The 60,948-nt window shown below is 40.1% G+C and overlaps 1 protein-coding gene across 4 annotated transcripts; it reads right to left on the bottom strand.

Annotated features, from left to right (window-relative positions):
• Positions 1-12,211: 12,211 nt before the first annotated feature.
• On the bottom strand, positions 12,212-52,001 carry LOC101011283 (zinc finger protein 430). 4 transcript variants are annotated; one of them, XM_031660349.1, is made up of 5 exons: positions 51,545-51,983; positions 50,096-50,188; positions 38,849-38,975; positions 37,937-38,032; positions 12,212-15,642 (listed from the first exon to the last, which is right to left on the bottom strand). In XM_031660349.1, exons 1-5 carry the CDS (start codon positions 51,545-51,547, stop codon positions 14,252-14,254), a joined length of 1,710 nt encoding a protein of 569 aa, XP_031516209.1. In that variant the 5' UTR covers positions 51,548-51,983; the 3' UTR covers positions 12,212-14,251. The 4 variants fall into 4 exon arrangements, with proteins under 4 accessions (XP_031516209.1, XP_031516208.1, XP_031516207.1 ...); XM_031660348.1 differs by having other exon boundaries at positions 37,937-38,035; positions 51,545-51,980; XM_031660350.1 differs by lacking the exon at positions 12,212-15,642 and adding an exon at positions 19,119-20,352 and having other exon boundaries at positions 51,545-52,001.
• Between the last annotated feature and the right edge of the window lie 8,947 nt (positions 52,002-60,948).

Below are 60,948 nucleotides of genomic sequence, written 5' to 3' on the forward strand. Positions count from 1 at the left end.
GCAGTATTTGTTTTCCTGATCTGTGTTAATTTGCTTATAATAATGACCATTTGTTGCATTCATGTTGCTGCAAAGGACATTACTTCTTTTTTTTTTATGTGGCTGCATAGTATTGCAAGGTGTATAAGGACCTCATTTTCTTTATTCAATGTAAGTTTCATGAGTACTTTTTTTTTTTTTTTTTTTTTTGAGACAGAGTCTCGCTCTGTCGCCCAGGCTGGAGTGCAATGGTGCGGTCTCGGCTCACTGCAACCTCCTCCTCCCAGGTTCCAGCAGTTCTCCTGCCTCAGCCTCCCGAGTAGCTGGGATTACAGGCGCCTGACACCATACCTGGCTAATGTTGTAGTTTTAGTAGAGACGGGGTTTCACCATGTTGGCCAGGCTGGTCTCTAACTGCTGACCTCGTGATCCACCCGCCTTGGCCTCCCAAAGTGCTGGGATTACAGGTGTGAGCCACTGTGCCTAGCCGACTGCAGGTGTCTTTTTAGAAAAATAATTTATTCTCCTTCGGGTATATACCCAGTAATGAGGCGTATGGGTCAAATGGCAGCTCTATTTTTAGTTTTTTTCAGAAATCTCCAAACTGTTTTTTAGAGAGGCTAAATTAATTTGCATTTTTACCAACAGTGTATAAAGATTCCCTTTTCTTTACAACTTCAACATTTTCAATTTTTAAATTTATTCTTATTATTTTTTTGAGACAGAGTCTCGCTTTGTCACCCAGGCTGGAGTGCAGTGGTGTGATCTCAGCTCACTGCAACCTCCGCCTCCCAGGTTCAAGTGATTCTCTTGCCTCAGCCTCCCAAGTAGCTGGGACTACAGGTGCTCACCACCAAGCTGGCTAATTTTTGTATTTTTATTAGAGACGGGTTTTGCCATGTTGTCCATGCTGGTCTCCAACTCCTGACCTCAGGTGATCCACCCGCATCGGCCTCCCAAAGTGCTGAGAATACAGGCATTAGTCACTGCGCCCAGCCAATGACATTTTAATAACAGACATTCTAACTGCTGTGAAATGGTATCCCATTGTCACTTCGATTTACGTCTCTCTGATGATTAGGGATGTTGAGCAATTTTTGCATGTTTATTGGCAGCTCTCATGTCTTCCTTTCGGAGATGCATATTCATATCATTTGTCGCCCTTTTTCTTATTAAATATCTTTCTTTCTTTCTTTTTTTGAGACAGAGTTTCGTTCTTGTTGCCTAGTCTGGAGTGCTGTGGCGCAATCTTGGCTCACTGCAACCTCCACCTCCTGGGGTTCAAATGATTTTCCTGCCTCAGCCTCCCAAGTAGCTGGGATTACAAGCATGCGTCACCATGCCTGGCTAATTTTTGTATTTTTCTTTTAGTAGAGATGGGGTTTCACCATGTTGGCCAGGTTGGTCTTGAACTCCTGACCTGAGGTGATCCACCTGCCTCAGCCTCCCAAAGTGCTAGGATTACAGGCGTGAGCCACCGCGCCCGACTATTTCTTATAGATTCTATATATTAATCTTTCCTTGTATGCAGTTTGCAAATCTTTTATTTCATATTGTAGCTTGTCTGTTCACTTTGTTGATAGTTTCTATTTCTTTGCAGAAGCTCTTTAGTTTAATTAGATGCCAATTTTTGATTTTTATGTTTGTTGCACTCATCTTTATTAGTTTTAAGGTTTCTTTATTTTTTTTTTTCCAGAGGCCAGTGTCTAGAAGAGTACTTTTTAGGTGTTCTTGAATTTTTGTAGCTTGAAGACTCACAGGTAAGTCTTTAATATGTCTTTAGTTACGTCTTTTTTGTTGTTGTTGTTGTTTTTTTTTTTTTTTGAGATGGAGTCTGGCTCTGTCACCCAGGCTGGAGTGCAGTGGCCGGATCTCAGCTCACTGCAAGCTCCGCCTCCCAGGTTTACGCCATTCTCCTGCCTCAGCCTCCCGAGTAGCTGGGACTACAGGCGCCCGCCACCTCGCCTGGCTAGTTTTTTGTATTTTTTTTAGCAGAGATGGGGTTTCACCGTGTTAGCCAGGATGGTCTCGATCTCCTGACCTCGTGGTCCACCCATCTCGGCCTCCCAAAGTGCTGGGATTACAGGCTTGAGCCACCGTGCCCGGCCTTAGTTACGTTTTTTATATGGGAAGAGGTAGGCATCCAGTTTTCTTGTGCATATTACTAACAAGTCTTCCCAGTACAATTAATTAAACAGGGAGTTATTTCCCCTTTATTTGTTGACTTTGTCAAAACTAAGTCGGCTGTAAAGATGTAGCTTTATTTCAGGGCTCTCTCTTCTGTTCTATTGGTCTATATGTATATTTTTGTACCTGAACCATGTTACACTGGTTACTGTAGCCCGTAGTAGTTTAAAGTCAGGTAATGGGATGCATCCAGGTTTATTCATTTTGTATAAACTTGCCTTGGCTATTAGGGTTCTTTTATTATTCCGTATAGATTTTAGAATAGTTTTTTTGTTTTGTTTTGTTTTTTTGTTTGTTTTTATTTTTCTGAGACAGAATCTTACTCTGTCGCCCAGGCTGGTGTGCAGTGGCGGCAATTTTGGCTCACTGCAACTTCCGCCTCCCAGGTTCAAGCGATTCTACTGCCTCAGCCTCCCGAGTAGCTGGGACTACGGGCGTGTGCCACCAATGCCTGGCTAATTTTTTGTAGCTTTAGTAGAGATGGGTTTTCACTGTGTTAGCCAGGATGGTCTCGATATCCTGACCTTGTGATCTGCCTGCCTCAGCCTCCCACAGTGCTGGAGTACAGGTGTGAGCCACCACACCCGGTTTTTTTGTTTTGTTTTGTTTTTTGAGACGGAGTCTGATTCTGTCACCAAGCTGGAGTGCAGTGGCATAATCTCAGCTCACTGCGACCTCCGCCTCCCGGGCTCCAGCGATTCTCCTGCCTCAGCCTCCCGAGTAGCTGGGACTGCAGGCGCCTGCCACCACACAAGGGTAATTTTTCTATTTTCAGTAGAGACAGGGTTTCACCATGTTGGCCAGGATGGTCTCGATCTCTTGAACCTTGGGATCTGCCCGCCTTGGCCTCCCAAAATGCTAGGATTACAGGTGTGAGCCACTGCGTTCGGCCTTCTTTTTTTTAATTCTATAAAAAATGTCATTGATAGTTTGATAGAAATACCACTTAATCTGTAGGCTGCTTTAGGCAGCATAGACATTTTAGTTACATTTTCTTCAAATCCATGAGCATAGAATGCTTTTTTATTTATTTGCATTGTCTCTTATTTCTTTCAGTAGTGTTTTGGACTTCTTCTTGTAGAGATATTTTACTTCTTTGATTTAGTGTATATGTAGGTATATTATTTTTTGTCTGTGGTTATTCAAAATAAAACTGTTCTTGGCCGGGCACAGTGGCTCACGCCTGTAATCCCAGCACTCTGGGCGGCCGAGGCAGGTGGCTCACCTGAAGTCAGGAGTTCAAGACCAGCCTGGCCATGGTGAAACCCCGTCTCTACTAAAAATACAAATAATTAGCCTGGCGTGGTGGTACATGCCTGTAATCCCAGCTACTCAGGAGACTGAGGCCAGAGAATCGCTTGAACCTGGGAGGCAGAGGTTGCAGTGAGCCGAGATCGTGCCATTGTACTCCAGCCTGGGTAACAAAAGCAAAACTCCATCTCAAAAATAAATAAATAAATAGAACTGTTCTGGACTTTGAATGTTATTGGTGTACAAAAATGCTACTTGTGTATATTAATTTTGTATCCTGATGCTTTGCTAAAGTCATGCATTAAGCTTTGGAGTCTTTTGGTGAAATTTTTTTTTTTTAGATGGAATTTTGCTTTTGTTGCCCAGGCTGGAGTGGCTGGAGTGCAATGATGTGATTCCAGCTCACTGCAACCTCTGCCTCCCAGGTTCGAGTGATTCTCCTGCTTCAGCCTCCCATGGATTTCAGGTATGCGCCACCACACCCGGCTACTTTTGTATTTTTAGTAGAGATGGGGTTTAGCTATGTTGGCCAGGGTGGTTTCGAACCCCTGACCGCAAGTGATCTACACGCCTCGGCCTCCCAAAGTGTGGTATTACAGACATGAGCCACTGCACCTGGCCCAAAATCTTTTGTTTTCTAGGTAGAGAATTATATAATCAGTGAAGATTATTTGACTTCCTCTCTTTCTATTTAGATGACTTTTCTTCGGGGGTGGGGTCCGGGGGACGGAGTTTCGTTCATGTTGCCCAGGCTGGAGTGCAATGGTGTGATCTCTGTTCATTGCAAACTCCGCCTCCTGGGTTCAAGCGATTCTCCTGCCTTAGGCTCCTGAGTAGCTGGGATTAGAGGCATGTGCCACCACTCCTGGCTAATTTTGTATTTTTAGTAGAGATGGGGTTTCTCCATGTTGGTCAGTCTGGTCTTGAACTCCTGACCTCAGGTGATCCACCCGCCTTGGCCTCCCAAAGGGCTGGGATTACCGGCATGAGCCACCGCGCCAGGCTTTAGATGCCTTTTATTTCTTTATTTTGTTTAATTGCTCTGACTAGGACTTCCAGAACTGTGTTGAATAGAAGGGATAAAGTGGATATTCTTGTCTTATTTTTATTCTAATAGAGAATGCGTACAGCTTTTGCTTGTTAAGTATAATGTTAGCTGAGGATTTGTCATAGATGGCTTATTATTTTGAGGTATGTTTCATCAATGCCTACTTTGTGGAGAATATTGTCATGAATGTTGAACTTTCTTGAATGCTTTTTTCTGCATCTATTGTGTTAATCACAACATTTTTTGGTTTTATTATCTTTACATGGTGAATCACACTTGGTAGTTTTTTTATTACTAATTCAATTTATTTTTTTTACATTTTTGCTTTGTTCAAGACTTCTGTTTCTTCCTGGCTCAATCTTGGAAGTTTGAGTATCCAGGATTTTATCTATTTTCTCCTAATTTTCTAGTTTGCAGGCATAGAGATCTTCATAGTAGTCTCTGAGGAGTTTTTGTATCTATGTAGGATTTATTGTAATTTCACAACTTTAACATTTAAATAGATGCAAAGTACAAAAAGAAAGAAATAGATGCAGAAGAAAAGTTTGACAAAAGTTGACACTCCCTTATGATGAATCTCTGAAAAAAAATAGGTATGGAACAAATGCACCTCAGCCAATAAATGCCACTTATAACCAAAAAATGCATAGCTAATAACATGCTAAACAGGGATATGTTGCAAGCTTTTACTCTAAGAGCTAGAACAAGACAAGGATGCCCACTCTAGTGAGTCTTACTAAACATAGTACTAAATGTCCAAGACAAAGAAATTAGAGAGTAAAATCAAAAGCATCCGGCTTGGAAAAAAGGAATTTAAATTATCCCTGTATAATAATCTTTTATTTCTATACAATATCTGAAGTATAGAAAAGCCTAAGTCTTTACAAAAAACTATTAGAACTAATAAACAAAGTTATTAAACTTTCAGAATAAATAAGCTACTAAGTAGCATTTCTATACAATAACAACTATCTCAAAATGAAATTAAAAACAATTCCATCTAAAATAACTTTAGTAACTATGCTCTGAAATAAATATAACCAAAAAGTTGAAACATCTTACATTATACTCTAAAGAACATGAAAGAAATTAAGTAATATACAAATAAAATAATATTATTCATTTGTGAATTGGCATTATTAGTAATTAAATATCTGTATTATGCAAAATGATCTACAGATATAATGCAACCTCTATCAAAATACCAGTGACATACTTCATAGAAAATTTAAACAGTAGGTTGAGCATGGCAGCTTACGCCTGTAATCCCAGCATTTTGGGAGGCCGAGGCAGGCAGATCACAAGGTAAGGAGTTTGAGACCAGTCTGACCAGTCGTGAAACTCCGTCTGTACTAAATATACAAAAATTAGCTGGGCATGATGGTGTGCACCTGTTGGGCCTGTAGTCCAAGGTACTCAGGAGGCTGAGGCAGCAGAAACACTTGAACCCAGGAGGTGGAGGTTGCAGTGAGCCGAGATCACACCACTGCACTCCAACTTGGGCGACAGAGTGAGACTTTGTTTCAAAAAAAAAGAAGAAATTTAAAAATGTATATCTAGGCCGGGCGCGGTGGCTCAAGCCTGTAATCCCAGTACTTTGGGAGGCCGAGACGGGCGGATCACGAGGTCAGGAGATCGAGACCATCCTGGCTAACACGGTGAAACCCCGTCTCTACTACAAAATAGAAAAAAAAACTAGCCGGGCGAGGTGGCGGGCGCCTGTAGTCCCAGCTACTCGGGAGGCTGAGGCAGGAGAATGGCGTGAACCCGGGAGGCGGAGCTTGCAGTGAGCTGAGATCCGGCCACTGCACTCCAGCCTGGGCGACAGAGCAAGACTCCGTCTCAAAAATAAATAAATAAATAAATAAATAAATAATAAATAAAAATGTATATCTAAAATTTGTATGGTACCATAAAAGATCCGAATAGCCAAAGCAATTAAAAGAGAAAAAAGTGAAGATATCCCTCTACTTGACTTTGAAATGTACCACAAAGCTATAGTAACTAAAACAGTATGGTACTGAATAAAAGCAGACATATAGGCCAACTGAGCAGAAAAAGAGAGACCAGAAATACATCTGTGTCTTTACAGCTAGCTGATTTTAAATAAAAGTGACGATTTCTTAAGGAAAGAACAGTATCTTCAATAAATGGTGTTCAGAAAACTATATCCACAGGCAGCACAGTAAAATGAGATCCTTATCTCACACCATATAAAGAAATCAACTGAAAATAAATTAGATACTTAAATGTAAGGCCTGAAACTACTACCAAAAAATAGAGTGAAATCCCCATAACATTGTTCTGGGCAGTGAGTTTATTTAACCTCAAAATCCCAGAGAATAGAAGAAAAAATAGATTAGTCCGATTACTTCAAATTATAAAGCTTCTGCACAGAATATGGTACAATCAACAGGATGAGACAACTAGGTAATGAGAGAAAGTATTTGCAAATCATACATGTGACAAGGAGTTAATATTAAAAATATATAAGAAACTCAAATGACTGCAACAAAAAACAAATAACTTAAAATAAGCAAAAGGCTTAAATAAGTCTTTTTCAAGAAAAGACATACATATGGCCAACAGAAATATTTAAAAATGCTCAATGTCAATTATGATCAGGGAAAGACAAGCCAAAAAACAATATGAGATATCAAGTCACTCCTGTAATATGACTCTTATTAAAAAGAAAAAGAATAAAGTGCTGGGAAAGATGTGAAGAAAAGGGAATGCTTGCATACTGTTGGTTTGAATGTAAATGAAGACAGCTATTATGAAAAATGAAATAGAGATTTCTCAAAAAACTTACAATCAAACTACCATGTAACACAGCAATTGCACCACTGGATGTGTGTCCAAAACAGATAATGCCTAATGAAGAACCTTTGCACTTCTATGTTGTTTGCAGCACTCTTCATAATAGACAAAATATAGAATCAACAGTTCAAGGCCGGGCACGGTGGCTCATGCCTGTAATCCCAGCAGTTTGGGAGGCCGAGGTGGGTGGATCACCTGAGGTCGGAAGTCTCCCACTGTCGCCTGGGCTGGAGTGTAGTGGCTCCGTCTCGGCTCACTGCAACCTCCGCCTCCCAGGTTCAAGTGATTCTCCTGCCTCAGCCTCACGAGTAGCTGGGATTACAGGTGTGCGCTACCACACTGCCTAATGTTTTTGTATTTTTAGTAGAGATGGGGTTTCACTACGTTGACTAGGCTGGTCTCGAACTCCTGACCTTGTGATCCGCCAGCCTCAGCCTCCCAAAGTGCTAGGATTACAGGCCTGAGCCACCACGTCTGGCCAGGAAGTCTGATATTTTACCAGCATGTTCTGGACCCAGCACATTGCAAGGCAGGAGCCGATGTACTTCAGGATTTTGGCTTTAAGCTTGGGGCACTTGGAGTTTCTGGTGATGATGGTAGTGGTATGAAAGACACTAAGGGGGCAGGTGTTGCCTATGCTCACATAACTGGCCACTCTGTGAACACCGTATAACTAGTTTGCATGCAAACTAACAGTAAATGTTTTAATCCAAAAGCTGTCAGGATCTCCAAAAGTTATCCAGAGAAAATGACTGAGGAGTTGGCTACAGTTAGGTGACTAAAAATAAAAACTGAAGACTGAACTTCACCCATTTAAAAAATTATACAAAATAAGAGTGAGAAATTCCTCCAAATTGCAGTATCAGCATAGAAAAAAAAATATTCCTCCAAATTGCAAATTCACAGAGGTCATTTTACTATTTTGCAACCTTTAACGTTTACACTTAAAAATAGAAGATTCTGCGTGGAAACATAAGTCATGCTATATCAAAGAGAATTACGTATAAAATTGTTCACTTACCATTAACTCTTGTAAAAATTTAATTTTTGCCAGGTGCAGTGGCTCATGCTTGTAATCCCAGCATTTTGGGAGGCCGAGGAGGACGGATCACCTGAGGTCAGGAGTTCAAAACCGGCCTGACCAACATGGAGAAACTCTGTCTCTACTAAAAATATAAAATTAGCAGGGCGTGGGTGGCGCTTTGTAATCCCAGCTACTCGGGAAGGCTGAGGCAGGAGAATCTCTTGAACTCGGGAGGTGGAGGTTGCGAAGCCGAGATCACACTATTGCACTCCAACCTGGGCAACAGGAGCAAAACTCCATCGCAAAAATAAATAAATAAATAAAATAAAAAATAAAGTCTGGGCGCCGTGGCTAACGCCTGTAATCCCAGCACTATGGGAGGCCAAGGTGGGTGGATCACGAGGTCAGGAGTTCGAGACCAGCCTGGCCAACATGGTGAAACCCCGTCTCTACTTAAAATACAAAAATAGCCGGGCGTGGTGGTGAGCACCTGTAATCCCAACTACTCAGGAGGCTGAGGCAGGAGAATCGCTTGAACCTGGGAGGCAGAGGTTGCAGTGAACCGAGATTGCGCCACTGCACTCCAGCCTGGGCTATAGAGTGAGACTCCTTCTCGAAAATAAATAAATAAATAAATACATTTTAAGGTATATTTTCTAGCAAATTTTATATTTGCCACACTTTGTATAACAATGTAGTAAGATTTTCCTTTTACAAACAAACGAAACCCATGCAACTGATTTAATTCTCTCACCTGTGGACAGTGTATGCCTTTATCTTAATTCACTGATCTGAAAGTTATATTGATAAGCAGACTCTCCAGTTAAACCCACTTTTGGCTCACACCTGTAATCCCAGCACTTTGGGAGGCCGAGGTGGGTGGATCACCTGAGGTCAGAAGTTCAAGACAAGCCTGACCAACAGGGTGAAACCCCATCTCCACTGAAACTACAAAACTAGCTGGACGTGGTGGCGCATACCTGTAACCCCAGCGATTTAGGAGGCTGAGGCAGGAGAATCACTTGAACCCAGGAGGCAGAGGTTGCAGGGAGCTGAGATTGCACCATTGCACTCCAGCCTGGGCAACAAGAGTGAAACTCCATCCTTTTTTTTTTTTTTTTTGAGACGGAGTCTCGCTCTGTCGCCCAGGCTGGAGTGCAGTGGTGCGATCTCGGCTCACTGTAAGCTCCGCCTCCCGGGTTCACGTCATTCTCCGGCCTCAGCCTCCTCAGTAGCTGGGATTACAGGCCCCACCACCACGCCCGGCTAATTTTGTTTTTGTATTTTTAGTAGAGACGGGGTTTCACCTTGTTAGCCAGAATGGTCTCCATGACCTTGTGATCTGCCTGCCTCCGCCTCCCAAAGTGCTAGGATTACAGGCGTGAGCCACTGCGCCCGGCCTAAACTGCATCTTAAAGAAATAGAAAACAAAAACATTTTTTCAGGGCATTAAAAAATACCAAGTTTCTCATCAAAATCTACAAGGTACCATGTGAAATGAAACGGCATGAAGACAACAATGAGAAAACTGTAGCCACAACATAGAAAAATAAGGGCTGTGATGCATACATAGCTGGAATACACATAATACGAACAAATCTGAAGAAAATGAAAGCAGCATTTTTTTTTTTTTTGAGACGGAGCCAGAGACGGAATCTCTCTGTCGCCCAGGCTGGAGAGCAGTGGCGTGATCTCGGTTCACTGCAACCTCTGCCTCCCGTGTTCACGCTTCTCCTGCCTCAGCCTCCCGAGTAGCTGCAACTAGAGTAGCTGGAACTACAGGCCCCCTCTACCATGCCCAGTTAATTTTTTGTATTTTTAGTAGAAACAGGGTTTCACTGTGTTAGCCAGGATGGTCTCCATCTCCTGACCTTGTGATCCGCCCACCTCGACCTCCCAAAATGCTGCGATTACAGGTGTGAGCCACCGCACCAGGCCAGCTTTTTTTTTTTTTTTTTTTTTTTAAGGCAGAGTCTTGTTCTGTCGCCCAGGCTGGAGTACAGTGGTGCAATCTCGGCTAACTGCAACCTCCACCTCCCAGGTTCAAGTGATTCTCTGCCTCGGCCCCCAAAATAGCTGGGATTACAGGCACCCACCACCATGCGCGGGTAACTTTTGTATTTTTAGTAGAGACGGGGGTCTCACCATCTTGGCCAGGCTGGTCTTGAACTCCTGACCTCGTGATCAACTTGTCTTAGCCTCCCAAAGTGCTGGGATTGTAGATGTGAGCCACCATGCCCGGCTACACTTTTTTTTTTAAATTCCAGCAACACTCAGCTTTGCAGCCTAGAAAAAGTGTCCTCTCCACATAAAAAATCAGTTTTATTTCTTCACCACTATTTTCTATCTCTGACTTGAAGTTACAAACCAACTTTAGCAGAAATGTTTATGGCTTTTTCTGGAGCATGTTACACAGCAAGAACTGCTATATATGCTTTCCACATTTACATATGAAAACATCTTCATGGCTTACTAAGCTTCCCTTGTATTTACCTGAACAATTTGACTCCATAAATAAATTTACTTATATCAATTATAAAAAGCAAAAAGAACAATAACTAAAGAATAGTAAGCTTATATACAGTTCTCCAATTGAAAACAAAATGGAGTGTTCTAACTAAATAAAATGTAACAAAATACTAATTGTGGAATTACATATAAAAATTATTTTGTATGGACTACATTTCATAAAAATTATTCTTATAGTCACATTCCAACTCATATAATGAATATTTCATAAACTACAAAATATAAAAAACACAAAAAAATAGAGGTCTGTCATGAGTACCAGGCAAGTATAAACAGATAATTTGCATTGGGAGACTTGGAAGCATAAGGCATAGATTATACAGTAATAAATTCAATACAAAGTAGAGAGTATACGTTTGCTTTTGGCATTTTTGAGGTTTTTAGTTTTCTAGTAGTCACCTTGTTAAAATGACTTGCTTTGTTCCTATATTGCTTTTTTTTCTGAAAATGGGTACAAACTCATACTCCATAGTTTTCTTACAGCTAAGGTTTATCTTTAGACTAATATATATTTAACTCTATGTAAATCAAAACTAAAAGTCTGTATGTGTTTGCAGGCAGACAGGCCACATGTTCAAAAATATATGTAAGAAAAATTTAATATTTATTCAGGACTCAGAAATGTATGGATTTTATACTTGCGTATTTTTTATTATGACCATAAAAATAACTCTGTGACCAATAACAATTGTGCATTTTAAAATAACTAAAAGTGTAGAACTGGATTGTTTGTAATACAAAGGATAAATGCTAGAGGTGATGGATACCCCATTTGCCCTGATGTGATTATATATTTTACTCCTGCATTAAAATATGCATAAATATGGCATAAATATATACTCATGTTAGGTACCCACAAAAAATTTTAAAAATAAATTGAAATGATTGAAAAAGAAAAATTTAACCTACAGAAACAATATTCTTTAACTAATTTGTGGTTTAAACCCACTGACAAAAGAGATTACTTCAGATGTTAATCCAGGCGCAGTGGCACGATCTCAGCTCACTGCAACCTCTGTCTTCTGGTTTTAAGCGATTCTTCTGCCTCAGCCTCCCAAGTAGCTGGGATTACAGGCGCCAGCCACCACGACAGGCTAATTTTTGTATTTTTAGTAGAGACGGGGTTTCACTATGTTGGCCAGGCTGGTCTCGAACTCCTGACCTCGTGATTCATCCACCTCAGCCTCCCAAAGTGCTGGGATTACAGGCGTGAACCACTGCGCCTGGCCCCTTATTGTTATGATCTTTCATCTATACCCTTAAGTAAAGTGGAACAGGTTAAGGTTCGTGGCAATAATAACACTTCATTGAATGCACAATAGTATTTAACATGTTAAAAATATTGGATTAAAATATTAACTTCACACATAATCTAACATTTTTAAAATATACTGGATTTTATTATACAAAAGTACAATTAGTACAATAATATACTAATTTATTTTCATTTAATTTTAAGTAAAATTAAAAGTTTTCTTCTCATAATGCAAAATCATATTACTGTGAACACCTACCTAATGCATCATTCAATATAAGTTAACCACAAAGAGCCTCTTCACTTAATTTTTCATCATGCATCTTACATTTTAATGTCCTTACTCTTTCATAGAGAAGATCATAATGGCCACTTAATAAAAAAGACTCTCATGTTTTTAATGCAGCAATAACTGAGCACATGCTTTCACACGTGAATACAACCAAAATAAACAGTAGGAAATATTTTGAGAGTTGAACTACATCATTATTTACAAAAAAAATCTGTAATTTCTTCAAGAAATAAAGTATACTTTGAACATAATAACTCTGCAAAAAACCCTTCTACTCCTTTTAAAGTTATATACAAATAATTTTTCTACCAATTTTAGTTGTTGCTTTTTTTTCCTTTTTTTTTTTTGAGACAGAGTTACGTTCTTGTTGCCCAGGCTGGAGTGCAGTGGCGCACTCTCGGCTCACCACAACCTCCGCCTCCCAGGTTTAAGCAATTCTCCTGCCTCAGCCTCCCGAGTAGCTGGAATTACAGGCATACACCACCACACGTAGCTAATTCTGTATTTTTAGGAGAGCCGCGGTTTCTCCATGTTGGTCAGGCTGGTCTCAAACTCCTGACCTCAGGTGATTCACCCACCTCGGCCGCCCAAAGTGCTGGATTACAAATGTGAGCCACTGCATCTGGCCCCAACTTTAGTTTTATTTTCTATACTCAGCACTCTGATTTAGTATATCTGCAGTGTCAGTGCCTTATATATTTGTACTGTAAATTCTCTGACATTTATACAGATTTAATTTTAGTTAAATATTTTCATTTTTACTGCATCTGCAAAAATATATTTTAGTATGAACTCTGGTGTCTTCTAAGCTGTACTTTTTGAAAAAGTGTTTAAAATTTATTAAATTTGCAAGGTTTTTCTTCAATATAAATTCCCTGATGTTGAACAAACTTTGAGCAACTACTTCAGTTTTCTTCTAGTACAAAATATGTACAATAAAATCTGTGATACAAATAAAGGTACTACAACCCTCTTCACATTTGTAATGTTCATTTTCAAAATAAATACCTTCTTCACTTTAAAGGTTTGTATTTCCTGAAAGATCTTTTGACGGTAATTGCACTTATATTCCTTTTATTAAGTATGAACTCTCCAGTGGTAAGATGTGAATAGATATTAATGGCTTTTTCATGGTCTTTATATTTGTACAGTTTTTCTCAAATATAAATGCTCTCCTGTGCAATAAGGTGTGAGCATTCGTTAAAAGTTTTGCCATCGTTCACACTTGTAGTTTTCTTCAGCATGAACTATCTTACCTATAATCAAGTGTGACAACCATTTAAAGGCTTTGTCACATTCTTTACATTTCTAGGATTTCTCACCAGTATGATTTTTTATGTTTAAAAAAGTTTTAGTTGTTGTCAAAAGCACTGTCACATCTTTCAAGTTTGTAGAGTTTCTTTTCAGTATGAATTATCTTTTTTTTTTTTTTCCTGAGACAGAGTGTTACTCTTTACTCTTGTTGCCCAGGCTGGAGTGCAATGGCACGATCTCGGCTCACTGCAACCTCTGCCTCCCGGGTTCAAGCAATTCTTCTGCCTCAGCCTCCCGAGTAGCTGGGATTACAGGCATGCACCACCATGCCTAGCTAATTTTGTATTTTTAGTAGAGACGGGATTTCACCATGTTGGTCAGGCTGGTCTTGAACACTCGACCTCATGTGATTCACCCATCTCAGCCTCCCAAAGTGCTGGGATTACAGGCATGAGCCACTACACCCAGCCCATGAATTATTTTATGTCTGGTAAGAATTGAGGACTTGTTGAAGGCTTTGCCATATTCTTCACATTCATAGGGTTCCTCTTCAGTATGAATTTTCTTATGTTTAGTAAGAATTCAGGACTGGTTAAAGGCTTTGCCACATCTTCACATTTGTAGCGTTTCTCTCCAGTATGAATTACTTTGTTCAATAAGGTTTGAGGACTGGTTGAAAGCTTTGCTGTATTCTTCACAGTTGTAGGGTTTCTCTCCAGTATGAATTACTTTATGTTTAGTAAGAGTTGAAGACTGGCTAAAGGCTTTATCACATTCTAGATATGTGTAAGATGTATCTCCAATATGAGTTATCTTATGTTTAGTAAGGTTTGAGAATTGGTTAAAAGCTTTGCCACATTTTTCACATTTGTAGGGTTTCTCTCCAGAATGAATTACCTTATGTGCAGTAAGTTTTGGGGACCGGTTAAAGGCTTTGCCACATTCTTCACATTTGTAGGGTTTCTCTCCAGTATGAATTATCTTATGTGCAGTAAGGTTGGAGGACTCATTAAAAGCTTTGCCACATTGTTCACATTTGTAGGGTTTCTCTCCAGTATGAATTCTTTTATGTTTAGTAAGGGTCGAGGACCAATTAAAGCCTTTGCCACATTCTTCACATTTGTAGAACTTCTCTCCGGTATGAATTATCTTATGTTTAGTAAGGTATGAGAATCGGTAAAAAGCTTTGCCACATTCTTCACATTTGTAAGGTTTCTCTCCAGCATGAATTATCTTATGTGTAGTAAGGGTTGAGGATTGGTTAAAAGCTTTGCCACATTCTTCACATTTGTAGGGTTTCTCACCAGTATGAATAATCTTATGTGTAGTAAGGTGTGAGGACCGGTTAAAAGCTCTGCCACATTCTTCACATCTGTAGGGTTTCTCTCCAGTATGAATTCTTTTATGTGTAGTAAGGTGTGAAGACCGGTTAAAGGTTTTGCCACATTCTTCACATCTGTAGGGTTTCTCTCCAGTATGAATTATCTTATGTGTAGTAAGGGTTGAGGACTGCTTAAAAGCTTTGCCACATTCTTCACATTTGTAGGGTTTCTCTCCAGTATGAATTCTTCTGTGTCTAGTAAGGGTTGAGAACCAGTTAAAGACTTTACCACATTCTTCACATTGGTAAGAATTTTCCCTAATATGAATTCTTTTATGTTGAGTTAGGTGTAAAAGCATGCAAAACGATTTGTCACATTTTTTACATTTGAAAGGCTTCTTTCCTGTATGTCTTATCTTATGTATATTTGAATTTGAAAATGTATAAAAGACGTTCACATATTTATCACATTGAAATATTTCACTCTGGGTAGTTGTCAAACACTGGTTTAGTTCATTATAACATTCTTTGTGCAGATTACACTCATCCACACTTTTACAGTCTGTTCTTAACTGTAAATCTTCATGTCCACATTTTCCATATCTTCTCAATATGACTTCTTGGAAAGAATCTTTTATGCCCTGCTCTGGCCAAAGGTCTTGGGCAAAATGAGAATATATAACTGAAAGAAATAAAAATAACAAATTACTCCATTTACTAGACTCAGATGAATATGCTTTACAAATGTAACCCATAAAATTATACAAACTACATAAACAAGATGGCAAAGCAAAAGAACAAAGGCCCTAATTTTTTTTTTTTTTTGAGACGGAGTCTCATTCTGTAGCCCAGGATGGAGTGCAATGGCATGATCTCGGCTCACTGCAACCTCTGTCTCCCAGGCTCAAGCTGTTCTCCTGCCCCAGTCTCCAAAGTAGCTGGGATTACAGGCACGCGCCACCATGCCCAGCCAATTTTTGTATTTTTAGTAGAGATGTGGTTTCGCCATGTTAGCCAGTCTGGTCTTGAACTCCTGACCTCAGGTGATGCGTCCACTTCAGCCTCCCAAAGTGCTGGGATTACCGCACTTTGGCACACTGGCCACCATGCCTGGCCCAAAGACCCTAATTTTTTATGGACATGTAAATGTAACAAAAACATACAACAAAAATACATCTGAGGAAAATGTATAAATAAGTTACATGTGTGAAGTGCCCCAGCTGAGCACAACATAGAGAGTGACATAGAAGAAAAAGAAAAGTCTGTTACATTTACCCAACACAGCTCTTCCTGCTCCCCAACATAACGGTGCCTTTCGAAGTAAACTGCCAAGGTTTGGTTTCTTCTTTAAAAGACAATTAAAATACTGGCACATACATCTTTATTACTTGCTTCTAGGGTCCTGTCTAGACACTGGTTTCTGTCTCCTATGACATATAGTGCTGAAAGAAACTGGTATACTTTGGAATGACAGTTTAAGTCTGCTGAGACCAAAGCCAAATGTTACAGCAGCAGAGAGGCTGCAGTTCCACACACAGAAAACAGGTGTAGCAAGTTCTTACTATTAAGAAGAACCAAAAATAAACCAGGCGTGGTGGTTCACGCCTGTGATTCCAGCACTTTGGGAGGCTGAGGCTGGTGGATCACTTGAGGTCACAAGTTTGAGACCAACCTGACCAACATGGTGAAACTCCATCTCTACTTAAAAAAAAAAAAAAAAAAAAGTAGCCAGGTGTGAGAGTGTGCATCTGTATTCCCACTACTTGGGAGGCTGAGGCGGGAGAATCGCTTGAACCCAGGAGGCGCAGGGTGCAGGGAGCCAAGATTGCACCACTGCACTCCAGTCTGGGAGACAGAGCAAGACTCTGTCTCAAAAAAAACTAAAAAAAGAAGAAACACAAACTCCTTTAATTAAAAAATAAACACAAAATTGTAGATAAGACACATTCTAGGAACATGTTTGAGAGACTCCCAGGATCTCTAATCAAGACAATTGTTCAGACTATGCCAGGACAAAGCTACATTATAAAGATTGTGACAGGTAGCATTTTTTAATGTCCAAATTTCAATCAAAGATTATAAATATATACAAAATAAGGCAATATGGTTTTATCAAAAATGTTATAAAAGTTTCAGAGAGAAACCATAAAAAATGTATGTATTAATTTTAAAAATTGAAAACAAATTGAATACTCAGTGAGTGAAACAGAAAATGAGAACTACAGTGAGAACTACAGAAAATCAGAAAAATGAGGGTAAGAACAAAAATATGTAAAATATCAGAAAAACAGAAATTATGACAGCAAAAAATATCAAAAAGACTAACTGAAAAATCCTGAAAGAAAAAAATGACATAAAAAATGAAGAAGCTCAAAAAACAAACTAGGATATACACAAAGATACTTATAACAAACATATATGTAAGCACAATTTCAAAAGTCACATGCAAAAACAGCCTCTTGGAAACTGCAAGATAAAAGTGATGTATCATTTGCAAGCATAGTCTTATGAGATAGCCAGTGAATTGTCAACAAAAATTTTGCAGGCCAGAAGGGTACTGTCTGATATAGTCAAAGTCCTGAAAAAAATAGCTATCAAGTGAGTATAATACCATCAGCAAATATGTCCTGCTGAATAAAAAAAACAAAACCTTCAAAAATAACCAAATTCTGAAAAAGTGTATTGGCACTCCATATGCTCTACATATAAAAGGTGCTAAAAGCAGTTGCTTCTACTGAAAATAACATTATTCAATGAAACAACACATAATCATAGAAAAATACATTATTTTCTGGAAAAGATATCCACAAACATAAAAATTGAATTTTTAAGCATTATTATAATGGTACAGAAAACATTTTTAATTATTCTCTAAAATTTGAAAATTAAAAGCATAGAAATCATTATAAACATCTTGTTAGTGAATATACAACATTAAAAAATATAATTCAAACATCAATGAAAACTTTGAGGGCAGAGGTAATGAGAAAAAACATTTGCATGCAACTGAAGTTTTTTTCTTTTTACCAGACTGAAATATATTGTTGTATCTTTTAGAGGTGTTATGTAATCCCCAAGATAGCACAAAGAATATATTTGTATAGATACATAACACAAAATAAGAAAGAAGTAAACATATATCAACAAAAAAATAAAAAAGACACAAATTAAGAGAGAAAATGAGGCCCAGCACAGTGGCTCACGCCTGTAATCCCAGCACTTTGGGAGGCCGAGACGGGCGGATCACGAGGTCCAGAGATGAAGACCATTCTGGCTAACATGGTGAAACCCTATCTCTACTAAAAATACAAAAAAATTAGCAGGGCATGGTGGCGGGTGCCTGTATTCCCAGCTACTCGGGAGGCTGAGGCAGGAGAATGGCGTGAACCCGGGAGGTGGAGCTGGCAGTGAACCGAGATCCGGCCACTGCGTTCTAGCCTGGGCGACAGAGCGAGACTCCGTCTCAAAAAAAAAAAAAAAAAAAAAAAAAAGAGAATGAGAGACAAAGATACAAGAATCAAACAATAAAATAACATTAATAAGTCTATTTCAGAGTTTATATATATACACATACATATATATAACTAACTTTCCAATCAAGAGACATACGTTCAGTAAAGTGATTTATTAAAAAAATTTTGGGGCCAGGCACGGTGGCTCACACCAGTAATCCCAGCACTTTGGGAGGCCAAGGCAGGCGGATCACGAGGTGAGGAGATTGAGACCATCCTGGCTAACACAGAGAAACCCCCTCTCTACTACAAATACAAAAAATTAGCCGGACGTGGTGGTGGGCACCTGTAGTCCCAGCTACTCGGGAGGCTGAGGTAGGAAAATGGCGTGAACCCGGGAGGTGGAGCTTGCAGTGAGCCGAGATCGCGCCACTGCACTCTGGCCTGGGAGACAGAGGGAGACTCCATCTAAAAAAAAAAAAAAAAATTTGGCTGGGTGCGGTGGCTCAAGCCTGTAATCCCAGCACTTTCAGAGGCCAAGATGGGCAGATCACCTGAGGTCAGGAGTTTGAGACCAGCCTGGCCTACATGGTGAAACACCATCTCTAACAAAAATACAAAAATTAGCTGGGTGTGGTGGTACCCACCTGTAATCCCAGCTATTCGGGAGGCTGAGACAGGAGAATCACTTGAACCTGGAAGGCGGAAGTTACAGTGAGCTAAGATCATGCCATTGCACTCCAGCTTGGAGGACATAGTGAGACTTTGTCTCAAAAATAAAAATAAAAATAAAAAACCAATGTAGAAAATAACCTATATGTGATAGTCCATTCTCAATTCTAAGTGCGTTAGTTTTAAGCAGGTTACATGGAAATAAAGTGATAAAGAAGCAGAGTGTACTGAGTCACCAGCTGCCTCCTTACTGCCTTCTCTTTTACCCAGCAGCCAGGCACCAATGGGTCAAGGCCCTTGCAACTACCCCCTCCCCATCTCACTAAAAAATTTAGGTTAATTTGCAACATAGATAATTGTACCCTTTCTTATCAGCTAAGTGCAGCCACTAGGGCCACAAGTCAAATGTCTGAAGAGTCCTGAACAGTTGCGATGCATTTTGGGCTGAAACAAAATGCAACAAGACAACTCAAAAGGAAACACCTAAAGCCCTTGCCAATAGGTGACATCTGGGAAGATTGTGGCCCCATAGTAGTCAGTCTATGAGGAACTGGGGGAGGGGCCTGTGCGCTAAGAGACAAATTGTTTGCTGAAACTGTGCTGTGTGTGCCTGCATGCCAGACACTCAATCTTGCAAGACTGTCATTAAGTCTCACTTTCGCTGTTCTCCAGGTCTCTGAGTCCATTCTTTGGGTTTGGATGTGTGAGTTGGTTTCTCACACCAAGATCCAACTTGCCTTTCTACAAGAGTCAGCTAAAATCTAATGATAAAAAAGGACTGAAAGTGGCAAGATGGATTTAGACATTCCATACAAATATTAACCAAATGAGAGCTGAAGAGGCCAAAATAATATTACACAAGCTACATCTTAAGTCAAAAACTGTCACATTTTATAAAATATACTTTAAGTCAAAACTGCAAAGAGACAAAGAAGGACATTAAACAATAATACATTCATTTACTGGGAGCCTATGTATATATATGTGTTTGTGTGTGTTTGTATCTCACGTTAAGTTTCCAGATATATATAGCAAATATTTACAGAATGGAAAAAACACCTAGACAGTAATATAATTATGGTAGGACATTTCAATACCCAACTTTCTGTAATAAAAATAATACAAGACAGAATATTAGTAAGTGAAGAGAGGACTTGAAGGCAGTATAAAACAATTATTTCTAACAGAGGTATAGAGAAGATGTCTCAACAATATCAGGATGCATGCCCTTCTCAATAGCTCATACAACATTCTCCTTGATAGACCACCTGGTGGGCAAAAAAAGAAGTGTTAACAAATTTTTTAAAACTGAAAATTTATGAATTACATTCTATGACCAAAATGAAATGAGTATAAAACAGGCAAAACCTGAAAAATTTACAACTATATAGATATTAAACACACTCTACAGCATGCTCCTGTTCAAAGGCTGAAATAATATTTTGAAGATGTCCATACTGCTCAATGTAATACAGAGATTTAATGCAATTTTTTAAAAAATTTCTCATTGCATTTTTGAGGAAATAGAAACAGCAACTCCAAAAGTAGTATACGGACTCTCAAAAGACAATAAAGTACCCAAAGGCTTCAAAAAAAAAAGGGAACAATGTTGAAGTCATTATAGTTCCTGATTTCAAAATACATTACAAAGTTACAGAATAAAAACAATTTGGTATGAGTATAATGGCTAAAAAGTAGACTAATAGGCCGGGCATGGTGGCTCACGCCTGTAATTCCAGGACTTTGGGGGGCCAAGGCAGGTGGATCACAAGGTTAAGAGATTGAGACCATCCTGGCCAACATGGTGAAACCTTGTCTCTACTAAAAATAAAAAAATTAGCTGGGCTTGGTGGCATGAGCCTGTAGTCCCAGCTACTCAAGAGGCTGAGGCAGGAGAATCGCTTGAACCAGGAAGCAGGGGTTGCAGTGAGCCAAGATCGCGCCCCTGCACTCCAGCCTGGGTGACAAAGCGAGACTCTGTCTCAAAAAAAAGTGAACTAATAAAATAGAAGTTAGCACATATATAAATGTTCACATGGATGGCCATATGAAGTTATTTGCCTACCCATAATTATTGCAGCATTGTTACTGAAAGCCAATAGGTAAAAGGAATGCAAATTTCTGTCTCCAAATTATTCAGTAGATATAATTTAAAATATAAAAATATTGGAATATCACCTAGGACTTAAAAAGCCAAAAATATTCTAACAACTATAAAGATAAACCTTGATGACATTATGCAAAATGAAATGAGTCAGCCACAAAAAGAGACTGTAGGAGATATATGAAGCAGTTATACTCTTAGAAAAAGAAAACAGAGTGGTGTTTGCAAAGTGCCAGAAAATCAGAAAAATTGGTTCTTGTTTAATGTGTATTGAGATTTAGCTTTGCAACATATAAATGTTCTAGAGATAAGTTGCATAACATTGTCATATAATTAATAAGACTAAACAGCATATTTTATTTTTTTCAAAGACGGAATCTTGCTCTAGGCTGGAGTGCACTGGCGTGATCTCAGCTCATTACAACCTCCACCTCCTGGGTTCAAGTGAGTCTCCTGCCTCAGCTTCCTGAGTAGCGGGACTACAGGCACCACCATGCCCGGGTAATTTTTGTATTTTTAGTAGAGACAGGGTTTCACCATGTTAGCCAGGCTGGTCTCGAACTCCTGACCTCAGGCAATCCGCCGGCCTTGTTTCCCAAAGACCTGGGATTACAGGCATGAGCCATTGCACCTGGCCTAAACAGCATATTTTAAAATGTTTGATAATAAATTTTGATATGTGGTTCTGACAAGTAAAAATAAATACCTAAAAAAGATACAAAGTTATGATAGTTTGTATATAATCTTCAAATCCAAGAGTGTTTCTCCCACACAAAAATAATATAGGTTCACAATAGATATTGAAATTAGGAGATGACTGCTCACCTAGACAAGACTGAACAACCATTTACAACAAACCTACATAACAAATAAATGTCATAAAAAATACAGAGATAATATTTATACAGGGAAACAGAGATAATTATATTGGCAATAGACATATGGCTGATTTGTATTTGATTCTGCTCCAAACTGCCTTAAATTGTACAGAGTTAAACATTGTCATACACAATTATAATATAAACAAAAACATCAAAACAAAGTTAACTGGTGTGAAGTGGCATACCCTAAAATATATAACATAAAAATATAAAATCACAAAACAAAAGAAAAATATGGAATGTAAAACTTATTGGACACCATCAAGTACATTAATATATTCATGAAATAAATCTTAGAAGACGAATATAGGGAAAAAGTAATACAGAGGTAAATTAAAGAAAAAGAAAGCTGAGAACTTCCCAAATTTTGATGTAAAAAAATTCTAACCAATAATACTTAATTCAAAGTAATTTTACTTGAAAAACAAAATAAAAATAAAGACTTTCCTAAATTAAATTTCAGGGTATTCATTACAACTAACACAGTCCTACAAGAAATGGTACATGGTAGCCAGACCCAGTGGCTCATGCCCGTAATTCTACAGCTTTAGGAAGCCAAGGCAGTCAGATCTCCTGAGACCAGGAGTTCAAGATCCAGTCTGAGAAACACAGACTCTGCACATAAACAAACAGAAATGCTAAAATGAATCCATTATGTTGAAAAATAAAATGATGCTAGATGGCATCATAAAACCATATGTAAATATAAAGCTCTCTATTAAATGTAAATATACAGACAGAATTTTTTACTATCATAATAATGGTACATAAAACCATTAAAGTTCTGTAGATATCCTGCCTCAGTCTCAGGTGCCCACCACCACACCCAGCTAATTTTTGTATTTTTAGTAGAGTCGGAGTTTCACCATGTTGGCCAGGCTGGTCTCAAACTCCTGACCTCAGGTGATCCATCCACCTCAGCCTCCCACAGTGCTGTGATTACAGGTGTGAGCCACCATGCCTGGCCTTATTTTTTTAACTTTAAGATGTTTTATGTAATCTCCATTTTAAGATAATTACAATATACTTCAAGATGATTACATATTTATAGAAAGTATGCAAATCAAAATGAAAAAATAAAGCATGTAACAATAAAGTTAAAATAAACAAAAATTAAGGTAGTAAAACAGGAAATGAGAAAAAACTTATCTACAAGAAACACATAAAACAGGAACAATGAGGTAGTTTCTGCAGATCAACAGACTTAGTCTTTCCCCCTGCTGGCTCTGAGCAATCCGGGCAGTACAGATGTACGGAATTTCCCCCAGTGCAGCACAGCCACTCCACGAAGGGGCAGCCAGAGTGCTTTGTTAAGTGGTTCCCAGATCTCACGCATCCTGACTGGGTGAGATCCCCCGCAACAGACATCATCAGATAACTTATAAAGGAGTGTTCCCACTGTCATCGGGTCATTCCCCTTCTGGGACAAAGATCCCAGAGGAAGGAGCAAGCAGTCATCTCTGCTATTCTGCAGGCTCCACTGGTTGACACCTCCAGGTGTGGGAGAAACCCAGGCAAATAGGGTCTGAAGTAGATCCCAAGCAAATCACAGCAGTGCTACAGAAAAGTGGCCTGATGGTTAGAAAAACAAACAAACAGAGGCCGGGCGCGGTGGTTCACGCCTGTAATCCCAGCACTTTAAGAGGCCGAGGCGGGAAGATCACCAGGTCAGCAGATCGAGACCATCCTGACTAACACGGTGAAACCCTGTCTCTACTAAAAATACAAAAAATTAGCCAGGCATGGTGGTGGGTGCCTGTAGTTTCAGCTACTCGGAAGGCTGAGGCAGGAGAACGGCGTGAATCTGGGAGGCAAAGCTTGCAGTGAGCCGAGATCGCACCACTGCACTCCAGCCTGGGCAACAGAGCGAGACTCCATCTCAAACAAAAAAAAGAAAAAAGAAAAAAAGAAAAACAAACAAACAGAAAGCAACACCAAAAACAGCACAAACAAAAAAGTCCCCACAAGAATCCCATCCAAAGGTCAGCAGCCTCAAAGATCCAAGCTAGAAAATCTCACAAAGATGAAAAGAATAAATCAAAAAATGCTGAAAACTTAAAAAGCCAGAGTGCCGCCTCTTCACCAAATGATCCCAGCTAGCATATCTCCAGCAAGGGCACAGAACTGGGCAGAGGCTGAGGTGGATACATTGACAAAAGTAGGCTTCAGAAGGTGGTTAATGATGAACTTTGCTGAACTAATGAAGTATGTTCTAACCCAATGCAAAGAAGCTAACAACCATGAAAAACATGACAGGAGCTGTTAACCAAAACAAATTTAGAGAGGAACATAAATGACCTGATGGAACTGAAAAACACAACATCAGAACTTCACAGTGCAACCACAAGTATCAATAACCGAGTAGACCAAGCTGAGGAAGGAACTTCAGAGTTTGAAGACTATCTTGCTGAAATAAAACAGGCAGACAAGATTGAAGAAAAAAGAACAGGAATGAAAGAAATCTCCGAGGTCTATGAGATTATATAAAAAGACTGAACCTATGACTGACTGGGGTACCTTGGATAGGGAAAATGGAACCAAGTTAGAAAACATCCTTTAGGATATCATCCAGAACTTTTCCAACATAACAAGAAAGGCCAACATTCAAAATCAAAAAATCCAGAAAACCCCAGTAAGATACTCCATGAGAAGATCATCCCCAAGACACAAAATCATCAGATTCTTCAAGATTGAAATTCAGGAATAAATGATAAGGCAGCCAGAGAGAAAGGCCACATCACCTACAGACAAAAGTTGGTCAGACTAACAACAGACCTTTAAGCAGAAACCCTACAAGTCATAAGAGATTGGAGGCCACTACTCAACATTCTTAAAGAAAAGAATTTCCAGACAAGAATATCCAAGAAAACTAAGCTTCATAAATAAAGGAGGATTACAATCATTTTCAGACAAGCAAATGCTGAAGGAATTCATCACCACCAGGCCTGCCTTGCAAGAGCTCTTAAGAGAAGGGCTAAACATGGAAAGAAAAAAAAACCATTACTAGCCACTGCAAAAACACACTGAAGTACAAAGACCAATGACACTATGAAAAAACTACATCAAAGAGTCTTCAAAATAACCAGCTAGCACCATGAAAACATGATCAAATTCACACATAGCAATATTAACCTTAAACTTTTTTTTTTTTTTTTGAGATGGAGTCTTGTTCTGTCACCCAGGCTGGAGTGCAGTGCACAATCTTGGCTAACTGCAACATCTGCCTCCCAGGTTCAAGCAATTCTGCCTCAGCCTCCCGAGCAGCTGGGATTACAGATGTGCACCACTATGACAGGCTAATTTTTATATTTTTAGTAGAGGTAGGGTTTCACCATGTTGGCCAGGCTGGTCATGAACTCCTGACCTCAGGTGATTCACCTGCCTCAGCCTCCCAAAGTGCTGGGATTACAGGCATAAGCCACCGTGTCTGGCCTAATCTTAAATTTAAATGGGCTAAATGCCCTCATTAAAAGATACCTAATGTCAAGGTGGTTAAAGAGTCAAGACCCATTGGTGTTCCATATTCAAGAAACCCATCTCACATGCAAAGACACACACAGGCTTAAAATAAAGGAATGGAGGAAAATTCATCAAGCAAATAAAAGAAAAAAAGAGGAATTGCAATTGTAGTTTCTAACAAAATAGACTTTAAACCAACAAAGATCAAAACAGAAAAAGAAGGGCATTACATAATGCTAAAGGGATCAATTCAAGGAGCATGCAGATTTATAAAACACATTCTTAGAGACCTACACAAAGGGACTTAAACAAACTCCCACACAATAATAGTGGGAGACTTTAACACCCTACTGCCAATATTAGACCAATAATTGAGACAGAAAAGTAACAAAGATATTCAGGACTTGAACTCAGCTTTGGGTCAAATGGACCTGACAGATATCTACAAAACTTTCCAGCCAAGAACAACACAATACACATTCTCCTAAGTGCTACATGGCACTTACTTTAAAACTGATCACATAATTGAAAGGAACACTCCTTAGCAAATGCAAAACAACTGAAATCCTAACAGTCTCTCAGACCACAGTGCAATCAAACTGGAACTTGAGAGTAAGAAACTCACTCAAAACTACACAAGTACATGGAAATTGAACAACCTGCTCCTGAATGACTTCTAGGTAAATAATAAAATTAAATCAGAAACCAAGAAATTATTTGAAACCAATGAGAACAAAGAGACTATGTACTGGAATCTCTAGAACACAGCTAAAGCAGTGTTAAGGGGAAAATTTATACCACTACATAGCCACGTCGAAAAGCTAGAAAAGATCTCAAATTGACACCCTAACATCACAACTAAAAGAACAAGAGAACCAAGAGCAAACAAACCCCAAAGCTAACAGAAGACAAGCAATAACCAGAATCCGAGTGAAACTGAAAGAGAGAGAGAAAGAGATAGAGATAGAGACAAAAAACCCTTCAAAAACTCAGTGAATCCAGGAGCTATTTTTAAAAAAACATTAATAAAATAGAACACTAGCTAGAGTAATGGAGAACAAAAGAGAGAAGAAGAAATAGACACAATACAAAATGATAAAGAGGATACCACCACTGACCCCACAGAAATATGAACCATCAGAAAATACTATAAACACCTCTATGCACATAAACTGAAAAATCTAGAATAGATAAATTACTGGACACACACACCCTCCCAAGACCGAACCAGGGAAAATCTGAATCCCTGAATAGACCAATAACAAGTTCTCAAATTGAGCAAGTAATAAACAGCCTACAAACTAAAAATGCCCAGGGGCAGATGGATTTACAGCTGAATTCTACCAGAGGTACAAAGAGGAGTTGGTACCATTTCTTCTGAAACTATTCCAAATGATAGAAAAAGAGGGACTTCACTCTAACTCATTTTATAAGATCAGCATCATTCTGGTACCAAGGTCTGGCAAAGACATAACAACAACAACAACAAGAAGAAACTTCAAGCCAATATCTCTGATAAACATTGATGCAAAAATTCTCAATAAAATACTGGCAAACCAAATCCAGCAGCACATCAAAAAGCTTATGCACGACGATCAAGTCAGCTTCATCCCTGGGATGCAAGGCTTTTTCAACATAAACAAATCAATAAATATAATTCATCATATAAACAGAACTAAAAACAAAATCCTTATGTTTATCTCAATGGATGCAGAAAAGGTCTTTGATCAAATTCAACATACCTTCATGTTAAAAATGCTCAATAAACTAGGTATTTACGGAACATACCTCAAAATAATGAGTCATTTATGACAAACCCACAGCCAATATCATACTGAAAGGGCAAAAGCTGGAAGCATTCCCCTTGAAAACTGGCACAACAAGAATGCCCTCTCTCACCACTCTTATCCAACAGAGTATTGGAAGTTCTGGCCAGGAAAATCAGGCAAGAAAAATAAATAAGGGGTATTCAAATAGGAAGTCAAACTGTCTCTGTTTCCAGATGACATGATACTATATCTAGAATGCCCCAATGTCAGCCCAAAAGCTTCTTCAGCTGATAAGATGCTTCATCAAAGTCTCAGGATACAAAATCGATGTGCAAAAATTACAAGCATTTCAATACATTAACAATAAACAAGCAGAGAGCCATATCATGAATGAACTTCCATCCACAATTGCTACAAAAAAGAATAAAATATCTAGGAATAGAGCTAACAAGGGAAGTGAAGGAGCTCTTTAGGAAGAACACAAACCACTGCTCAAGAAAATCAGAGAGGACACAAATAAATGGAAAAGACAGAAAGAATCAATATTGTGAAAACAGTCATACTGCCAAAAGTAACTCAATGCTTATCCCACTAAACTATTACTGACATCTTTCACAGAATTAGAAAAAACTATTTTAAAATTCATATGGAACCCAAAAGACCCCATATAGTCAAGATAATTCTAAGCAAAAAGAAGAAAGCTGGAGGCATCATGCTATCTGACTTCAAACTACACCACAAGGCTATAGTAACCAAAACAGCCTGGTACTGCTATAAAAACATACACATAGACCAATGAAAAAGAATGCAGAACTCATAAATGACTGCTTATCTACAACCATCTAATCTTTGAAAAATCTGACAAAAACAAGCAATGAGGAACAAACTCCCTATTTAATGAATGGTGCTGGGAGAACCAGCTAGCCATATGCAGAAAACTGCAACGGGAACCCTTCCTTACACCTGTACAAAAATTAACTCAAGATGGATTAAAGACTTAAATGTGAAACCCAAAACTATAAAAACCCTAGAAGAAAATCTAGGCAATACCATTCAGGACATAGGCATGGACAAAGATTTCATCATGAAAACGTCAAAAGCAACTGCAACAAAAGCAAAACTTGACAGATAGAATCTAATTAAACTAAAAACCTTCTCCACAACAACAATAAAAAAACTATCAACAGAGTGAACAGAATTGGAGAACATTTTTGCAACCTATTCATCTGACAAAGGTTAATATCCAGAGTCTAAAAGGAACTTAAGGAAATTTATAAGAATAAAACAAACAACCCCATTAAAAAGTGGGTAAAGAACATGGACACTTCTCAAAAAAATACATTTATATGGCCAAAAAGCAAACAAAGCTCAACATCAGGGATCATTAGAGAAATGCAAATCAAAACCAGAATTAGATACCATCTTACGCCAGTAAGAATAATGATTATTAAAAAGTCAAGAAACAACAGATGCTGGTGAGGCTGTGGAGAAACAGAAATACTTTTACACTGTCGGTGGGAACGTAAATTAGTTCAATCATTGTGGAAGACAGTATGGGAATTCCTCAAGGACCTAGAACCAGAAATACCATTTGACCCAGCAATCCCATTACTGGATATAGACCCAAAGGAATATAAATAATTATATTATAAAGGTATGTGGATGTGGATGTTCATTGCAGCACTATTTACAATAGGAAAGACATGGAATCAACCCACACACCCATCAATAGTAGACTGGATAAAGAAAATGTGGTACATATACACTGTGGAATACTATGCAACCATAAAAAAGAATAAGATCGGCCGGGCGCGGTGGCTCACGCCTGTAATCCCAGCACTTTGGGAGGCCGAGGTGGGCGGATCACAAGGTCAGGAAATCGAGACCATGGTGAAACCCCGTCTCTACTAAAAATAGAAAAAATTAGCCGGGCGCAGTGGCGGGCGCCTGTAGTCCCAGCTACTCGGGAGGCTGAGGCAGGAGAATGGCGTGAATCCGGGAGGCGGAGCTTGCAGTGAGCCGAGATTGCGCCACTGCACTCCAGCCTGGGCGACAGAGCAAGACTCCGTCTCAAAAAAAAAAAAAAAAAAAAAAAGAATAAGATCATGTACTTTGCAAAGGCATGGATGGAGCTGAAAACCATTATCCTCAGCAAACTAATGCAGGAACACAAAACCAAAAACCACATGTTCTCACTCATAAGTGAGAACTGAACAATAAGAACACATGGGCCAGGCACAGTGGCTCATACCTGTAATCCCAGCACTTTGGGAGGCTGAGGTGGGCAGATCACGAGGTCAGGAGATCAAGACCATCCTGGCCAACATGGTGAAACCTCATCTCTACTAAAAATACAAAAATTAGCTGAGCATTATTAGGTGCGTGCCTGTAATCCCAGCTACTTGGGAGGCTGAGGCAGGAGAATCACTTGAACCAGGGGGTCAGAGGTTGCACTGAGCTGAGATCATGCCATAGCACTCCAGCCTGGCGACAGAGGGAGACTCTGTCTCAAAAACAAAAAAACAAACATGGACACACAGAGGAGAACAACATACACTGGAACCTGTCAGAGTCGGGGAAACAGCATCAAGAAAAATAGCCAATGCATGCAGGGCTTAATACCGAAGTGATGGATTGATAGGGGCAGTAAACCACTACGGGACATGTTTACCTATGTAACAAACTTGTAAATCCTATACATGTATCCCAGAATACACAAAAAATAATATTTTTTAAAAAACAATAACAATGAAACTGGTAATAGTAACTTTATTTCTTTAAGCAATCATTTTAAATATAAATTAATTAAACTACTTAATAAAAAAATGTAATCCTAGGACTTTGGGAGGCCCAGGGGGGCTGATCACTTTAACTCAGGAGTCTGAGACCAGACTGTACAACATGGAAAACTCTGCCCCTACTAAAACAAAAACAATAAAACAAGCTAGGCATGACGGCACATATTTGCAGCCCAGCTACTTGAGAAGCTGAGATGAGATCATCTGAGTTTGGGAGGTTGAGGCTGCATTGAGCTGTAATCATGCCACTGCAAACTAGCTTGGTTGACAGAGTGAGACTCTATCTCAAAAATAAATAAATTTATAAAAAGAAAAAGAAATAAGATGCCTGAATAGTTTAAGTAAAAAAGCATACAATATGCTGTCTATAACAGACTCATTTTAGCACTGAGTCAAATAGGCCAAAAGTAACAGAATGAAAAGAATCTATATTCCATGCAAATAGTAATCATAATTGGGTGAGGTGATAGTAATTATATTGAATATAATATGCTTTAAGTCAAGTACTAACATGAGACAAACACTGATATTATATAATAGCCAAATGGGTCAAGAATCTATAACTATCATATCTATCTATTTATGTTTATATGTGTGTGTGTGTGTGTGTGTATATATAACATCAGGACTCCAACATATATAAAGCATATTTTGGCAAAGGTAAAGCAAGAAATACATAGCAACATAATAATTGTAGACATCAAGATCCCATTTGCAATAATAAATAAAAATTTAGATAAAAGATCAATTAAAAAACAGCATTATAGACTGTATTAACTATTTTGCATATAGACAAATACCTGAGAGTGGATGAATTATAAAGTAAAAAGGTTTATTTGGCTTACAAGTTGGCAGACTGTATAAATACTGTGTGCCAGTCAGTATCTGCTTCTGGTGAGGGTCTCAGGAAACTTACAATCTTAGTGGAAGACAGAGTAGCTGGACATATCACATGGTAAGAGACAGAGCGAGTGTGAGGTGGAGACAGGTTATTTTAATGAACCAGCTCTCATTTGAATTAATGTAGTAAAAACTTTCTGATTACTAAAAGGATGGTGCCATGGCATTTATGAGAATTTGTCCCTATGACCAAAACACCTCCTACCAGGTTCCACATCCAATATTGAGTATTAAGTTGCAGCATGAGCCTTGCAGAACATGGACATCCAAGCCATACCACAGACCAACCAGGCTTAACAGCATGTACAAAATTGTCCAGTTAAAAGCAAGAGAATATACAATATTTTTATCTGGACATGATATATTCTGTTAGGACACATAAAAAGTCTTATTAAAGAATACCACCTGGGAGTAGTGGCTGATACATCTAATCCCAACAATTTGGAAGATGAAGGTGGGAGGATCACTTGGGACCAGAAGTTTGATACTAGACTGGATAACATAATGAGACTGGGTCACTACAAATAATCAAAAAATTAGCGAGGCATGGTAGTGCATGTCTGTAGTCTCAGCTACTCAGGAAGAAGAAAAGATCACTTAAGTGCAAATATGTGCTGAGGTTGCAGTGAGCCAAAATTATGCCACTATACTCCAGCCTGGGTGACGGAGTATGATCCTGTTTCAAAAACAACACTAAATATAAGACGACCAAAATCAAACACTGTGTGTTTTCTGACCAAAACTGAATGAAACGGCCGGGCGCGGTGGCTCAAGCCTGTAATCCCAGCACTTTGGGTATACGTGAAGATGGGCTGATCACGAGGCCGGTGTGAGATCGGTGACTATCCTGGCTATTGACGTGGTGAAACCGCCTCTACTAAATACAAAAATAGCCGAAAGCCGAGGTGGCGGGCTCTGCAGTCCCAGCTTGCTACCTCGGGAGGCTGAGGCTGTGAGAACGGCTGAACCCGGAGGCCGGAGCTTGCAGTGAGCCGGGAGATCCGCCACCGCACTCCAGCCTGGCTACAGCGCCGACTCACTCCCCAAAAAAAAAAAAAAAAAAAACAAAAAAAACTGAATGAAACTAAAAATTAAAAGCAAAAGTAGGCCGGGTGTGGTGGCTCACATCTGTAATGCCAGCACTTTGGAAGGCAGAGGTGGGCAGATCACCTGATGTCAGGAGTTCAAGACCAACCTGGCTAACATAGTGAAACCCTGTCTCTACAAAAATACAAAAATTAGCCAGGCATAATGGTGGGTGCCTGTAATCCCAGCTACTCGGGAGGCTGAGGCGGGAGAATTGCTTGAACCCAGGAGGCAGAGGTTGCAGTGAGCCAAGATCGTACCATTGCACCCCAGCCTGGGCGACAGAGTGAGGCTCGGTCTCAAAAAAAAGCAAAACTAAAACTGTGAAGTCCAATAATATATTAAAAAAAAACAAAACAAAACACATGGGCCGAGTGTAGTGGCTCACGGCTGTAATACTAACATTTTGAGAGGCCAAGGCAAGAAAATTGCATGAAACTAAGGCCAAGAGTGGTGGCTCATGCCTGTAATCCCAGCATTTTGGGAGGCCAAGGTGGGCGGAACACTTGAGGTCAGGAGTTCGAGACCAGCCTGGCCAACATGGTGAAGCCCCGTCTCTACTAAAAATACAAAAGTTAGCCCGGTGTGGTTGCAGGCACCTGTAATCCCAGCTACTCAGGAGGATGAGGCAGGAGAATTCCTTGAACTCAGGAGGCAGAGGTTGCAGGGAGCCAAGACCATGCCATTGCACTCCAGCCTGGATGACAGAGTGAGACTCCATCTCAAATCAATCAATCAGTCAATCAATCAAACACACTCTTCAGCTCAAGGTTCAAAAAACTTTAATTTAGTTAAGTTGTCAATACAACCTACAGTGGTGAACAAATTCAATATTATCTCTATAAAAATCACAATAACACACTTTTATTACACAAATATTGTTTAAAATTTTTAAATTTGATTATGAACTATAGCCAAACACCCATGAAAAAGAATAAACAGGCATTAAACTTCCTGATTTTTAAACATATTAGGCAAGGTGCAGTGGCTCACACCTGTAATCCCAGCACTTTGTGAGGCCAAGGTGGATGGATCACCTAAACTCAGGAGATCGAGACCAGCCTGGTCAACACTGTGAAACGCTGTCTCTACTAAAATACAAAAATTAGCCACGCATGGTGGCGAATGCCTGTAATCTCAGCTACTCGGGGGGCTGAGGCAGAAGAAGCGCTGAAATCCAGGAGGAGGAGGCTGCAGTGAGCTGACTGAGCCACTGTACTCCAGCCTGGTGACAGAGCCAGATTTCATCTCAAAAATAGTAACAATAAAAAATTAAAAGCTACAGTAACAAAAATAGTGTAATATTGACACAAAGGCAGATAAACAGATGAAAGAACAGAATACAGAGCCCAGAAATGAAACCTTTTGTAAATAATCAAATGATCTACAAAGCTGCCAAGAGTAAACAATAAAGATAATCTTTTCAAAAAATAATGTTAAAAACTAAATATCAATACTGATAAAATAAGGTTGGATCGTTTCTTTGAACCATATACAAAAACATTTTAAGTAAAATACTTAGACATACAAAAACTAATAAGTCTCTTAGAAAAAAATAGAAAGAAAACAGGACATTGGTCTTGGCACCATTTTCTTAGATAAGACACTAAATGCATGAGCAACAACAAAAAAAATTATACTATACTTCAAAATTTCTGCACATTAAAACAAAACATTTAACTGAGTGAAAATGCCTCCTAGAAAATGGATAAGAATATTTCCATATTACATGTGATAGTTAATATTCAAATATATATAAAACTCTTAAAACTGAGTAAGTTAAATAACTTGATTTGAAAATTAACAACTGAACTAAATTTTTATCATAAAAGATACACAAATGAAAAAAGCATTTGAAATGACATGCAAAATTAGTAATTTGTAGAGAAACACATAAAAAAACAATGAAAAATGAAATCATGTCATACTCACTACAATGACCACTATAAATTATTTAAAAACACCAAATCTGTTGATGATGCAATGAAAATAAAACTTATGTTGATTGTTGGTAGAAAACAAAGATGCAGTCATTATTTTTGAATGTTATAAATGTTTCTCAAATAATTAAAAATGGAATTATCATCAAATACAGGAATCCTGTTTAGCAATTTAAAATATGTAACACATGGAAGACGTATTTGAACATCTATGTTTATTGTACTAGTATTCACAGAAGCTAAAAGGCTGAAGCATCCCAGTTGTCTCTTGATTTATAAACACATCAAAAATGTAACATGTGTACAGTGAAATATTATTCAGTCTTAAAAAAGAAAATCTTGCCAAGCGGTGTGACTCACACCTGTAATCCTAGCACTTTGGGAGGCCGAGGTTGGCAGATCACCTGAGGGTCAGGAGTTCGAGACCAGCCTGGCCAACATGGTGAAACTCTGTCTCTACTAAAAATACAAAAAATTAGCCGGGCATGGTGGCACACGCCTGTAGTCCCAGTTACTCGGGAGGCTGAGGCAGGAGAATTGCTTGAACCTGGGAGGCAGAGGTTGCAGTGAGCCGAGACTGCGTCATTGCACTCCAGCCTAGGCAACAGGAGACTCCGTCTCAAAAATAAAAAAGAAAAAAAGAAAAAAGAGAAAATCTTGTCACATTTTAAGATAAACTTTGAGAATATTATGTCACCTGAAATAAGCCAGTAACGAAAAGATGGCTACAGTGTGATTCCACTTATATGAGATATCTTAATTAGTCATACTCATAAAAACAGAAAGAGGAAGGGTGTTTGTCAAGGGCTGGAAAGAGGGTAAAATGGGTTGTTGTTATTTAATGGTATTGAGTTTCAGTTTCACAAAATGTAAATATCTAAAAGTCTTTTGCATAACAATGTGAATATAATTAACATGACTGCCTGAAATGTAGAGTTGAGTTTTTTTTTCTTTTTTGGAGACAGAGTCTCATTCTGTCAAAAACCTGGAGTGTGGTGGTACAATTATGGCTCACTTGAGCCTCAAACTCTGAGGCTCAAGTAACCCTTCCACCTCAATCTTGCAAGTAGCCTGAACCACAGATGCACAACACCATGCCTGGCTATTTTTTAAAAACATCTTGAAAAACATATGTCCATATTTTCCCAGACTGATCTCAAACTTTTGAGCTCAAATAATTCTGGATTACAGATGTGAGCCACCACCATGTCTGGCCCTAAAATGTACACTTAAATAGATTTAAGATGGTAAATATTATGTGTTTTTACAACAATTAATTTTTCTAAAGGAAAAACTGAAAAAAATACAGTTTTATAAATCTTTTCAAAAATTACCTTCAAATTATAAAAGTACACAAAGGTGAGAGAAACACCATCATTAAACACATGGTGAAAATAAGAGATGGCGAAAATATTTCCATGACTACTCACTTAGGTGAGATAAAACCACTGAAAATTAGTTAAGAAAGAACATATACAAGATAAGCCATAACCAATATTGGGGTCATATTTAGAGATAAACAGACACACATATATATCTAATTGTGACAGACATATGGCTGATTTATCTCTTAATTACAAGAGATAAACCGAATTGCAAGCTGTCCAAAATTATAATACAAAAGTGAAACAAAAAAACACAGTAACTCGATGTTAAGAAACCTACATTAACAAAACACTGAAACTGCACAATAATAAGTGACATATTTACTCATAGAATCTGCTGTGCAACACTGATATACCATTACAAAAGAATTTGTCTGCATAACTACAGTAATCCTCTCTGGTACTCAATAAAAGCCATACTCATTCACATCCCGATATAAGGGCCATTATATATGAGCCTGACTGCAGAAACCTGCCCTACTATCTGCTCTACAGATGAAAGTCCTGAAGGATATTCAGTCTGTCCAAAAATAAAATGGGGATTATAGCTACCCAAGCCCCTGTAACAAGCCAACTAAAGGTAGACCCTAGTGCAGTCCCAGCAGCCTTGTGACCAAGCTACACCCCCTCTCCACTACAAACCCAGACAGCATTCTATGACCCTGGAGACATAACAGAAAAAGATCTTTACCTACTGAAACCAGTTTATAGAAGCTTGAGGAGTTGCTTGCTCCTTCAAATTCACAGACACTAATGCAAAACAATATTGTGCCCATTGTCAATGCTTCTATTTTAACGTAGCACTGGAAGTATTTGGCAGAATAATGAGTCAAAAACATTTTTAAAAAGCCATTGAAATTGAAGACAAGTAAAAAGTTGCTGTTTATGGATCATATGATTTTATATATAAAAAACCATGAACACTACATTGAAATTTGTCTGAATTAATAAATACACTCAGTAAATTAGCAAAACATAAAATTAACATACCAGTATTGTTATTGTTCCATACACTTAAAACAAACTATCTAACAGAGAAAGAAAACAATTTAAAATAGCATTAAGATAATAAATTTCTGAGAACAAATTTAACCAAGGAAGTAAAAAATCTTTACAAGGAAAGACATGTTATTAATACAAGAAATTGGAGAAGACACAAATTTAAAAATATTGCATGTCTACAGATTGAAAAAATAAATATTGCTAAAGTGTCCTATTATCTTTTTTTTTTTTTTTTTTTTTTGAGACGGAGTCTCGCTCTGTCGGTCAGGCTGGAGTGCAGTGGCCGGATCTCAGCTCACTGCAAGCTCCGCCTTCCAGGTTCACGCCATTCTCCTGTCTCAGCCTCCCGAGTAGCTGGGACTACAGGCGCCTGCCACCTCGCCCGCCTAGTTTTTTGTATTTTTTTTAGTAGAGACGGGGTCTCACTGTGTTAGCCAGGATGGTCTCGATCTCCTGACCTCGTGATCCACCCGTTTCAGCCTCCCAAAGTGCTGGGATTACAGGCTTGAGCCACCGCGCCCGGCCTAAAGTGTCCTATTATCTAAGTAATCTATAGATTCAATAAATTCCCTATCAAAATTTCAGTGGCATTTTTCTTCGCAGTGATGGAAAATACAATTCTAAAATTTGTAAGAAACTACAATAAACTTCAAATAGCCAAAGCAATCGTGAGGAAAAAGAACAAAGTAGAAAAACATCACACTTTATAATTTCAAACTATATATCAAGAATATAGTAATAAGAACAGAATAGCATGTGCAGAAAAGTTAACAACAACAACAACAAACAATGGAACAGAAACCACTACCTCTTACACATTTCAAACATGATACAAAAAGAGAACTAAGAAAATAGTTTGGCCAGGTGCAGTGGCTCACACCTGTAATCCTAGTACTTTGGGAGGCCAAGGCGGGCAGATTGCTTGAGATCACGAGTTCAAGACCAGTCTGTCCAACATGGTGAAACCCTGTGTCTACTAAAAATACAAAAAATTAGCTGGGCATGGTGGCGGGTGCCTGTAATTCCACCTACTCGGGAGGCTGAGGCAGGAGAATTGCTTGAACCCAGGAGGTGGAGGCTGCAGTGAGCCTAGATCACATCATTGCACTTCAGCCTGGGCAACAAGCGTGAAACTCAGTCTCAAAAAAAAAAGAAAAAAAGAAAAGAAAAGAAAATAGTTTAACATAGAGTTTCTCAAAATCATGTAGATACTTGTGTGTCCCCAAAAACAACGGAAAAGCAGTCAGATTGTGAATCTCGTATGCCATGAAGAGGACTTTGGTTCTGACGGCAAACTTGAAGGGAGATCACTAATGGGAAAGAATCCTTAAAGAATTTAAAAGCATAAGACAGAAGATGCCCCTATGCAAGAGAAAAATTAAAAAAAAACAAACAAACTCAGGCTTCCCAGAAAATATTTGCTTTGGAACACAGCTTCTCAAATAATATTTTAAGCATTGGCTTTCTTTTTTTTTTTTTTTTTTTTGGACCTCTCATTCATGTCATCTGTTGTGTCACTGTCACCTACCTGGGGGTTCATCTGCCATCACATGTCTCTTCATATTCCAGGGCTCTTTTCCTTGCTCTAGACAGGTGATCAGGTCTGGGTTAGAAACAGCAATACCTGCTTTATTAAAAATAAATAACATGAATGTTTCTCATATTCTTCAGTTACCGACCTAGTACTGTGCTTAGTAAAGAGGATGTATTAGAATATTCTAGAAAATTAATCCTAAAATACTAATTTATAACAGAAATTTCTAAGTATTTAGAAAACATTTTACATTTGTAGGTTCTTAATTTCACTACCTGGTATTCATTAATCAAAAATTGGTGGTGGCAAATAGATTTTAAGATATGGGCAACAATATTTTATGCCACTAAATTTCTGGAATTGCCACTAATCTAAAGTGAAGGATACAGATCAGCCCGGGAATGTGGAAAGTTTAAGTCAAGATAAAACATCCTGAAAAAATTCTTTTCTACATGGATAAATCCTCAAGATTTTCTTTTTTTTTTTTTTTTTTGAGACGGAGTCTCGCTCTGTCGCCCAGGCTGGAGTGCAGTGGCCGGATCTCAGCTCACTACAAGCTCCGCCTCCCGGGTTCACGCCATTCTCCTGCCTCAGCCTCCCGAGTAGCTGGGACTACAGGCGCCCGCCACCTCGCCCGGCTAGTTTTTTGCATTTTATGGTAGAGACGGGGTTTCACCGTGTTAGCCAGGATGGTCTTGATCTCATGACCTTGTGATCCACCCGTCTCGGTCTCCCAAAGTGCTGGGATTACAGGCTTGAGCCACCGTGCCCGGCCAAGATTTTCTTAAGAACAAGTATCAGAAACTCATTTATGCAAAGCATAAATTACCAAAAATTATTCTACAAAAAAAAGAGAAATGAAACTTTTAGGGTATATTAGTAATTGTGTACTAAAGTTATTCTCACCCAAGAAGACCAGGTTTCTGTAGTTCTCTAACATCACTTTCCTATACAAATCCTGCTGAGCACTGTCCAGGCACTGCCACTCCTCCACAGAGAATTCTATGGCCACATCCCTAAATGTCAACGGCCCCTGAAAAACACAAGCACACAAGACACACGTATATTTACCAAGTGGCCATGGGCAGAATTTATTATTTGAATTAAAGTGAAATGAGAGAATAAAGAGAATTGCTTCTCACTTACAGGAATAACTGAAATTATCTAATAATTTTTTTTTTTTTTTTTTTTTTTGAGACAGAGGCAACCTCCGCATGCTGGCTTCAAGTGATTCTCCTGCCTCAGCCTCCTGAGTAGCTGGGATTACAGGCATGCACCACCACATCTGGCTAATTTTGTATTTTTAGTAAAGACAGGGTTTCTCCATGTTGGTCAGGCTGGTCTCTAACTCCCAACCTCAGGTGATCCACCCACCCTGGCCTCCCAAAATGCTGGGATTACAGGCGTGAGCCACCATGCCTGGCCCCAATCATTTTTAACACATAAGTATTATCTAATGCTCTCTCGAACTCTGAGAGAAGAGAATGGCATAAGATCCATAACAGTGGTATATATGAGATACTTCTGTGGATGAGAAGTATAAAATTAAGGGCATAAACAAAAATTTGTACACTTTGACTGCTATATTTACATCATAAAATTTGAGTTGTGTTTATTTTTCAAACAAAAAAGACATGTTGAGTTAGAAGGTACCTCTCAACTTTAAAGGTGAACAATAAACTGGAGATCCTGTTGTGCAGATTTTTTTTCTTCAGAAGCTCTGGAGTAAAGTTTGAATTTCTAAATTTCTTTCTTCTTTTTTTTTTTCTTTGAGACGGAGTTTTGCTCTTGTTGCCCAGACTGGAGTGCAATGACACCATCTTAGCTCACTGCAACCTCCACCTCCTGGATTCAAGTGATTCTCCTGCCTCAGCCTCCCAAGTGGCTGGGATTACAGGCATGCACCACCATGCCCAGCTAATTTTGTATTTTTAGTAGAGACGGGGTTTCTCCATGTTGGTCAGTCTGGTCTCAAACTCCCGACCTCTGGTGATCCGACCACCTCAGCCTCCCAAAGTGCTGGGATTACAAGTGTGAGCCACCACATCCAGCCAACAAATTTTTATGATGTGCTGATGCACATAGAAGAACATGGCATCACTGCTAAGATATTGCCCCTCAAACAGTAAATTATAGTCTGAATGTAACTATAACGATACATAGTTTCATACAAAGTTCAAGATACAGATACCTCCCATGTTCTGTTATTTTTAATAGTGATTTTAAGTAGTCTTTGTTTAGCACCGTAGAGAGCAGATATCTCCTAATAATTTTTTTCAGAACTTTCTGGGTAATAAATGGTATTCTGTTTAAATAAGGATTTTCTTAATCCTGTTCTGCATAGAGTTAATAGAGAAAACAGATGAAACCTCAACATTACATGTTCTCCATCTTTACTAGGGACCCCAGCTTTCCCCCAATAGGAATCTTGAGTATTTACATCTCCCCATTTTAACAGCCACAAAGGGAACATTTTTAATAGTGCCGATTATAAATTCATGGTAGGAATTCTGCATGGCATATAAGAAGCCATGATGTAGGGAATGTAGAGAAAGCTCTGGTATATAGAAAGGAAATGTTTTGCAGAAAGCCTTGAATATTATAAGTATTTTAAAATGTAGTTACAACAAACTCCTTAGGGAGGAAAAACACAAGTAGGGAAGTAAAGGTTTGCAAGTACTAAACGCATGGCATTCCATGAAGCAGAGTGCACACAGCTCTTCATCTGAGACATGTTTAGCTGAAAAAAGGCCATTTTTTCTCTCCTTCTCTGAAAATCCTTTTTAGATAACATTCTCTGGACAAGTTACACCTGCATCTTGAGAATATTCATTTAAAAATGCCAGCACCACCTTTTTGTCTGCTACCATCACGTGCACAAACAGAAGGAAAATCCTGCAGAAAAAGTCCACCCATTTCTCCGTCCTTTATAACAGAAGAGATTCAGGAACAATGAGGTGCTCTATGAATATAAAAGTATGTTTCTCTTTTCCTGTCCTCCGGTGCCCTCCCCTGCCACAGACACCAGCAATTTCTGCTACAGTAATGGAAATATGAGCTACACTCCCCTGTTCCTACCAAACCCAAACAGAACAAGCTCTGTGACCACCCTTTAGTGCAAAGGTGGCACTTAGCTCTCATGAATGTATATTGAAGTCCTCATACTTGATTCTAGCCTCACCTTAGAGTCACATGAGGCACTTCATTAAAACAACATGGATGCTTCCACCCACAACAATAAACAAAATCCGTGGAAAGGGCATAAGTACAGAGATTTCTGCCATGTAATCCTAATTAGAAGACTGGGCAGAGGCCAGGTGCAGTGACTCACACCAGTAATCCCGGCACTTTGGGAGGCCAAGGCACACGGATCACCTGAGGTCAGGAGTTCAAGATCAGCCTGGCCCACATGATGTAACCTCATCTCTACTAAAAACAAAAAATTAGCCAGCAATGATGGCGGGTGCCTGTAATCCCAGCTACTCAGGAGGCTGAGGCATGAGAATGACTTGAACCCGGGAGGCGGAGGTTGCAGTGAGCCGAGATTATGCCATTGCACTCCAGACTGGGTGAGAGTGAGATCCTGTCTCAAAAACAAAAACAAAACAAACAAACAAACAAAAAGACGAGGCTGATAACCACTTAGCTAAGCATTGCCTCTCAAACTTTAAAGAGCTTAAAACTCGCTTGGTAATTTTGGCCCCACTCTATGTAATGTGACTATGCAAGTCTGAAAAGGGTCCATGAATGGGTGTTTCAAACGAGTTCCCTGTCAATGCTGATGTTGTTCCCACTGGGCTCATTATTAGCATTAGTTAGAGAAGCAGACATAGCACAGAGTCCCTTACACTCAGCACTCGTCACAACACAAATACTTCTGGTACAAATAAAACCAATCTCCATCTTAAAGTTTTATATTCTTTGCTGGCTGTTTAAAGTTTACAGAACAAACAGAAGGCAGCAATGTCTGAATAAATCTGCCTTTGGAAAATAACATGTACACACATACTAATGCAATGTTTATTAAACAGGTACTATGGGCTTAAGAGTATGTTACAGAGCACTGTGCTGGGCATAACACATTATGTGATTTAATCCTAATAACACCCTGAAAGTTAAAGTGTTCAATAATTCCCAGGACTAGATAAAGGGTTCAGCATTTTTATTTCTTCCTCTGTTTCTCTGTCATGGATTTTGTTTTAAATGTATAGAATAAAAGCTAAATATAGGCAGATGAGAAGAACATAGAAAAAGTTTAATGTAGTTTAAAGAAATTTTTATTGTGTATATATTTTCTTGTTTGTGGCTTGTGGAGCAACAGCTACACTGGCAGAAATAGAAAACAAGTCGCTAAACGGAATGCTTCTGTAAGCACTGGTTTTAATATAAAATTAAAAAAATAAGATCCTAAAATAAATAGTTTATTTCTCTCATTTACCTGTTTTTGGGTTTCAGAAAATTGTGAGCACCAGCTCTAGAAAGGCAGCAAGATTCACCAGACACAACTCCAATCTTTTTTTTTTTTTTTTTTTTTTTTGACAGAGTCTCGCTCTGTCGCCAGGCTGGAGTACAGTGGCACAATCTTGGCTCACTGCAACCTCCGCCTCCCGGGTTCAAGTGATTCTCCTGCCTCAGCCTCCTGAGCAGCTGGTATTACAGGCATGTGCCACCACGCCCAGCTAAGTTTTGTATTTTTAGTAGAGACGAAGTTTCACCATGTTAGTCAGGCTGGTCTCGAACACCCGACCTCGTGATCTGCCTGCCTCGGCCTCCCAAAGTGCTGGGATTACAGGTGTGAGTCACCACACCCGGCCAAAACTCTGATTTTTATAAATCAGTTTTGTGAGGCAAGGCTCTGGAGTGGGGCCAGACATAAATAAGGCCACCACAAAGGATGAATCTGAACAGAATTTGGGCAGGGAAAGGACCCTATGTAGAATTCTGTTCTCTCTGCCACCAAGGTATTTCCAGTTCTGTTTTTCCTAAGCTTACCTACGAGAATCTTAAATCCCAGAGCTTATGTAACTTTAATCTATTTTTGCCACTGCCCTGTCAATTTTATAACATATACTAATAAGCAATTTAAACAAATTTCTTAAAGTTCTTTAGAATAATTATATTAGAAGATAAATACATATTCTTAGCAAAGTAAAAAAAAACACAAATAATAACAAATCTTCACTCCATAAATATCCCTTCAGGTGATGATATCAGAAGTAACAATATAAAAGAGTGGCCCAAATTTCTTTTGGACACATCTATTCATTGTATCAACCATATAATGCTTAATTTACACATGTATCCAGTTGTTAGTCTAGACAAAATGTTTCTGGATAGTAGGGACCATGACTGCTTCATCTGTTTTTTGAATGGCCACATAAAATGAAAACAATTACTTTATCTGTTTGAGTCACCAGACCTATTGCTTTCATCCAAGTACCCGGAAACTTGAGAAACTCTCATCTGGGGACCAACCAAAGTCATCTCTTGTATGAGGGGAGAAAAAAACACAGAATTGCCGGGTGTGGTGGCTTACGCCTGTGATCCCAGCACTTTGTGAGGCTGAGGCAGGGAGATCACAAGGTCAGGAGTTCAAGACCAGCCTGTGCAATATGATGAAACCCTGTCTCTACTAAAAATGCAAAAATTAGCCATGTGTGGTGGCAAGTGCCTGTATTCCCAGCTATTTGGGGGGCTGAGGCAGAAGAGTCACTTGAACCCAGGAGGCAGATGCTGCAGTAAGCTGAGATCACACCACTGCACTCCAGCCTAGGCAACAGAGCAATACTCCATCTAAAAAAAAGAAAAAAAGAAGAAAAAAACAAAACACACACACACACACACACACACACACACACAGAATGACTCATTTTTCTTACACTAAGCCAGAAGCAGAATTAACCACTCTTGTCAGCCTGACACAATTCTGCCCTAGACATCCTCAAATGTCTCAAAGACGCCTAGGTGATTGTCAGAGGTTTCTTAGTGACCCTGGCTGATGGCCCAATGATAATCCAGGCTGGAGAGATTCAGGCTGATTCTAAATAGAAAATGGCCTGGTGGAGTTTCAGAACCTAATCACTTGTCCCAATTTGCTAGCTTTTGGGTAAGGGGAAGGACAAGAATACTGTACTCCAGTATCATATTTTATAGGTAGGTATAGTTGTGGTCATGGCTATGGATACATTATGACTTTGATATCTCACTCTTAAAATGCTGATTCTGTCATCAGATTCTATTTATATCTGGAGCCTCTCGCAGGACTGTGGTAAATCACTGAACAAGATCTGAAAAGTTTTAAGAACCACACTCTCAAAGGGGGCTTTAAGATGTCTATGTTGACAACTCACAATGGAGAAAATGCCTCCTGTTGGTTTTCTGTACATTCTCAATCTAAAGTCTGACCCTGTCCTGTAAATCCCAGAAAGAGGCCAGACCTTATGTGCAGATTCTAGGTAGGATCAACCATACTCTGCATTCTTGGGTGTTACAGCAAGTGGAGTACAATCAAAGGAGAGATCCCCTCATAGAGGCTGCTCTAGCTCATTCTACGTAATATGACTATCTAAAAGGAAAAAGCGGAGGCAACATGAATATAAGAGAGTTTATTTGGGCCAAGCATGAGAATAGTAACCTGGGAGCAAAGACACATTTTCCAAAGACTGAACAAATAAGAAACTGAATCCCTGAATAGACCAACAACAAGCTCCAAAATTGAATTAGTAATAAATAGCCTACTAACAAAAAAAAAAAAAAAAAAAAAAAACCAAGAACCAGACAAATTCCTAGCTGAAGTCTACCAGTTGTATAAAAAAGAGCTAGTACCACTTCTACTAAAAATATTTCAAAATATTGAAAAGGACTCCTTTTCAACTCATTATATGTAAGAATAACATCATTCTGATATCAAAACCTGGCAGAGACCAAACAAAAGAGAGAAAACTTCAGGCCAGGGCCAGGCGCGGTGGCTCAAGCCTGTAATCCCAGCACTTTGGGAGGCCGAGACGGGCGGATCACGAGGTCAGGAGATCGAGACCATCCTGGCTAACACGGTGAAACCTCGTCTCTATTAAAAAAATACAAAAAAACTAGCCGGGCGAGGTGGCGGGCGCCTGTAGTCCCAGCTACTCCGGAGGCTGAGGCAGGAGAATGGCGTAAACCCGGGAGGCGGAGCTTGCAGTGAGCCGAGATCCTTGATGAACATTGATGAAAATATCCTCAACAAAATACTGGCAAACTGAATTCAGATGAACATCAAAAAGCTAATCCACTATAATCAAGTAGGCTGCATCTCTGGGATGCAAGCTGGTTCAACATACAATCAATAAATGTTATTCCTCACACAAAGAGAACTAATAACAAATACCAAAAGATGATCTCAATAGATGCTAAAAACACTTTCAATATAATTTAACATTTTTCATGTTTAAAACCCTCAACAAACCAGACATTGAAGGTACATACTTCAAAATAATGAGATATCTATGACAAACTTACAGCCAACATACTGACTGGACACAAGCTGGAAGCATTCCTCCTTGAAAACTGGCACAAGATAAGGATGCCTTCTCTCAAAACTCCTATTCAACATAAAATTGGAAATCCTGGCCAGAGTCATCAGAGAAGAGATGAAAATAAAAGGCATTCGCCGGGCATGGTGGCTCACACCTGTAATCTCAGCACTTTGGGAGGCCGAGGTGGGCGGATCACAAGGTCAAGAGATCGAGACCATCCTGGCCAACATGGTGAAACCTCGTCTCTACTACAAATACAAAAATTAGCTAGGCATGGTGGCGTGCGCTTGTAGTCCCAGATACTCGGGAGGTTGAGGCAGGAGAATCGCTTGAACCCAGGTGGGAGGCAGTGGTTGCAGTGAGCCGAGATCATGCCACTGCACTCCAGGGTGGTGAGAGCAGGACTCTGTCTCAAAAAAAAAAAAAAAAATAGAAAAGAAAAGGCATCCAAACAGGAAGAAAGGAAGTCTAACTATCCCTGTGTGCAGATGACATGATTCTATATCTTCAAAACCCTATAGTCTCAGCAGGAAAGCTCTTTAAACTGATAAACAACTTTAGCCAAGTTTCAGGATATTAAATACATGTACAAAAATCAGTAGAATCTCTGTACATCAAAACATCCAAGCCAAAAGCCAAATCAAAAACATTATCCCATTCACAACTGCCACAAAAAGAATAGAATATCTACGAATACAGCTAATCAGAATGGTAAAAGATCCCTATGACAAGAATCACAAAACATTGCTTAAAGAAGTCAGAGATTGACCAGGGTCGGTGGCTCACGCCTGTAACCCCAGCACTTTGGAAGGCGGGGGCAGGCAGATCACGAGGTCAGGAGTTTGAGACCAGCCTGACCAACATGGTGAAACTCCATCTCTACTAAAAATACAAAAATTGGCCGGGTGCAGGGGTGTGTGCCTGTAATCCCAGCTACTCAGAAGGCTGAGGCAGGAGAATCACTTGAACCCGGGAAGCAGAGGTTGCAGTGAACTGAGATCGAGCCATTGAACTCCAGCTGGGGCAACAGAGTGAGACTCCGTCCCAAGAAAAAAAAAAAAAGAAGTCAGAGATTACGGCCAGGTGTGGTGGCTCATGCCTGTAATCCCAGCACTTTGGGAGGCTGAGGCAGGTGGATCACGGGGTCAAGAGATGGAGACCATCCTGGTCAACATGGCAAAACTCTGTCTCTACTAAAAATACAAAAATTAGATCCAGGAGTGCATCCAGAGAAAACCATGCCATGGATCTGGGGCCCACATCACTGTGTCATAAAAAGTGCGATGACCAGGTTTATGGATCACTCTATTCTCTTTTTTTTTTTTTTTTGAGACGGAGTCTCGCTCTGCCGCCCAGGCTGGAGTGCAGTGGCCGGATCTCAGCTCACTGCAAGCTCCGCCTCCCGGGTTCACGCCATTCTCCTGCCTCAGCCTCCCGAGTAGCTGGGACTACAGGCGCCCGCCATCTCGCCCGGCTAGTTTTTTGTATTTTTTAGTAGAGACGGGGTTTCACCGTGTTCGCCAGGATGGTCTTGATCTCCTGACCTCGGGATCACTCTATTCTCAATGATAGAATCTTCAGTCTATTAAGAAGATATGGCTGCAGAAAGACAAGATGAATTGTGGAAAGAATGCAAAGAGGGGGAAAGTAGGAGGTTTCCCAGTTCCAATGGCTGACTAATGGGAGGAGGAGATGGAGAAAGCAGAGTAAACTGATTGGACTAAAAAAAAAAAAAGTACAAAAATTAGCCGGGCATGGTGGCAGGCGCCTATAATCCCAGCTACTGGGGAGGCTGAGGCAGGAGAAATACTTGAACCCGGTAGGTGGAGGTTGCAGTGAGCCGAGACGATGCCATTGCACTCCAGCCTGGGCAACAGAGTGAGACTCCATCTCAGATTCAAAAAAAAAAAAAAAAGGAGAAATGTCAGAGGCATATCATTTTAAATGAATCAGGGCAAATCCATTTTGAACAGGGGCTGGGTAAAATGAGGCTGAGACCTACAGGGCTGTACTCCCAGATGGTGAGGCATTCTAAGTCACAGGATAAGAGTTCAGCACAAGATACAGGTTATAAAGACCTGGGTGATAAAATAGGTTGCAGTAAAGAAAGTGGATAAAACCCATCAGAACCAAGATGGGATGAGAGTGACCTCCGGTCGTCCTCACTGCTACACTCCCACCAATGCCATGACAGTTTACAAATGCCATGGAGACATCATGGAAACATCAGGAAATTACTTTACATTGTCTAATTGGGAAGGCAAAAATAATCCACCCCTTGTTTAGCATATAATCAAGAAATAAACACAAAAATGGGCAACTAGCAGCCCTCAGGGCTGCTCTGCCTATGGAGTAAGCCATTCTTTTATTCCCTCTGTTTCCTAATAAACTTGCTTTTACTTTATAGACTTACCCTGAATTCTTTCTTGAGCAAAATCCAAGAACCCTCTCTTGGGGTTTGGATTGTGACCCCTTTCTGATAAGAACTCTGCACATTTTCTTTTTCTCATTAAAAAAAAAAAAATCAGCTGAATTTGTCTTCAGTGGTCTAAATAAAATTTTTCACAGGCTCCTGAATTTGGAGCTACCCTCAATCTGAGCCAATATACAACTCCATTTTATGTCCCTCCCAAGAACATGCTGACTTCAGGGTAAAACATTCTCTGATCTAAAATCTGATTATTTCACCCTTCATTTGCCAGTCCCCTCCAACTTCTTTTTTTTTTTTTTTTTTTTTTGAGAGGGAGTCTGGCTCTGCAGCCCAGGCTGGAGTGCAGTGGCCGGATCTCAGCTCACTGCAAGCTCCGCCTCCCGGGTTCACGCCATTCTCCGGCCTCAGCCTCCCCAGTAGCTGGGACTACAGGCGCCCGCCACCTCGCCCGGCTAGTTTTTTGTATTTCTTAGTAGAGACGGTGTTTCACCGTGTTAGCCAGGATGGTCTCGATCTCCTGACCTCGTGATCCACCCGTCTCGGCCTCCCAAAGTGCTGGGATTACAGGCTTGAGCCACCGCGCCCGGCCCCAACTTCTTTCTAATTTTGTTTGCTCCTCCCCAGGAAAGAAAGCCCTTGTCTGCCTAAACTTTGCAATCCTTAAAGTTCTTACACTTGGTATTTCTTCCTGTTGCAATAGTACTTTGGAATTCAAATTTTTAACATAAATCTAACTTTGTTATATATTACAAAGTCTAGAAACTGCCTTCAAACAATAACAACTTTATCATCAGTAATACCCTCCCAAACCCCTACCATCTTAACCTTAACTGCATCTGCCTGTGGGTCCCCACCTTTCCAGGACTCTGTAGCCTCTCTCAGCAGAAAAGCTTCTTCCTCAGGTAGAGTGAGCAGGCTGGGACATCTGCAGGGGAGGCTCCCCAGAAAAAAACTAACTGAGCCTGTAATAAACTCCTTTTGCAGGCTCAATATTAGCCTTAGCTCTGAGTCACTGGGCTCAAGCTTTAATTTCTATGTTAGACTTATTCACTTGGTTTTTGAAAATATGTGTTTGAAAAAAGCTAGCAAAATTAGTCAAACACAGTGTTCATATACGGGAAGGAAATTTTAAGGTGTCTGCAATTTATACCTCAATAAAAAAAAGCAAAAGTATCTATTTCTTTCATATATGCATTATTTTATTAATTCCATTAAGAATCATTTAGTAAACAATTAGTCATATGGGAAAACTTCTAGGTGGTACCAAGTTTCATCTCATAAAATTTAGCATGAAACTCGGAAATCAAGATAAAAGGGTTTGAACAGAGATATTCACTGTCACAAATTTACCCTGCAAAAAGAGGAAATGATATTTTCATGCATCTATGTAACTCACCAATTATCTACCACATTTTCTTATAGAAATGCATTTATTTTCTACAAATAAAAAAAATTGAATAGAGATTTTCCCTACTCATTTCCTTGGTAGCATTCTAAAAGCTGAGCCTTAGAATTCTGTTTGAAATCACCCAGCCATAAAAAACACACCTGAGAAAATTTCGAAACTCACCTGGGGGAAAAAAAAAGGGAATAGAGAATTTTTAATGAATGAAATATATTATTAGATACCATTTTTTTCTTAAACCCACCACTTTTATGCCTTTGGTAAATATTTTCCTACCTTTCAAGCCCTACTAATATAATACAATTTACAACTAAAAAAACTGAGGTTAAAATAAGTGAACAAATCTTTTCAAGGTGACAAACCCAGGGAGTAGCAGTGCTGATTAAAAACAGATGTGTCTGACTCATGTTTCAAGTCAGGCCACTCAATCACTTGAGAGTCTTCCACCCACTCCTGCTCACTTATGTGTTCAAGAACCACCCATTCAGGAGACACCACACTATGCCCCAGTGACTGCCCTATGGGCATTTAAGTTTGCAAGTTCTTACACCATCTCACTGGGGTGAGTGTTTTTCTTTTTCCTTTTGTGATACTATTTTTTCTGTCACAAATGTTCCACTTTTTTCCACTATTTCACTTTCACTATATTTATTTCACTATTTTTCTGCCCCCTTAGAGAATCCAGGGGCAAAAATTATTTGTTTTCCCCTCAATACCAGAATCTGATTGGTTGACCAGCAATGTGTCTCCAAGAAATGAAAGCTGGGTTGGGTGAAGACAATTTTACCATCTCAAGGGGTTACCTTTTCATAAAAAGAGTACACCAGAAGATTCCTCTCAGCCCCAGGGCATCCATTTGCTTCCTTGAGAGGATACACTCCAGACTTCAGGTTCTCCTATGGGAGAAAATACACCAGAAGCTGATATCCACTAGACACTCTAGCTGACATAACCACGGCAGATATCTTGGTTTATCTCCAGACAGTACTGAAACTCAGGACCCGGAAAAAACTGAAGGGTGGCTGAGGACACATCACCCCATAAAGTTTCCAAAGGAAAACCTTGACCCCAAAACATCCTGAGACAATCCTGTAATCCTAGCTACTCAAGAGGCTGAGGCAGGAGAAGCTTGAACACGGGCAGCGGCAGAAGTTGTAGTGAGCCGAGATTGTGCCAGTACACTCCTCCAGCCTGGGCGACTAGAGCGAGACTCCATCTCAAAAAAAAAAAAAAAATCTAACTCAAGAGCATCGTTTTGAAAATTACTACATTGAAAGACATAAAAATCAGGCTTAACCAACTATATACTGCAAATTAAGCTCCGATTACATAACCAGAAAATTTTCACCTTTATTGTACAAACTGAGAAACTACACAACTGTACCTAACCAATTACTGAATTTGGCTTTCTTCATCACGCACCTTATAAAAGTCTTTCCTTCAAGCCCCACCATGAAAAACAAATTACAAACCATAGCTGGGTGCTATACAGTTTTTGAATCACTCTTTGATTAATTTCTTAAATATTCTTGCGGTGACTTCTGCGCAATTCCCCCCCCCCCCCCCCCTTGCTCCGTGTTACACAGGCTGCATTACACAGGCTGGAGTGCAGTGGCGCGATCTCGGCTCACTGCAACCTCCATCTCCCAGGTTCAAGTGATTCTCCTGCCTCAGCCTCCCAAGCAGCTGGGACTATAGGCGTGTGCCACCATGCCCGGCAAATTTTTGTATTTTTAGTAAAGACGGGGTTTCACTGTGCTGGCCAGGCTGGTCTTGAACTCCTGACTTCCTGATGCGACCGCCTCGGCCTCCCAAAGTGCTGGGATTACAGGCGTGAGCCACCCCGCCCGGCCTGTACATTTTTAATAGGAGAAAAGAGGAACTAGGAACCCAGGACCAAAGTTCTTTCCATTCATGAACTCGCACCCCAAGTCAGGATTCTCCAGTGAGGCTCCTCCCGTGGTCCCCGCACAGTCTGGGAAAGACGCCGCGCTGCGGAAGCAGAGCTGCCCAGAGAGGGCTCAAGGCCAGGGCACAGTCACTGCGCAAGGAAGAGACAGGACGTGCGGGGGCCCGGCTGTCAGCGCAGCCGCCATCTTATGGCTGATAGGTACTGACGCCGAGCTGGGCAAGAGAACTCGGGGCGCAGATTGTGGAGCTGACTGAGGAGAGGCCTGAGTCCCGCCACAGCCACGTTCCACCGGTTCCAACCAGCCCCTCCCCTCTCGGAATGTCCCACCCGGCACTCTCACCATTTCTAGGCTTCCAGGTGCTCCTGGCGTCTTAGTTGTAGCTCTCCCAATACCTGCAGGTCACAGGGCCACAGAACCTGGACCTCTAGGAGGAGAGGACACAGAGCAGTGAAGGCGAGACCTGGAGCTCAGGCCACAGCAAGAGACAAAGGCCCCGCCAAACCCGGAAGCCGCCCTGTCGGCTTCACCTGCGTGCCTGATTGGACGGTTCCCAGCCCGGCGCCTCTGATTGGATAACATTTAAATACCCGCCCCCTCAGGTCCTGATTGACTGGAAGATGTGATGAGATGCCGGGCTGAATGAAGAGTGACAGCCTAGGCTGCATCCTTCTCTGACAGGGCTTCCTCGCCGAGCTGAGCCAGGCCCACCGCAGAGGTTATTTGCATTTAACCTTGTGTATAAGGTCATATGCACTTATAAATAATATATGGGGCCGGGCGCGGTGGCTCACGCCGGTAATCCCAACACTTTCGAAGGCCTAGGGGGGCAGATCACCTGAGGTCGGGAGTTGGAGACCAGCCTGACCAACATGGAGAAACCCAGTCCTTACAAAAAATACAAAATTAGGCGGGCGTGGTGGCCCATGCCTATTATTCCAGGTACTCGGGAGGCTGAGGCAGGAGAACCGCTTGAACCTGGGAGGCGGAGGTTGCGGTGAGTCGAGATTGTGCCATTGCACTCCAGCCTGGGCAACAAGAGCAAAGCTCTGTGTAAAAAAAAAAAAAAAAAAAACCACATATATATATATATACACACACACACACACACGTATACACACACACACATATATATATATAGTGGCTATTCAAAAATGAAAAGAATGTAACAATAATTATTTTAAAATTTCAGATTTTATGACCTTCCTGGCTCCGGTCCTTTGAACAGGCAGCCTGAGATTTTAAAAAAGGAGGTAATCTTCCGAAATAAAATGTGGGCCACATGTGAATCTTAAATTTTCTGGAAGACGAACTTGAAAAAGAAACAAGGAACATGTTGAATCAATTGTAACAATTTAATTAACTGTCCATAATATTATCATTGTATGTGTGAGGAATGTGTCCATAATATTATCATTGTAATGTGTGAGGAATGTGTAATTATTAATAATGTATATAAACATTTGAAACTAACTCTGTATATTACCTTTCTAGCACATCACAGTTCAGACCAGCCACATTCCAGTCACTCAGGAGGCACACATGGCCAATCGCTGCCACATTGAAGTGCAGCTCTGATGTCAGGGGGGTGAATGAACTGAACATTCCTTTTCTGCCAGAAGTGAAGGCAGAGCCTCTCCCTACCAACATCTTTCTTCAGTTCTAAGGGTGGAACAGATAGTGGCCATCAAAAGAGCAGGTGGCAGCAGGAATAAAATAACTACACGTAGACCACTGCTGGCCACCTGTTGTCCACTTTTCTTCCAGAGATTAGACAGTGAACAAAGGATGTTGGGGTCACAGGATAAAAAAACTCTGTGTCTTCAATTCTGTCCACACTCTTGACCTCCAATGCTTAGATATGGAGAAGATAGATTAAAAGCAAGCTTATTTTGCTATTTGGCCTTGGCCCTAATTGTCAGACTATGGTTATCTGTTTTTTTCCTGTGGTGTGGAGGGTGTGTGGGTATAAGCACCAATCACATGCATACATGTCTACCTGTATTTCTGCATTACCCAACATTCTCTTTCAAGTCACCCAACTTTAAATCAGGGGAAAAAATCAGTACCTATAGGGTGCCCACTGTTAGAAGGTAACTAGTAATCAACCTGTCATTGAATCCTGGCATCCTATCTGCAGTGAGTGCATGTATTAGTCAGCTATTGCAGCATAACAAATCATCCAAAACTTATTAGTTCATAATTGAGATGGTCAGCCATTTAGGCTGGGCTCAGTGGGGCCATTCTTCTGGTTTCAGCTGAGCTCCTTCAGACATGTGTCGTCAGCTGCTTGTTGACTAGGCAGCTGTGCTTCTGGGGGTGATGCTCTGCTTGTGGGGTTGTCAACAGGGACACCTTGCTTCTCCTCCCCATGATATCTTATTTTCCAGCTGGCCAACATGGGATTTTTTCCAAGGCGATGTCAACATTCTAAAAGAAAAACAGAAGCATTCAAGACCATTTGAGCCTAGGCCCCAAACTAGCCCATTGCCATGTTCACAGGTTTCTACTGCCCTAAGCAAATAAGGCCAGGCTGATCTAGGGTTTGGAAAACAGATTCTGAATCTTGATGGAAACAACTGTGAAAGCATCTGGCATTGGGCATGGATACAGGAGGGATGAAAAATTGCTACCATTTTGCAAACACGGTGGCTCAGACCTGTATTCCTAGCACTTTGGGTGGCTCAGATGGGAGAATTTGAACTCGGGAGTTCCAGTGCAGCCTGGGCAACATAATAAGATTTTGTTTCCATGAAAAAAAATGAAAAAAATTAGCCAGCCATGGTGGTGCATGCCTGTAGTCCCAATACTTAGGTGGCAGAGGCAGGAGGACTGCTTGAGCCTGGAAGGTCAAGGCTGCAGTAAGCCATGATTGGCTGCACCACTGCTATCCACACTGGGTGGTAAAATGAGACTCTGTCTCAAAAAAATAAATAAATAAATAAAATAAAAATTGGATAAGCATTTTGAAGACAGAATAATTTGAGGAAATAGCTGAGGGATGAGTTTAGAAAATCAAAGTCCAACAGCACATTATTTATTTTTATCATAGAAAATATTTGAGCCGGGCACTGTGGCTCACACCTGTAATCCCAGCACTTTGGGAGGCCGAGACGGGCAGATCACGAGGTCAGGAGATCAAGACTATCCTGGCTAACATGGTGAAAAGCTGTCTCTACTAAAAATAGAAAAAATTAGCCGGGCATGGTGGCGGGTGCCTGTAGTCCCAGCTACTTGGGAGGCTGAGGCAGGAGAATGGCATGAACCCAGGAGGCGCAGCTTACAGTGAGCCGAGATCACACCACTGCACTCCAGCCTGGGTAACAGAGCAAGACTCCATCTCAAAAAAAAAAAAAAAGAAAAAAGAAAAAAAAGAAAATATTTGAAAACTAGGCTGTGCGGTGCCTCACACCTGTAATCCCAGCACTTTGGGAGGCTGAGGTGGGTGGATCACCTGAGGTCAGGAGTTCGAGATCAGCCTGACCAACATGGGGAAACCCTGTCTCTACTAAAAATACAAAATTAGCCAGGCATGATGGCACATATCTGTAATCCCAGCTACCTGGGAGGCTGAGGCAGGAGAATCGCTTGAACCTGGGAGGCTGAGGTTGCAGTGAGCCGAGATCGTGCCACTGCACTCCAGCCTGGGCAACAAGAGCAAAACTCCGTCTCAAGAAAAAAAAAAAAAAAAGAAAAAAAAAGAGAGAGAGAAAAGAAAACATTTGAAAACTTTTAAAAGAGAAAAACTTTAAAACTTTACATAAATTAAATTTAACAGAGTTTAATAGAGCATAGAATGATTTGCAAATCGGGCAGCCGGTGGATTCAGAGTAGGCTCAGAGAGACTCTAGCAAAGCCACATGATGAGAACAGATTTGTAGACGAAAAAAGCAAAGTGACATACAGAAAATGGAAGTGAGGTACAGAAACAGCCAGATTGATTACAGGTTGGGATTTGCCTTAAACATAATTTGAACACTTGATGTCCTTCTATTGGCAAAAACACAATTTTTGGTACAATAATGGAATACAGTCTATGTATATATCCAGTTAGGTTTCAGTTTACTATGTTTAAAAAATCCTAGTGACCAAAGTTAAACAGAAAAGGGAGCAGCTTTAGGGATAATTAATTTAACAATCTCTCCCTTTTGATTATCTTCTCAATTTTGAGAGAGAGACCAGAACTTTAGACATTGACATTATTCTGTCACCATCAAAAACGTACTTCTTTATTCTCAAATCCCACTGTGAAATAGCCGAACTGTAGCTTTTGTAAAGTGGAAACAAGGACTTCAGGTTATTATTATTTTTTTAAGGGTTACAGTAGAGGTGACCTCCTTGTGTTGAAATCTGCTGTTTTCAAAAGAACAACCAAACCTGGCCTGTTTTAGGATCTACCTATTTCCTTACATTTTCAGCTTGATTATGTCACATTAACATGAGTGACTCCATTTGGTTTGGTTTAGTCTCTTTGGGCCTAACGCACAAGCTCAGTCCAGAATGATGGCCTTTAATAATTTTGCTTATAAAATTCCCCCCTTTTGGTTAAGTTCTCACATAGGCAAGAGTATGACCAAAACTCAGTGTCTTAATGCCACTCTCAGTTTCCATTATTTTTAGTTTTTGTCCCTATCAGGTCATTCATAGGTTATGGTGTCCTCATGGTCACATATGCATTTGAGTTTTTGTGATTGCAGTTAAAGAGAGACCATTTGACATTCTAGAGATAACTGCATGCAAACATTTATAACTTTTGAGAGAATACACTGCAGTAGGGAGACTACTATTTTGACTATAAGAAGGATGATAACAAGAGTTTCAAGTATGCTTTTTTTTTTTTTAAGAAACGGAATCTCGCTCTTTTGCAGAGCTGGAATGCAGTGGCACGAGCTCGGCTCACTGCAACCTCCACCTCCGCCTCCTGGTTCAAGCGATTCTCCTGCCTTGGCCTCCCGAGTAGCTGGGACTACAGGCGCGAGAACCACCATGCCCAGCTAATTTTTGTATTTTCAGGAGAGAGGGGGTTTCACCATGTTGGCCAGGATGGTCTCGAACTGTTGACCTCGTGATCTGCCCACCTCGGCTTCCCAAAGTGCTAGGATTACAGGCGTAAGCCACCATGCCTGGCCTCAAGTATGCTTTTTAGCCAGGGTCTCATGAACCCCACCATCTAACATTAAATAGATCAAATAATTAGCTAAATTAATGGTCTCCTCATTTCAACCAAGCAGCCTATTTATTAATCTCCTACAACTGAATCTCTGTAATACCCGATGTATTTTTCCATGTGCAACTACAAGTTTTAGCAACTGCACAGATACTTCTCTGTTCATCCAGTAACTAATCTAGAGAAATTCTATTATTTCGCACAACTTTAGTAAGAAAAATTAAAGTCTATTGTGTAACCGTGGCCTTTACAATAGAATATGCTATAAAGCCCTATTATGGGGAATAAATTTCTAACCACTGCCTCATTTACTCTAAACCATGGGGAACAAAAAGACCTAACAAATGATAGTCATTCAGAAGAGTAATGGTCTCCTGGCAATGCTCTATAATCTATTCTGAATAAGTTCTCTTTAACTTATGAATTAGGTTAACGGCAATGAAACAATATTCTGTTTCTGATATTATGAGGCAACATATGTCCCATTAAAATTTCTCACCCTCATTGGCCCTTCATCTTTTACTGATGAAGGAATAAGTTGGTTCATATATAATGTAGGCTGCAAAATCTACATATAAAAATTGTACCCCATGAGTGCACACAAGAGGCCCCTTTTTATTTCCGTTGTTTGCAGACCCATAAGAAAAAAACAGTAATCTAAGAATGTCATGATAGCAGAGATGTCTTGATTTTTCATCTTGTGAAGAAAGCGATCTACATCAATGCTGCCATCTGCTTTTCAAGAGAAACTTCCCCCTGTGTAACTTAACCTTAAGATCTCTGGCCGGGCGCGGTGGCTCATGCTTGTAATCCCAGCACTTTGGGAGACCGAGTGGCTGGATCATGAGGTCAGAAGATCGAGACCATCCTGGCTAACACGGTGAAACACCGTTTATACTAAAAATACAAAACAATTAGCCGGGCGTCGTGGTGGGCGCCTGTAGCCCCAGCTACTAGTGAGGCTGAGGCAGGAGAATGGCGTGAATCCAGCAGGCCGCGCTTGCAGAACCCAGGAGGCGGAGTTTGCAGTGAGCCGAGATCGAGTCACTGCACTCCAGCCTGGCCAACACAGCTAGACTGCATCTCAAAAAAAAAAAAAAATCTCCAATGGGCATACAATTGCAAGAGTTCGGAGGGCCTCTTCTCAGTTGTGAGGTTATCAACACAAGGTTCGGGGTCCTGAAGTCTTGCAGTATAGATGGCAAGCAGACTCAATAAAATTATAAAGGGTTTTTCTCTCCTCAATCAGTAGACCATAAAAGCGTTGTTTACCTGGTGAAAATATGCTTCGCCATAATGCATTAAAGCCTTGCTGCATTTAGTCATATAAACTTCAGTAACAGAACACACATGAGGTTCCATTATCTGGTACATAAGCCATCCAATGACAATTTTATAATAGCCAGCACAGTTTTTCACTCTCAGTGAATCTGACTGTCATCAATCTGCAATTACAAAAGCAATCCTGTCAATTTAGTTCGATTTTCTCAATACTATTGTATCTGTAATACCTTATTTAACAGTTTGATAACTTCTCCAGTGAAATAGTTTTTTTGTTTGTTTGTTTTTTTCTTTTCTGAGACAGAGTGTCACTCTGTTGCCCAGGCTGGAGTGCAGTGGCACGATCTCAGCTTGTAGTAGGACAAGCCTCAGACAAAACCCCTCAGACACCAAGTTAAAGAAGGAAGGGCTGGCCGGGCGTCGTGGCTCAAGCCTGTAATCCCAGCACTTTGGGAGGCCGAGAGGGGCGGATCACGAGGTCAGGAGATGGAGACCATCCTGGCTAACACAGTGAAACCCCATCTCTACAAAAAAATACAAAAAAATTAGCCGGGCGCGGTGGCGGGTGCCTGTAGTCCCAGCTACTCAGGAGGCTGAGGCAGGAGAATGGCGTGAACCCGGGAGGCGGAGCTTGCAGTGAGCTGAGATCTAGCCACTACACTCCAGCCTGGGTGACAGAGCGAGACTCCGACTCAAAAAAAAAAAAAAAAAGAAGAAGGAAGGGCTTTATTCGGCCAGGAGCTTCGGCAAGATACAACCGAGCTCCCCGAAAGCAATTCCTGTCCCTTTTAAGGGCTCACAACTCTAAGGGGGTCCGTGTGAGAGGGTCGTGATCGATTGAGCAAGCAGAGGGTACGTGACTGGGGGCTGCATGCACCAGTAATTCGATCTGAACAAAACAGGACAGGGATTTTCACAGTGTATTTCTATACAATGTCTGTAATCTATAGATAATAGAACCGATTAGATCAGGGGTCGATCTTTAACTACCAGGCCCAGGGTGTGGCGCTGGGCTGTCTGCCTGTGGATTTCGTTTCTGCCTTTTAGTTTTTATTTCTTCTTTCTTTGGAGGCAGGAATTGGGCATAAGACAATTTGAGGAGTGGTCTCCTCTCTTAAGCTCACTGCAGCCCTTGCCTCCTGGGTTCAAGCGATTCTCTGCCTCAACCTCCTGAGTAGCTGGGATTACAGGCACCCGCCACCACGCCCGGCTAATTTGTGTATTTTTAGTAGAGACAGGGTTTCACCATCTTGGCCAGGCTGGTCTTGAACTCCTGACCTCGTAATACACCCTTCTCGGTCTCCCAAAGTGCTGGGATTACAGGCGTGAGCCACCATGGCTCCCGGCTGAAGTAAGTATGTTTATTATTGGAGACTTTTTCAGAAGCGTCCCATGAGCAAAACATATTTTTTAATATCCTGTAAGCTACTGTTATAATATCAGACTTTTCCCATGAGAAAGCTTTCATTCTACAAGAAAATATGTATTAAACATGACAATTCAATAAAATTTTTGTATAAATGCTTAAATAGTTCCTCAGGTAGCAGAAAAGTACATGAAGTTTTGATTGTCTTCTCAGATTATATGTTTGAGAGAAAAAAAAAATGGTCCTAACCTATTTTAGTAATTAGGATAGTCACCACACACACACACATACATTTAATTTATATTTAACTTAGATTATTGTTATTGTTATATATTTTTTTGAGATGGAGTTTTACTCTTGTTGCCCAGGCTGGGCAGTGGTGTGATCTCAGCTCACTGCAACCTCTGCCTGTCTGGTTGAAGTGATTCTCCTGCCTCAGCCTCTGAAGTAGCTGGGATTACAGGCATGCGCCACCATGCCCAGGTAATTTTGTATTTTTAGTAGAGTCGGGGTTTCTCCATGTTGGTCAGGCTGGTCTCGAACTCCCGACCTCAGGTGATCTGCCGGCCTCGGCCTCCCAAAGTGCTGGGATTACAGGCGTGAGCCACCGTGCCCCGCCAACTTAGACTATTTTTTATCTCTTCTGTGGCGAGTAATAAAATGCAGTGCTTTTGATAAAGGAAGCTTTAAGAACTCAGGAATGAACAAGTCACTGCTGTCTAGGTTCTCCGAGTTCACACTTATTATGTCCTCTTAAATATCATGTTTGTTTCTTCAATTTAGGTACATAGCACTGATAACTGTGAAGTTATCTTAGATAATTTGACTTGGAATACACAGTTTATTCAAATGGCATATCTAAAAAATTTCAGTACTGGCTGATTTAGTATAAAAATGTGGCAGAGTATTTTCATAATGTACGATTAATTTTTGTTTTGCCTGGATTACTAGTATTTTTTGAGACAGAGCCTCACTCTATGGCTCAGGCTGGAGTGCAATGGCACAATTTTGGCTCACTGCAACCTCCACCTCCCAGGTTTAAGTGATTCTCCCCTCAGCCTCCCAAGTAGCTGGGATTACAGGCATGCACCACTATGCCTGGCTAATTTTTGTATTTTTTTTCAAGTCTCTTTTTTCCCATAAGTTACTGGGGTACAAGTGGTATTTGGTTACATTAGTATGCTATTTAGTGGTAATTTGTGAGATTTTGGCACACCCATCAACTAAGCAGTATACACTGCACCATATTTGTAGTCTTCTATCCCTTGTCCCCCTCCCACTCTTTCCCCAACATCCTCAAAGTCCATTGCATCATTCTTATGCCTTTGCATACTCATAGCTTAGCTCTCACATGTCAGTGAGAACATTTGATGTTTGGTTTTCCATTCCTGAGTTACTTCACTTAGAATAATAGTCTCCAATCTTGTCCAGGTCACTGCAAATGTTGTTAATTCATTCCTTTTTATGGCTGAGTAGTATTCCATTGTGTGTGTGTGTGTGTGTGTGTGTGTGTGTGTATATATATATGAATGATATGATTCTGTCCTTCATCTTAAAGTTAGATAACCTGATGACAATGTGATTAGGTGATGATCTTTCAGCGATGATTTTCCCAGGTATTATTTGTGCTTTTTGTATTTGAGTGTCTAGGTCTCTGGCAAAACCAGAGAAGTTTTCCTCAATTATTTGTCCAATTATGTTTTCCAAACTTTCATATTTTTCTTCTTTTTCAGAGACACCAGTTATTCTTAGGTTTGGTTGTTTAACATAATCCCAGACTTCTTGAAGGTTTTGTTTGTATTTTCTTTTTTTTTTTTTTTGTCTTTGCTGGATTGTGTTAATTCGAAGATATTGTCTTTGAGCTCTGAATTTCTTTCTTCTACTTGTTCAACTATATTGCTGAGAGTTTCCAGAGCATTTTGCATTTTTATA

The sequence above is a fragment of the Papio anubis genome, chromosome 20 (assembly GCF_008728515.1).
Source record: "Papio anubis isolate 15944 chromosome 20, Panubis1.0, whole genome shotgun sequence".
NCBI classification, from domain to species: domain Eukaryota; kingdom Metazoa; phylum Chordata; class Mammalia; order Primates; family Cercopithecidae; genus Papio; species Papio anubis.

Bases quoted from the DNA above. Each gene is read 5' to 3' on its own strand.
- LOC101011283 (XM_031660348.1), bottom strand. The intron at 38,976-50,095 runs GTAACCCCTTGA...TGTGTTTTTCAG, and splicing joins TGTACTCTTTTTATGAAAAG to GGGCCGTTGACATTTAGGGA. The intron at 15,643-37,936 runs GTAGGTGACAGT...TATTTCTTTCAG, and splicing joins GATGGCAGATGAACCCCCAG to TTATATATTCTCATTTTGCC.